The sequence below is a fragment of the Aythya fuligula genome, chromosome 1 (genome assembly GCF_009819795.1).
Source record: "Aythya fuligula isolate bAytFul2 chromosome 1, bAytFul2.pri, whole genome shotgun sequence".
NCBI classification, from domain to species: domain Eukaryota; kingdom Metazoa; phylum Chordata; class Aves; order Anseriformes; family Anatidae; genus Aythya; species Aythya fuligula.
The window spans coordinates 180,778,257-180,850,345 of NC_045559.1; the positions used below are offsets into that span (position 1 = coordinate 180,778,257).

At 37.7% G+C, this 72,089-nt stretch overlaps 1 protein-coding gene across 1 annotated transcript; it reads right to left on the reverse strand.

Moving 5' to 3' along the window:
• Window positions 1-15,794: 15,794 nt before the first annotated feature.
• UFM1 (ubiquitin fold modifier 1) lies at window positions 15,795-29,923 on the reverse strand. The gene is made up of 6 exons (XM_032192248.1): window positions 29,843-29,923; window positions 29,689-29,745; window positions 29,317-29,374; window positions 22,493-22,532; window positions 22,055-22,087; window positions 15,795-17,111 (listed from the first exon to the last, which is right to left on the reverse strand). Coding segments are annotated over exons 1-6 (258 nt in total). The 5' UTR covers window positions 29,845-29,923; the 3' UTR covers window positions 15,795-17,043.
• Window positions 29,924-72,089: the final 42,166 nt, after the last annotated feature.

A 72,089-nucleotide genomic window follows, 5' to 3' on the forward strand; every position in this document is an offset into this window, starting at 1 on the left:
GGCTCTCCATGGGCCGCAGCCTCCTCCAGGCCACATCCACCTGCTCCACCAGGGGCTCCTCCACGGGCTGCAGTGTGGAGATCTGCTCCATGTGGGACCCATGGGCTGCAGGGGGACAGCCTGCTCCACCAGGGGCCTCTCCACAGGTTGCAGGGGAATGTCTGCTGCATGCCTGGAGCACTAATTGGCTCGGCACTGGCTGAGTGGTGATTCCCTTATGGGGCAGGCTGGAGCTGTCTTTCCTCTAAGGTGGGGCAGCTTCTGAACTCTTCTCACAGGGGTCACCACAGCAGCCCCCCTGCTATTAAGCCCTTGCCACGTAAACTCAGTAAAACTTCAAAAATGATCTGTCTTTAATTTGCAGTGGTACTTTGTTGTTACTCTTTTCAGAGATACGGTGGATGGAATTTATTGTAGCCATGTCTTTGCAGTTAAATATTATGTTCCTTTAAGCGATGACTGAAAACCTGTAATCTGAAATGAGGGGAAGCTTCCACCTTCCTAGGATACCTACTGCTTGAGTACAGGGAGATGCTCTCAGATGGGAGAGGCAAGAGCTAGGAGACTGCAGTGAGGAACAGGAAGATGTCAGCTAGCCCCAGAAGGGAGTAAAAAGCTCCCTTGACTTTTCTGCAATTCAGAATATCATTGAGCCAGCTGGAAGCAAGGACCTTCTCCATTAGTCTCTTTGTGTTTCAGTATTTCAGAAGTAAATTATTCTAGTTTATGGCTTTTTAAGTTTAAAAAAGTCTCAGACTTACCTGGGGAGCTCCTAATATAAGAAGAGCTAGGCAGGTATATCTCAGAGCTCCAGCTGCTTGGGTTCCTGTCACACATGGCTGCCTCAGACCTTCTGATTCCTCTAGAGATTAGAAGCCACCTTCTAAATTCTAACCTACATTTATTCAAGGAAATTTTGTATCCATTTGTTCCTGTATCAGCACTGCCTTTTAGCTTAAATAGATCTTTTCCTCTCTAGTGTTTGCTTCTTTCATATATTTATAAAGACAAATTATATCCACTCTTAGCTTTCATTTTGCAAGGATGAACAAGCCCAGCTTTTAACATTTCCTTTCATAAAATAAGCTATCCATTTCCCTTATCATTTTAATAGCTGTCTTTACATTCTTCCCATTAAGATTCATCTTCTGCCATTGCCAGAATTCTGTGGAGTGTTCTCAGAGAAGGTCTTACCAGTGATCTATATTAATTATAGAGTGCCAGATGCTACATTCCAGATAACATTTCTCATATCATGGTCCATGATTGAGGTTTTTTCTTGTGATGGACTGCTAAATTTTTCTCTGCACTGCTTTACCTTTCCTGCAATGTATGTCTTGTACAGGAAACAGGAGTTTGAAACGTACCCTGGGGTCAGTGTGGTGATGGCTGAGTCTTTTATTAGACTGTATCCTAAGACATCCTTTTCATCAATCCTAGGTGACTTAGTCTCTTATATTCAGTCTTTCACACCCAAAAGCAGGTGTTAAAAAACAAGCAATATATCATTTTTTGATCTGTACATTTTGTTGAATATGTAACGAACTTGTAAGTACATTTTTGTTTGAGAGGAATGGGTGTAGTGGGAAAAACAAACAAACAAACATAGTTTTGTCAAAAAATATGGCATTTGCATTCTCCAAATTGGAGATGGTTGTACCTGAGCTAGTCATTCAGGCCTACTCTGTTGACAATGGAGAAGAATCGTTCTCATTCCTTACACCTGTTCCTTATCCTAAATATTTGCCATTCTGGATTAAATTCCATCATACCTTCATTTCTCTATACTTTTGTCTGGATTCTACTATACACCTGGGTGAGACTGTTTTGTTTAGGGTAGTACGTCAGAAGGGAAGGACAGCAGGGAGGTCTCATGGCCAGAATAAATCCTAACAAATTTGACAGGGGAAGGTTGACATTGCTTATTTCATGGACTATCACTATCAGGCATAAAAGATGAGGCCTTGGCCAACCAATGATGCCACCCTGTTGGCCATGGATGCTGGCTGCAAGTTCTTTCCACATCCACAGCTTTAAGAAACCTCTTTTCCATATTTAGTGCTTCTGCCAGCAAGGGTCCATAGAGAGCCCTGTGCTTTTAACAGCTTCAGGAATTAACTTCTATAAACAGGCTTTTAGATAGAAATCAAATTTCCCAGCCAGCTGTAACTAATAATAACATACTGTATCAGAAAGTTTTGCCTGGTCCTTTCATATACACATTTTGTATTTTTTGCTATGTCTGTCTTGCTTAAAACTGTTATTTTATAAAGTGCCAAAATGTAAAATTTATGTTTTTAAGAGACGAATGAAGCAGCAGAGGTATACTGATTTTATAGCCATTTAAGGCATTTGCCTTCACAGAAAGCTACAGCATTAAACGTTCGTTTAAACTCTCACCTGCCCTCTGCTACATGAAAAACTGTGCTCAGAAAGCAGGCTTAATAAATCAATAAAGTTTGATTACTTAAATATTTTTTTTTTTTTCCTTTTTTTTTTTTTTTTTTTTTTTTTGTCTCCTTAGGAATGTAGTGAATGCAATTTTATCCTCTTCTGCAGTCACAGATCTGTATAAATAAATCCTAATATTTCCAGGAGAATAAAATAAGTTATTCTTCGACTACTTTCCATCTTACATGCCATACCTTCCATACACAAGTGCAGACACACCATTTTTTCACATTTGAAGCCTTTCATTCAGAAGTCTTTTTTTTTTTTTTTTTTTTTTTTTTTTTTTCCCACTCCTTAGATTTTAAGAAAAAGGTCTTTCGATTTCATCAATTTTGGGCTTTTTCTGAGAAAGTCTAATCAAGAACAAGACTGCTTTCAAATGTTACCTTAATAACATATGAGTCAACAGAAGTGCTCTTTAAGGACTTAGAAACTGAAAATTGTCATAGGCTTTTTGACGGTTGTACTTATTGCACTAGAAATTAAATTTATATTGGCTTTGTAAATATACTGTTCTGTTGTTTTTTCACCTTTGTATACATTACATCTGTTTCCATTATTGCAGACTCCTGTCCTCCTGATATTATGACATGCCTTGTAAAAATATATCTCCTGATGCAAGAAGTTCCTACAGCTTCCACTACTGACAATAGACATTTTGCCAATATATTCTAGTTCTCATTTCTGAAACAGAAAGTGTCTGGCTGTAGCTGAGTTCAGCCCTTGAAGGAAAACATGTCAAGAAAGAACAAAGGAGATCTTCCAGGGTTATTAAATCTTTGGAGTCAGAGAGCCCTTGTATCACATTTCCCCCATGTCTGTCATTCCCCTACCACTCTTAGAGGTAGGGGAAGTTTTACAGTTTACAGTCCTTTCCTCTGTGATGTGCAGAAAGCAATGTTAGAGATGGGAGGGAGAGAGATATAAAAGAGCCAGCTCCAACATCTCATTCTCTCTCTCTTTATCCCATTGAAGGTGGTTTATGCATTAGACAAGTGCAGGTGTCATAAGTGTGGCTGATGAAAAAGGAACATTAACTAAAGAAAGGTGTGTATTAATTTACTTTTCTGTAAGTTGGCTCAAAATGTCAAGTTAGCATTTCTTAGTGGCAGACAGTCTAATTGCCAGGGAGTTTCCTGCAACAAATCAGTCATTCTCAATTTGGGCGAATTTGCCACAAACCTAAAAGTTAATACTGTCATATGTTGCTTTCCATAATCCACTAATAATGAGTGCTGCTATTCAACATGCTGCAGTTTTGCAAAGTGTTTTGTTTAACAATAATGGGATTGTGCTACAGAATGGCAGGACCATACTAAGAATCTAGCAGTATGTGAACCCCTGCAGAGTAAGAACCTAGAAATACGGGGAGGGGCTGTACCCTCCAACAATACCTCTATTAGCTTCCATAGTTTTGAAGGAAAGGCAAGATTTCTACTGTATTTGAAGGAGGATGGTGCTAATCTCCCATATTCTGCTCCCCTTATTCAAGATCAGTGGAACTTTATTCATCAGTTAGTAGATGGAGGTACTAATTAGAAGAATGAAAGGTAGTATTTGGGGGGTTGAGAGGAGACAGAATGTCAAGAGTTCATGAGATACCAGTATCCTATTTCAAGATATGCAAGTGTTTTCCCTTCCTACTTTTTCCTAAATCAGCTCATTTTACTAAGCCCATGTGACACAAGCAGTCAAAAACATTGATGTGAGCTTCCCTCCCTGGAAGAAGGCAGTTTTGTCCACCTTCCAAGTGAAGCTTCTCAGAGGTTGAGAAGAGCTTAGAGCTTTTATACAGCCTTGATTAACAAAATAAAACCCCATGTCGTTTAACAGAATAAAGACTATTCTTTAGCTGAACTAATTCTCCTACCAACATAATTCTGATAGTCTCTTGCTGCAATACAGCTTATCTTAAAATGCCTGAAACAGTTTCTCATCCTCTGTTTATTGTGTTTCTCACCGCTCTGCATGGGAGCTGGCTGCAGTGATTATCAGCTGCTGTAGTTTGCAAGGAAATAATAGTGTACGGTACATTTGTAGGAAAATAGTATTAAAGTAGAGAGAGAGAGATAAACAGAGAAGATAACCAAAAAGCTAAAGACCAAGAGACCAAAAAGCTAAAAACAAAGAACCAAAAGAAAACCAGAGGAGAAATGAGGCACAAAATAATTTTATGGCATGTTGAAAGTCATTCAGTAGATCAAAAGCAGATTCAAGAACTAAAGAGTGGTTCACCTGAGCATTTGTGCTCTAGCCAAAAGATACTACTATTCCTTTCTCTCCTTGTCAGCCACCTGCAGCATTCTTGGTCTACACCATAAAAATGACTGATTCAAACTCACCTGGCTCAATGGGAAGTGTCTGTTCTCGGACTTTTATGAGCAGTAAACAAACTTAGCTGAACACTTGAATATATATATATACATACATATTTATATATTTGAAAAAAGAGAAAAATAAAATACACTCCAGTACAGATGGGAAAAGAATGAAGTTTCTAGAAGACTATGCATCTTCCAGACCTCTGGTGTAGAGGAGCAGTAGATATTCAATGACCTGAAACAAAAGGATTCTCAAGAAAGCAAGCAAAAAGCCATCCTGGAATGGGATGGAAAGCTCCCTTTAAGGTAAGCTGTTTGCCAGATGCTTTACAGAAGGCTCTTCTACCTCAAACTACTTTCCTACTTCAAATAGCTGCCTTTCCACACTGCTTTTTTTTGAGTAGACAAACTTAGTTCTACTGAAGCAATGTGGAGAAAATGAAAATCACCAAGCATTACAAAAAAAGGACAAAGCTAATTTTATGATTGAGTTGTCCAGACTGATATATTATGTTTCTAAGCTTCCAGCATGCCAAATTTTAAAATTATTATTATTATTATTATTATTATTATTTTTTTTTTTTTTTTGGATGAACCTGTATTTGTCACAGAGGAGACTTTTTCAGATACATACATTAACATTTCAGCACCTCCTCACACTCTGAATTAGCTCTGGGACTGGGAAGGAAAAAAATAAAAATAAAACAAAAACAGAAACAGAAAAACAGTCAAGGCATTGGTTAGACAGGGAATTAAGAAAGCAAAAAAGGCAGGAGCATTGTTCAGCAATTCAGGACAAGCCAGCAACACAGAGCACTTTAACTGTGCTAAATTAAATGAAGAGATATAAAAGCTATGGAAAGGACACAGCAAAAGGAGAAGGGAAAAAAATCAAATCCGAAGAGCTGGGATGGAACAAATCTTAAGCTAATGATAGACAATCTGAATTGGTTCTGTACAAAGGAAGAATGAAAAGATAGATGGGCAGGGAATTCAGAAAAAGAAAATAAAAAATGAAGTGTGAAAATGGCAGCATTAACTAAAGTAAAAAAGCACCTTAGTGAAGAAAGATGAACACCTTTAAATGTCTGATGCAAGAAATTAATTGAATTGACAGAGCTATTTATAAGATTCCAAATTAATTTATTGCCTGAATACCTCTGACAAGAGTTTAATTAAAGCAGAATCTATATATTGTTCAGCTTTTTAAGCTGCATAAGTTTATGTCCAATGATACTGTGGGGTAGCTAGGAAGCTCTTAAAACCAGCAGAGAGGAGGAAGCATCATCTCCCACATCTGTGCAGTTCATTAGATGCATTAAGGAATCATTTATTTTCTACAAAAGCTTCTGATCTTACCTGTCCTATTAGTCCACTTAGCCAAAATTTATTGACTAGGCTTCTCCTATGCACTGTGGAAATAGGCACCTACAAACAGCCATTTGTCTCAATTGCTGTTCTCAATATCCATTTGGAAAAAGAGGAAGACAAAGCAAGATTAATTTTCCAAAATTAAAACTGAGTTTGGGAAAAATAATTGAAGTATAAATGTAGTAAAACACAGGAGCAGAAAGACTACAGCACCTTCTTTCCTGGTACTTTCAAGGAAGAACAACATGCTTGTAGATGCACCTTCCAGTACTGTAGACCTGTTCCTGTCTTATTTTTGTACTTAATCATACTGCAGGATGAATAGTTAAACTTGATCAATTGTATTCAACCTTCTGCAATTTTTAGACGCCTGTTTTCCAGAAAATTGTAGACCATTTTGGAAAACCCACACATGTTGATTGCATGTAATTCATGTACGCCTGTTCACAACTAAAATACTTGAAGAATCATTGTATTAAGTCACAATTCTGTGTACTTACAGTCTACTGCATTAAATATAATAAAATAGTACTGATGCCAGTTCTGGCAAACCAAAATAAAGCAGAATTAGTGCATTTCAGTTGCAGATATTCCCCATCTGGCTTAAAATAACATTTCATTCTTCAATAGTAAAAGTTCACATGAACTTAAGTAGATGATCATACATATTGTTGATACCATAACTGCTTATTTGCCAGCTCACAGTTCCTTCCTTTTTTGGACAGAATTGACGTTCCAATCACCAGCATTGGATAATGGAAGTAATTATTTGTCTTTATTTAGCTTTTAGACTGGAATACAATGCATAAGATTTAGAATGCATTGATTTTCCTCACTCATAACAGGGAGGGATTACTAAAACTAATAGTTAAGCATTAGTAAGAAGGCATATATTTTGCATTTAAAATCATGCAGTGTCAACGCATCTTCAGAAAAAGGCTGTCAAGGGTTGTGAATTCATTAAAGTAATTTCCACTAACTAGATAAACCCTGAGGCTTCTTGACAAACACCTTGATTTTGTGATGAACACTGGAAGCCGTTAGAGCTTCTCTGTATCATTCTAATTTGAGGTCATCAAGTACTACAAACAAATCACAGCAGCCTAATAAAGCTTTTTCCAGGTGATCTCACAGTTCAAAATGAAATTTGCATTGAAGGCACAATATAAAACAATGAATGCATACTTTGCTTTGATAGCTGCCACATTCAGTATAAAGTGGTACAATCACATTTTCTTCTCATTTTATTTCAGAAATCTAAAAATAACTGATAACTTTAACTCTATTTAGACTAAGGTCTAAAACACTTTACATATTTGCTATACTTTCTTAATTTTGAGGGCTTCACAGTGTAAACTGCATTATTTCAATCATTTAGAAATGAAGCAGTCTAAACTACTTCAATGGCAAATGACATGATGCCATATGGCATCACATCAGTGAGGTATCCACAGGAGGTATCCACATTATCTGATATCATCCAGACAGATTATGCTGGTCAGAACTGAAAGAAATAAAGGTGTTTTTTTTTTTTTTAGAGATGTCTTGAATCCAATCGCCTGGAAGTGTTTGGAAGCAGGGCAATAGAACAACCACAGGGAAATGGTCACCAAAGTTTGGAGAGAACTGCAACAAAGAAATGCAATGTCCAGCATCATCAATCCCTGCAACATCTAAACACCTATGCTCTCATTTTTACGATCCTCTTGAGGTTTTTTGTTGTTGTTGTTTTGTTTTGTTTTTTAAACCCATAAACTGTTTCTATTTTTTGGCATTATTATGTTCCCCTGGCATTTTAGTAGTACAGAAGAAATTTAAAGTCACAGGGTAATTCTCATGGCTAAAATTGATTCCGTCATCATTTGCAGGTGTTAGCCCATAAACCTTCAGAAATCCCTGACTCTGAATGCTGAAAACAAATGGACAATCTCTATCCTAATTTTCTACAGCCACGAGGTGACAAATAAAAATGAAATGGGTAAACCATTCAGGTCCATCATTCCTGGGCCTGAGGCCGCATGGCACTGACTGTCCTGTAAATGCTCCCTTAAGCAGGTCTCTTTTGGAGACAGCTGGAGTCATCCAAACCAGAGCCAAGAACTGAAAATAATCAGTACCTGAGCTCACTCTGGCCCACTCTTACTTTGTGCTACAGATATTTTAATTGAGAACGGTATTTAGTCAAGAAGTGAGAATTAAATGAATGTGACATAAATAATTGGACCATTTTTATGTTATTGTCACCCAAAATGGATATCACTGACTACTGTACTGTTGGCAAGACATGCTGTGCACTTGTTCATGTACTAATAATCTGCTCTGCATGGGTGGTGCTTATTGACATTGAGTGCTTGTACAATCTTTCACTATTCGTGCTAGGGGTAGAGACGCCTGCCTGCTATTATTGTTAGCAAGTATTATTTGTATCCTACTCAAGAGCCCATACAAATGGAATAGAACCCTGTCACAAGTTAATGGGTCTCTACTGCTAAATCACAACTGCTAACTGGAAATGTCACTGTAAAACTGAATTGAAAGATGCTAATTTTTCAAGCAACATGGATCCTCTGACAGCATTTTATTACTGTAATGCTATTTACATTCCCTCCCCTGACCAAGTGAGAAAAATGTGATTTAGAAAGTTACTGCAATAAATGTTAGCTGATCAGCTACACCCAAAATTGTCTTTTTGTTCTCAACTTAGGTATTAAAATTATCTTTAATATCTTCATCGATGATCTGGACGAGGGCATTGAGTGCACCCTCAATAAGTCTGCAGATGACACCAAGCTATGCGCATGTGTCGATCTGCTCGAGGGTAGGAAAGCTCTGCAGGAGGATCTGGATAGGCTGCACCGATGGGCTGAGGTCAACTGCATGAAGTTCAACAAGGCCAAGTGCCAAGTCCTGCACCTGGGGCGCAATAACCCCAAGCAGAGCTACAGGCTGGGAGATGAGTGGTTGGAGAGCTGCCAGGCAGAGAAGGACCTGGGAGTGATGGTGGATAGTCGGCTGAATATGAGCCAGCAGTGTGCTCAGGTGACCAAGAAGGCCAACGGCATCCTGGCTTGTATCAGGAACAGCGTGACCAGCAGGGCTAGGGAGGTGATCGTCCCCCTGTACTCGGCTCTGGTGAGGCCGCACCTCGAGTACTGTGTTCAGTTTTGGGCCCCTCGCTACAAGAAGGACATGGAGGTGCTTGAGCGGGTACAGAGAAGGGCAACGAAGGTGGTGAGGGGCCTGGAGAACAAGTCCTACGAGGAGCGGCTGAGGAAGCTGGGCTTGTTCAGCCTGGAGAAGAGGAGGCTCAGGGGTGACCTTATTGCTCTCTACAGATACCTTAAAGGAGGCTGTAGCCAGGTGGGGGTTGGTCTGTTCTCCCACGTGCCTGGTGACAGGACGAGGGAGAATGGGCTTAAGTTGAGCCAGGGGAGTTTTAGGTTAGATGTTAGGAAGAACTTCTTCACTGAAAGGGTTGTGAGGCACTGGAACAGGCTGCCCAGGGAAGTGGTGGAGTCACCATCCCTGGAAGTCTTTAAAAGACGTTTAGATGTAGAGCTTAGGGATATGGTTTAGTGGGGACTGTTAGCATTAGGTCAGAGGTTGGACTCGATGATCTTGAGGTCTCTTCCAACCTAGAAATTCTGTGATTCTGTGATTCTGTGAAAAAGGTAATTTAAAAAATATGTAATATTAGTATTATCAATGAATACGTATGCATGTATATTTCACCTGTCAGTCTCCAAATTACTCATGCAACTATCACAGCTTGTACACAACAGTAGGGGACAGTATGATTTTGACTATTTTCTCTGGTCAATCTTTGGTTGCCACTCCAGCAGGTCAAGGTCTATAGTCCTGAGAAAATACAGGTGTGGAGAAGGTAAAAAGAGTTCAAGTAGAAAGAGCTGTGCCTGTGCCATGCCTCTGTTGCCTGGGCAGGTATCTAAGGTAAAGCAAGATGTAGCTCTATTGCTCCTAAGAAAAAGCTGGGAGAGGGGGAGTAAGGAAAAAAATGGACAAGGACTTGTTTAGGTTGGAAAGGACCTCTGGAGTTTATCTGCCTCAAGCCTTGATCAGGGCTGGGTCAGCCTCAAAGTTACATCAGTTGTTCAGGGCCTTGCAGGACTGCATTCCAAGTATCAGCAAAGACTCCACAGTCTCTCTTCACAACTAGTTCCAGTGTGTGAGGATTCTCACTGTGAATACCTTGTATCATTTATCAGAAATTTCCATGCTGCAGTGTGTCCAGTTTTCATTGTCCACTTCCAACTCAATTGTCATCATCTTCTCTATAACCAACCCCAGATGATGGTTTCTAGATGTTTGAAAATGGCACATTGATTACCTGTTACCTTTATCCACTTCAGACTGAATAAAAGCAGCTGTGTCACTCTCTTCTCCAACATTATGCGTTGCAGTTCCCAAACTATCCTTGTAGTCCTCTTGTGGACTTACTCGTTTGTCAGTGCTGTTCTGTATTGTGTCAGGCCCCCAAACTCCGCTGACCACAAAGACCTCACTCTACTGCTGCCAATTTGGAGTCAGGGCATTCCCCCTCACCTGGGAGTTTGGCTAGCTGGGCTCACCTACTGTATTAAGATGATGACTAAGTTTTCTCCTTATCCTGAAGACCAACCTGTCTCTCTTTTCTCAGAATGCTGAAATGGGCAGCCTACTATGTCAATTTTGAAGCATGGATCTGGTCTCATACCTAGAACTGTCTAGTCAGTACCAGTTCCTTCCACTGCAACAGAGGTCACTTTCATTTCAGCAGCATTTTTTCTGTGATACGATTCTAGGTCAAGCATTTAGAGCAACAGGGCACATTTCCGAGATTATTTTTATTTCAATGCTCTCTTAAGAATTATTAATTAAAGAGTTAGTATCTTGCTAGTGGGCAACATCCAAAGGTTTCTCAGTAGACTCCACCAGGATGTATGTGACCCAGACTAAACCATGTAACAGTAACACTGATCTGAACAGGCAGCTAAAAGTAGTGGATTTGGGGCTAGAAATTAACACAAATTTGTGACAGAGCCTTGAAACAGGGCTTTTGCCTAGATCTACACAGCCAAATTTTAAAGAAATAGGAAATTAAATTTGTAGTGGACAAATCTGAGCAGCTACAAAAACTGTTTAGGCCACTCTTGAACAGCAACCTGCTGACAGCTACTGGTTTAACTTGCAGTGGTTAGCACTGAAAGCTTGCAGAATTCTCTCTGTTTATCCTCAGGATGGGCAGTGAACAACTTCATTGCTTTTTTCACTGGCTTGCAATCATTTTAGAAATTATTTTGTGCCAGGACATACAATCAAGACTACAGTATCAGCAGATAGGATAATCACCTAATGACTACAGTTTTGATCTTATTTTGGTAAGTGAGCAGGAAATGCATACTGCACTTCCTTAACTGCAAATGTTTGTTTTGCAGACAAATAGGGGCAAACTATCGGGGAAAAATACCAACAACTCGGTACACAAATAATTCAAAGTAGCTAACACTCACTGTCCTCTTGACTCCTGCAATTACACCTGGAGTCCTATATAAAAAAATACCCAGGAAGTATACCTAAATCTTTAAGAGCAGCACTCTGGAACCAACACAATGGCTGCAATCAAGAGATTGCTATCTACCAGCTGTTTCAGGAAAATGACTTGGTCAGCGTGGTGCCTATGAAAATCCTATGAAAACCAGATTAAATTGCTTTTACCTGGGTGAGAAGTCCCTCCATATAAGCAGTCTTTCCACTTGTTCAAGAGTGAGATTAGGCTAGGCCCTTAAGACCAGATTAGACTGTAGCTCTGCCTTAAACAAAAGGCAGGACGATTTTGTTTCCCAAAGAGAAAGATCTATGTATAAATTAAGTCCTCTGTTTTGTAATTCCTCTTTATTGGAGCCATTGACTACTGGCATCCACCAGCCACAACCTACCACTCCATGCTCTCTGTCAGCTCACCAATTCTGGCCAGCCAGTAAAGGTATCGAAGTTCAGCTTCCTCAGGGAAGGAACTGGAGAGCTGCGTGTATCGGTTACTTGCACACACATACACATTTAAGCATAAAGAAATGCTGCATAAACCCAGTTTGGTTCAGAAGCTTTTACCTTTCTGTGCTCTACAGAAGTCACAGTGATGATGTTGGCCCACAGTAAAAACAAACAACACTTTGTAAAGCAAAACTGGCGTGCAGTCTAAATATGAGCTATTCCAGAGAAAACATATGAAAAGCAGTTAAAAGTAATGCCTGATGCTTACAAGGCACGAGGAGCATTAATCAGTATTAATATCAAACTGTCCCTGATCATCCATAGCAAAAATGTTCATTAAATGTAGAAGATACACTTCATATATATATATCCCCTATAAATAACCCAACAGCTCTTTAGTTGAATTTCTAAGAGGGGTGTGACAGTGCACCAAATAGCTCACATGAACTAAAACCTTGCGGCTTTTGCTATGATACCATACCATGTGAGCCTGGAATTCCAAAATGGCCATGTACCACAGTAAGACAAAGCACGTCCAATTTTTGTTAAACTTTTCATCAGACAGCAATGAATCTTTATTGAATGAATCTTCTGAAGATAAAGATGCTGTGCTATGCAGCTGGCACTTATCTTTGATGCAACTTACATTTTCTTTTTCCATAGGGAAAAATCTTGAACCTTCCCATTTCCACCACAGGAAGATTACTTTGAAGACCCACAAATTTAACTTAATTATAGGACAAATTCGATCAATTGTTCAAAATTAGAAAGTCATTTTTCTCCAGCAAAATGATCAAAAGCCTTTACGGTTGGTATAGTTTTTATAGACACCACCTGGTATTTCTCATCAGTGAAAGACACCAACAGTTCCCACTCACAGCCTCAGGACTTTTCTTCATAGCAATAAGCAGGAACGCCTGCACCTGGCCTTTGCATTAGTGGCTATTTTATGCATTCCAAACCTTTTAAAATCAGCTTTCCCAGAACATTTAACCTCCTCAGGGAGATAAAGGAGACCAATTCTATACTCTGAAAAAAAAATGAAGTAATAGAATGGTTGGCTTTCTTCCTCAGAACAGGTTTTCTTTGTTTGTAGATGTAACTAATTTTAACCTGACAAACCTTTCCGTAAAGAACAACAAGCCTTCCCTGACACTCCCACCAAGGCTGCTAAGCCTGCTGTAAAAACAAAAAAAAGATGCATTTGACTAATTAGATCACATAAAAAGCACGTTTGTTTGCATGCAAACAAGTTCTTATAATTTTAGTTTTGAACAAGTCCCTGGGAGCTTCGTGTCATGTGCTAAACATCCAGATCAAACAACAGCGAGTGGGTAGCAGAATGCTACAACATGTAATATTGAAGGGAGGGGGAGGCGCCTGTTGGGGATGTATTCACAAAGGTTAACATTAGCCCCTGCAGGCTAACATCTCAAGGCTTTCTACAGAGTCAGTAAAGAGAGAAAGGCTCCTCCAGAGGGCAATTCAGAACTGAAGATTCATTTAGCTACTCTGAATCTCTCTCCGGAGGAATCTCACTTTCCATTAAATTCAGAAACAGCCTGCAGAGATTAGCCTCAAAAAGATCATGCTAGCCTTTGTGAATACTCCCCTGTATCTACCTTCCATCAGTAGGAACAGCGACTGAAATTCACCACTGAGAGGTATAGTTAGGTGTACTGTATTTAAATACGAACAAAATGTATCACACATGAACTGAATTTTACTCAGCTGGAGCTTGGTGCTCCTGCCTGTACTGCTGAAATGCTGTCTCTGCAGTGCTAGTAGGAAAACTGCAGGACTTAGGTTTTTTCACTGCCCCATTAAAGTGTTCTGTTTGATGAGTACTTGCATGCTGCCATACAAAGGACTGCTGTGCCCCCAATATCTTTGGAATGCACTAATTGCTATTCTGCAGTCATACCAGCAGTTCCTCCTCTCGCTCTGACTGCACAGTGTACGACTGGAACAGCAACGGGAAGTGCGTCTTTACTATCAACCTAAAGATGAATTAAAAAAAAAATAATAAAAATTAAACTCTCAAGATCTGCTACCCACAATTTTTACAGTCATTATGTAGTAGCAATGAAAGTGGAAAATGGTCTTCTAATCTTAAACATGGAAAAGTTGGATTTTGTGGCTTGGTGTTGTGGTTTAACCTGGCAGGCAGGTAACCCTAAATCCAAAACAACACCACACCAGCCTCTTCAAGGAAAATTTTCTCTACCCAAGCCAAAACCATGACAAAGAAGTATGAGGAGGAATTTCACAGTACTGACAAAACAGTTGTGAGGGACATTTCCCTGGGGGTATTTAAGGAAAGGTTGGATATGATGCTTAGACATGGTTTAGTGGGTGATATTGGTGGTAGTGTGATGGTTGGACCAGATGATCTTGGAGGTCTTTTCCGACTTTAATGACTCTGTGATTCTTAACTCTTCTATACTATATTAGATCATTGTGTCTCCTTCCCTGAAAAATACCCATGATTTCATAAAGTTCGGTCAAGTTTGAGAAAATTAAGTCTTCTAGAATATTTTGTAAACCACAAGAATAACGATAACTCTCTGGGAGTTTTGGTGAGACTTCCACATTAATGCTCAAGGATTCTGCCAAAAATTTTCACAGAATATCTTTGTAACATAAACCAGCCGTACCTTTACAAATGTAAAATAGAGGAAAAAATACCCTCTAAATTGCCTTCATGCCTTCAGCAAAGAAACAACAAAGTGAAACAGAGACAAATGACAGAAGTCTCTCATTTAACATCAGTCAAGTTACAATCAGAGCCCAAGACTATACTCCAGGCAGTGCTGATTTCTGAAGTACATCTTGAAGTAAGGTTTGACCAAACACTGCAAGTCTGGGAGTACAGCATTATTTTCAAAATCTTCTGAAGATTCCCTAGGCCTATGAAGTCTGGTTCTAAACTTTTATTTTGCTACACAATGTGTCAATTATGATTTAGACACAACAAAATGAACTTGCAAACATCAAATCAACTCGCAAATGCCTACCAAGTACACTCTACTGCTAATACCAAGCAAATTGACCAAACTAAAAAGTTACATTCAGGTTTTAGAGACCATATTGAGACAAAGGTGTCATGAACGCAGAAAGTATTACAAAGATCATTTATTGTTCCAAGTGGACAGATCATTTGCATATTATACAAACTGCTTGCAACACCGTATGGCAAACAAATACTTTATGCTATCTGTGCTATTACCCAAGTAACAGCATAACAAATGCTAGACATCATCTGAGATATTTTTACCTAGCCTTTCTTTACAAGAACACGAATGCATCTTAGCTTCAAATTGCATCTGAAAAGGTCATGATGGCTTTTTGAAAACTGTATTGCACCTTGAGACCGGAAAGAAAGCTTTGATTTTTGTTACATTCTACTGTAAGGTGTTTTTCAGGTATTTGGTCAACAGACCGGCAGAGAAAAATTACAAGCTATTAACTTAGCTCATTCTAATTATATTGTTACATTAGATAATTGAAACTATGGACTCTGCCCTTAAAATCAGTGTTCTGTAGAATTCTGCATAAGAATATGTTGGCTTCAAATGAATCTCAGATTATGTTGATTAAGATGTCAAAGGGCACCATTTGTAATTATCATCAGAATCTAAAGAAAATGAGAAAGGGATATTTGCATTTTTTTCATATTGTTGTTTATTAAAATAAAGGAAAATCCATAAATTTACAATTCATCTTAGAGTTGAATATGTTTACAGTCAAATACCACTTTCAGAAGAGTTTTCCTCTATACACTTAATTCATACCCTCTCATAAGGGCATTTTGTACTTCTACACTATTTGAAACATAATCTGAACGTCCTTCTGCACATCAAAGATGTATTTCAGACAATCCTCATTTAATCCAGTGCTACATTGCCCATTGTTCAACTTTCTGTAAACTCAGTAAGACACATATAATGTAACAGGGCCAAATGATTTGGCCAAATAGATCAAATCACAAAGTAGTATTAATAGCTCAAGAAAAGCAGCAACTTCTCTAATTAAAATCCATGACTGATAGTTTACCTCAGGCAATTTATAAACAAGAAGTTACCCAAACACAAACATTTCAATGCATTCTACAACTTCCTTTGTAATACACAGAAGCAAAACAAGACTTTTGCGAAGAACCAATATTTACTGAAAAAGGAATGACTTATTTGACCAGAACATTCACAAATTATGCTGCAGTCCTTCCCAGATGATGGCACTTTATTTGAGATTATGTCTCACAAATTCTCTGAAACTGAATTTAACTTCACAAAACATCAAATAAAGTTTTAACATTTCAATACCTCTGTTTTCTCTTTTATCTAAAGTATTTTCAGCAATTAAATCTTACAATTGCTTTGGAACATTTGGCATTTATTTATTTATTTCAGTAATAATCCACTGAAATCTCCCTTCTATTTGAGCTAAACACTTGGACCATGGGAAAACTGTTCCAAATGTGGAATTTTAAGAAAAAAAAACTTTCTAGCACTCAGTAGGAACAATTTTTCTGTACCAATATCGTGAAGTCTCCCTTTCATACAGCAGGTCCAACAGTATATAAAATACTTTAAATATCTACTGATCGTGGCTAAGTGTTTGCCCTTGCAGTTTCAGTAACACCGTTACAGAGGTCCATCTTTCTTTCAAGAACGTAATATGGAATCAGCCCATTAGGTATACTAGTGAAGAAAGAATCAGTGCATGATTTCATGTATTTTAACAAGGAAATTAAATCTTATTTTTGTGTCAGAAAAGATCAAATCCTGGGAAGTCATTTTTGATATTTTTAAGGAAGGCCAATTGATGAGTTGCACTGTGGAGTTCCAAAATAAATAGACCTTTGCTGCACAGCAACGTCACTTATTCAAAAAGTTTCCAGTAGACATTAAGAACTTCCAACTCGATCTCTGGGAATAATCCGTAGATCTGAACCATGCTTTAGAAATACATTTCCTAAACAAACAAACAAAAAAGAACATGTCACCAAACAAATCAAATGTTACCTAAACAAGCATGCCCTTTTAAAGGAGAATAATATAATTACAGTGCTTAACAAACATCTTTGTAGTAATTTCTCTCACACCAGAAAAATGTATTTTTTTATTTTTCCACAGAATTCTGTCTTATCCCTCCCACGCCATCCCTGTCCAAACAACATGTACTTTGAAGTAAAAACACCAGACTCAAAGTCATATAATAAAACTTGCAAGTTACAGCCTTTCAAACTTTGCATTTCCATACCTGCATGTCTGATTTCACTTATATGCCAGAATATTTTCAAGGCCAGGAAGTCAAGTTCTAGTTTATTAAAACTATTTTATCTTGAGGTCACTCATGCATGTTTTCATTCATGTTCTCTCCTTGGTTCGGTACTTAACAAAAACTTCAGAATCCCGACTACATTTTTCTTTTGGGAAGGCTCTCTACATATCCAAACATAAGTCAGTCTCAGTGTAGCATCAAAAATTCTTCAACTTATTATTTATTACTATATAGTCCTGATCATAATAGATTTTTAGGAGAACACAATATGAGAGTTTTTAATACTTGGATGGCTATTCAGGATTGTCACTACTGCTTTACTCTCTTAAACGCAACATTTGCGAATGAAATCACATTGCTAAACATGATGCATTCTATAATTACTATTTGGACTTACACTTCTTTTTTTAAACTTCATTGTGCTACTGCATGAAGAAGACTGTACACAATACAATAAAAGGTATTAATAATATATACCTATTCCTATTCAATCTTCACGCTGACTTGTAAAAACACAGTAATTACATTTATTTCTCAAGCATGTTATTTCATGGATGTAGAGTGTGCTCATAAAAAATATTAATACATTTAGCATTTGTTCATTAGTAGCATGTTGGAACAAAGCTTCTCTTTTTTGGACTTCACTCTTCTGGCACATGAATAAGGATTTAAATTTTCTACCTATTCAACATAACGAGTACCAGAAAACCCATTCAAAAGAACGTGTTATTGGAAGATATTCTATTTTTAGATAATATGCTGAGACCACATACAGAAGAGATGAATAATCATCACTGAATCATAGGATATCCTGAGCTGGAAGGGACCCACAACGATCACCAAGTCCAATCCTGCTTCCTCACAGCACAACCCAAAAATGAGACCATGCATCTGAGAGTGTTGTCCTAACACTTCTTTAACTCTGGCAGGCTCAGTGCTGTGACCACTTCCCTGGGAAGCCTGTCCCAGTGCCTGAGCACCCTCTGGGTGCAGACCCTTTCCCTAACCCCCATCCTGACCCTCCCCTGTCCCAGCTCCATGCCGTTCCCTCGGGTCCTGTCGCTGTCCCCAGAGTGCAGAGCTCAGCGCCTGCCCCTCCGCTCCCCTCGTGAGGGAGCTGCAGGCCGCCATGAGGCCTCCCCTCAGCCTGCTCTGCTCGGGGCTGAGCAAACCCAGGGACCTCAGCCGCTCCTCTGGGCACTGACAGCTTTGTGCCCTCCTTACACCGTGGCAACCAGAGCTGCACACAGTGCTGCAGGACAATCCCTTTCCTCGCCCGGCTGGCAGTGCTGGGCCTGGTGCACCCCAGGGTATGGTTGGCCCTCCTGGCTGCCAGGGCACGCTGCTGGCTTGTGTTCAGCTTGCTGGGACCAGAACTCCCAGATCCCCTTATACAGGGCTGTTTTCCAGCCTCACACCCCCCAGTCTGTATGTATATCTAGGGTTGCCCCATCCCAGGCACACAATCTGACACTTGCTCTTGTTAAACTTCATGCAGTGGGTGATTGCCCAGCCCTCTGATTTGTCAATACCTCTCTGCAAGGCCCCTCTATACTCAAGCGAGTCAACAGCTCCTCCTAGTTTCGTATTGGAATACACACTAGGTAAGTTCGCAGACAGCCCTGCATCCAGTTCATTTACAGAACCACTGAAGAGAACTGGCCCTGAAATGGAGCCCAGCAGAACCCCACCAGTGACTGGCTGGCTGCCTGTTGTAACCCCATTTACTGTAACCCTTTGGACCTGACCTGTCAGCCAATTGCTCACCCACTGTATTATGTACTTGTCTAGTTGCAGGCTGGACATTTTGTTAGAAAGATACAGTGAGAAACAGTATCACAAACTTGCTGAAATTGAAAAAACTTACTTCTGGCTTCTGTTGGTCAGCCAGATGGATGACTTTGTCATAAAAGGCAATTAAGCTCATTAAAGAGGACTTTCCCCTCATGAACCCGTGCTGGCTGAGACCAATGACTGCATTCTCTTTCAGTGTTTCAAGTGTTTTTCAAAACCGCTCTAAACAAAAATCTCTCACACCAGCAAAACAGATAACTAAGCTTATCAATCTTGATGAAAAGAATTCATGTTGCGATCACAATCATAATCTGAAGTTTTAAAACAGGACACAGCTGCATCTCATGCAAACAGCAGCTCACCCCACCTCTTAGTCTGCTTCCATCATTAATATTACACTGGGTTTATTAAAGTTATGGCATACTATTCCCCAAACTATCAAGGATTTCAAATTGAAATCAATACAGGAATTAAGTGTTAAGCCTAGCTTTTTCAACTTTCATTTCCCCTGCTCCATGGAATCACACAGGGAGAATGAAAGTTATACCTGAGGACTGCTTTTGATTAGAAAGGTTGGGAACTGGTGGAAAAGGACAAAACCTCTGAAATCCCCAAGGATTACTAAGATTTTATTCCTAGATCATCTTGTTTTGGCAAGTTTTTGAAGACTAAAGTAACTGTTCAATCTACAGGAACTCAAATAATATGAAAAAAAAAAAACATTAAGTTCTAACCTACTTATTATTTTCTGAAGTGTCAATTACTAAGGCTGAACATAAGGTTGTATTTAAGTTATCTATGTTTACTTGTAAACTTTGGATGGGATTTTGTTCCTTGATTTACTGGTCTTCTCCCCCATGCTCCTTTCTTTCAGTTTAAAGCAACACCACACAGCATTGTAATGGTGAGTGGTACCTTCTTTGTTTAAAATATATACATATATATATACATACAATATCCTTCAGCCTAATCTTATGTTTGCACATAAGATAAAGACCAGGATGAAAATATTTTGCATCTAGATGCTTTTCATTTACTTGAAACTGAACTTTGAAATGCTGTTTTGTATTACCACTGAGTAATTTGTGAACATTTATAAGAACATAGCAAACTTTGCAAAGCAATTAGCAAAGCTATTAGAGCTGTGAATTAAATGTGCATAGCTGCAAGCATGATAAATGTCCATATGGACGTTTTCATTCAGGAGTAAAGTCGTCCCAAACTGATTTACTTTGAAGGATTAACCTACAACTATTTTGGGATACATAATACAAAATGAAAGTATACTTGTTAGAAGAGCAACACCATAAGTATACGTTAACTTAAACAACTGACTTTACTGTTTTGCATAAATGCTCTTTAGTCGTCATGTGAAAATGTGCTTGTACATGTGGGTAATGATCTAGTAGCTAAACTATATTGTCAGCCTTATCATCTGTTTTTAAGATACTTTTAAGGTCATATGATCATAATGAGGACAGCAGCAGCTCAAGAGTCTGCCTGAGGCAGTACATCTGTCAAAGCATAATGCGGGTGTCTTAAGGCAAGCCCTGGGAGGACAGAAACCTCCTGTGGTGCTGACTTGATGCTCTCTTGATTTTCATTTTCAGAAGTTGTCGATGCAATTGTAGACCTCAGAACTGGGTCGCTATGCTTAAGTGGTTCCTTTTACAACTCCAGTAAATTCTCCAAATTAATACCACGCAATTGCTCTTCTATCACATACTACATGCTCTGCAAGGTTTTACTTTATACTGTTTATCTTACATTGCTAAGTATACTAATAATACCTCACTTTCTCATTCTCTTTAGATCTGAAAAAAAAAAAAAAAAGTATGGTATCTTCAATAACACATGACAGACGGAGGGCATAAATGAACAAAATCTGGCAAAGATTTCATGCAAGAAAAAGCAGCAGCCATGAACTCTCCATCAACTGCGCATCACATTTGCAAGCAGGAGTCAAATCAGATTCACAGTTTCCTCTGGATGACTGTGTTCAAGAAGCACCAAAGGCATTTTTATTATTTTTAGTAGAAAGTTATGACCCTAGCAAGATATCCCACTCCAGTGAACTCTCATCTCAAATGGGTCTAGATTAGGTTATTGTAATACTTTCCAAATTAATTTAGAAATGTAACTTTCCAAGTACAAGTCCACAGAAGCCAGCTTCTGGACAGCAGGCTATTATTTCCAATTAGGCCAATTCAAGATCTGTACTATCTCTCCATGCATTTTGGGAGGTGATGGGGAAGAATTCTATATCCCTATTCTATGCCCCTGTGACAGAGGCAAACTCTTAACTCACAGCAAGCCTCCGCAGTTGAAATCAGAGACTTCTCACTTGGAATCACTTGGTGAGAACAAGAAGGCTATCTGCAAAATGATTCTATCTTCTTGAAGATGTGATTTCCAAAGTGCCTGCAGTTCCTGCTCTAAAACTAAGTATTACTTTCTAAACATAACTTACCAGAATGGCTACTGAAATAGCAAATACTAGACTAGGTATAGGGTGGGGAAAAATACAACTATTACATGATATTTTAGTAACAAGTAAAACAACATTGCTCTTTTAGACTGCACTAAATAGCTAGGTCTTAAAGATCAGCAGTGCCTTATGCTTTCGCAAACTAAATAACAACATGAACAATAGTTATGTGGATGTAACCTTTTCCTCACAACACTGACTGTAGTTTCCAACTACTGATAATTCTTTTCCTATTTAAGAAATCAAAACCTAAGATATAAAAATCAACCCAGAGTGCTATGCATTAATTTAACAGAAAATTAACTTTTTTTTTTTTTTTTTTTAAGACTAGACGACTTAAATAGTAACTTACCTGCTGTCTGTGCAGGGTTAATTCCTATTCCATCTAGAAAAAAATGTTAAAACAGAAAAAGACAAAAACAGAGAGGAAGGTGAAAATACAAATAACACAGCTTATTACACTAAACTTTCAGCTCAAAAATGTAATATAGCAAGCAATATATATTTAGCACATCAGTACTTCAAGCGGCTATTTCTTACAATCAAAAAAGTTTTATCACAGGAATTAACAAGAAATCTTCAGCATAGGCAATCAAAACTACGTGTTAGGACAAAACCACTTCAATGAATAATATTAGTAGTTTATTACCTTCACCCATGCATAAGTAATAACAATAATGCTGCAATATTAAGTTTAGTTTGCAGTCTCTACAGTTTATGAAAGAAAAGATGTTTCTGCTTTTATCAATACCCTGTAACTGAAACTATGATATAAAAACTATATACTTACCATTTGTTATAATGGCACTTGTTGCTGCAGGAACTTTGAACTGAAAGAAATTAGAGTAGACCAAGATAATGTAAAAGACATATTTAATCCAGAAAATATATGGGAATATTCAAAGCAATTATCATTTTAGTTGGTTCAGTTACGAAAGAATTATGAGAAAAGATTCCCGTCACATTTATAGATACAGCAAAATAAAGGTTTACAATTTAAGTCAATTAGACACCTCACTACAGAATAAGTAATTTGCAATATCAAAAAAAGTGAAATCCAATTATTATTACTCACTAGATAAAATTTAAAAGTCAAGGAGTATTAGTTCTGATTATACCATTTAGTAACACCTAAAACATGCATGGAAATAAACTTCTAAAAAGCATAGTTATTACATCATGTCAGATGCTCAGCAAGCAATACTTTTCTTTTAAAAAAGTGACAAAGAATATACATGTTCAAATTTTCTGGAATAAAATTTGACAACATCAAATCTTGAACCCAAAACATGTTTATATATTCATCTATATTCATCGGAATACTGACTTCATACTGGTGTGCTTGTCATTTACAGGACCCGAATAAGAGCTAGTGTAAAGACATTATATACTATGGGGAGGGGGAAGGTTGCATCGGATACACACATACAATTTGCTTTGGGAGAGTATCTTTTATCACGCAAATAAATTAATAAATTCTGAGTGCTTGGTAGCACCATCATGAAGATCATGATGAATGATCATGTGAACCTATTGTTTACCTGACAGAGAATGATTGGGAAACCAAAGTTAGCTTTAGCTCATCTTGCTTCATTTTAACCTACTTCCTAGCTTTCTCCCTGGCTCGGTTTGGTACTCTCCAACCGCACTGCTCCAAGAATTTACTCCAGGATACGCTTACAAAAGGATGCACTAAGAGCACTGCATCAGATCTGTCTCCCTCAGATTTCTGACATCAGCCCCAGCAGGCTTTGTACCCAGTCACGTCCCCACGATACCCACCCCTATACGCATCACATGCAGTCAGTCTCACAATTTGAAAATCCCTGCACAGATGAGGCTGCAATATACACAGACTGGGAATTATTTCAGAAGATCTAAACTTCTGGAGAAGCCCAAACTAATTATTTCTCAGGACCTATTTCTGTGACTACATGGAGTCAGACAAGGCCCAGATAAACATTCTTGCACTGCTTACTGTGGTTGGACTACACAGGACGGAGGGGTAGGCAGCGTGAGTGTAAGCCAATCAGTACTACTTGGCTGTTCTGAGGACCAAGGGCTACCTTTGTACTGAGCTCAATTAACAACCCCCTAGGTAAAATAAATCAGTCAAACCTCCTCAGAAAGCACTTTTCTTATGCAAGAAAAAGGAAAGCTAATTACGAATCCTACCTAACACTGAATGCTTTCCTCTAATAATTACAAACTCCCATATGCTTAACAAGTCAATTCAGCCAGGCCTTTAAATGGCATTCACTAATTACACTTTCCTTATTTTCTAATTGTTCAACTCAAAATTATGAGGTCTGATTTGCAGAAACTCCATGCACTAACAGCAACAGCTAGAGCTAATGGAAACCATGCTTTAATACAGCACATAATTATTAATATATTGAAAAAATGTCTCTTTTTTAATCTCCAGACACACCAAATTAGCCTTTTTATTTTTATTTTTAACTTAGTATCTCTTAGCTTTGTATCCATAGCAGGTAAATCCTGTCACCTATGCATCTTGCAAGGTAGCATGAAAACTGTAATTTTCGCAAAAGACAAATTAGGTACCAAGGTCACTGTAGAAACGCCATGGGGAGCGGAAGAATTTCTCTTCAAAGAAAGGATTCAAAAGTGAGTTGATAAACTGGGAGCTACGTATTTCATAGTAAGAACGTAAAAGAACAATATGCCATTTCATAATAGCTAATGCATTGTTGTGGTTGGACACTGACAGCAGCTAAGCACTACGCAGCCGCTCTCTTGCTCCCCCCTCCTTGGCAGGATGAAGTGGGAGTAAATGAGATGAGGAAAAAAAACATTTGCAGGTTTGAGATAGGAGCAGTTTAATGTAAGAAAAGCAAAGGTCATTCAGAAGCAAAAGGAGAAAAAATTATTCTCTGCTTCCCATCCACAAGAAACGTTCAGCCACTTCTTGGGAAGCTGGATCTCCGTACATGCAGTGATTGTTAGCTTTCGTAACGGGAGCTCCTTCCTCCTTCAAGTTTTGTTTCTGAATGTAACATCATATGGTATGGAATATCCCTTTAAGGAGTTTGGGTCAGCTGTCCCAGCAATATCCCCCTCCCCACCTCCTGCCCATTGGCTTTTGGGGTCAGGGGATGGGAAGGTTGGTGAGACAGCCTTGATGCAGCAATAGACCAAACACTGTTGCGATATCAGAGCTGTTCCAGCTAAAGGTGCAGAGCACAGCGCTACATGGGCTGCTGTGGGGTAAGTCAACTCCATCCCAGCCTGAACAAGAACATGCAGACCTATCATATGATGAAGCAGGATAAAGCCTTCATTCTCAACCTTACCAACTTTGGGAATCTTGATTTAGCAGTCTAAGGAGCAGGCTTTGTTTTTTTGTTTGTTTTCTTTTTTTATGTAGTAAGATAAATTAATGTCCCACCTCCTGAAATGAGGCCACTTCCAACTCAAAAAGTAAAGGATTAAAACACAAAATTAAAAAGCAGCAAATGTATCCTTAGCTTAATACTTCGGTTATTTTTCAATGTTTCCATTTTAACTAAGTGATTTTGTAGATCTTTCCCCCTACATCATCTGAGAAAAAAAAGAAAAAAGTAATTTCCAGTATCTTAAGCATTTTTTCTCATTTCTTCCCTGTCTCTTCTGTTACACGATGCGTGAAAGGGATGGATCATTCACAGGAGGCTGGACATTTGTACTCATTTTCTGACATTTTGTTTTTCGGTATCAGAATCTATCTGATGTTTATACCCTAGGTGCACACGAGAACTGCGAGGCAGTCAGCCAGTGAATGACTAGTTAAGGTTCTCTTACTGCTTCATATTACATTGTGTTAGAGGAGAATGAAACACTTCACTTCCTTTATCTTAGCCTGAAATACTGGGCCAAACAGGAATAGTTGTCAGCTACATCCTCAGCACATGAAAATCACCACAATATAGAAATGGAACTAAACTATACTGGAAGTCATTACACATAATTTGGTTCAACACTACATTTTAATATTCTGTTGGAGCTTAAATCAAAAGTCCTTCCTGTGTCTGGTAAGAATGTTTCCCATGCTGAAAATGTAAGGCTTTGTATAACACAAAGTCAGATGGATACTCAAGTAACAAACAAATTTTGTGTTCAGCAGATAATCCCCAGCTTTTTTTGAAACCCAAGTAGGAAACATCCAGCCCGAAACACACACGCTTTACAAAAACAGCTTCTTTGCCTCAAACACCTTATGAATTGATAACTGAGGCTGCCAAACTTTTTTTTTTTTTTTTTAATCAATGCAAGGAAATACATTTCAATAATTATGGTAAAATCTTAAAGAAAACAATCATATACGAACAATTATATCCCTTTCTTATTTTTTAAAATGCCAAAAATCCTTTACAGCAATAAACTCATTCTTTTTGCACAATGAACAGCAGATGAGTGTGTCATGACGTCAGAGTAACAAAACAGTTTCAAAAAATATATGGTTATGAAAGAATAAAATTGAACTTTGCTTACTGGGAATGGATGACAATTTGACTAACAATTCCACAAAGGTAAGAGATGCTGTGTAAGTATTCTTTAAATGTATACCCAAAATATGTACTAAGTAGCTCTAACTACTAGTACTATTGATACCACAGGCTGTAAATGAGAACATAAGCACCGTCACTGTGAACTCTGACAACTGCGGAAAGAACTGCAGATATATAAAAGCTAAAGAGAACAGTGTTCCCAATACTCTGCATTTTTTTTTTTTAACAGCCCATCAGAGAAAAAAATAAGGAACAAGATAAATTTGCATCATCCCATCTACTGCAGTCAAATGTATGTATCAGGAAGGGCTGACTGCTGCAAACAATTAAGACCTCATTAGACCTTCCCATTTAATGATCCAGTTTTTTCATTTCCAGTTCTGCCAGTCTTTGTTACGTGATGTGCTAGAAATGACACACAAAAAATCTCCATTATGCATTTCAGTCATTTCCAAGGGGGAAGGAATACATCTTGCCTTGGGCAATGAAAGGAATTTGGGGAAAAAAAAAAAAAAGAAATTAAAAAAAAAAATAACCTATGATTGAAACTTGGTAAATATGAGGAATATTCTACATCATGGCTACGGTAGGTTGCTCCAGAGGAATTCTGGTTGTCATCTGGCTGAACTGAGACACTGAAAAACATCTCAGCAGAAAACCGGCCAAGGCTGAACAGTCCAAACTTAAATCCTTTTCTGCCCTCAAAGCTTTGGTCATTCAGGAGATAATGTACTTCCCTTGGAGACTGACAACCATCTTCATTCAGAATCTGGGGCTACAGTTCGATCTTTTCTTTCTATGTTTAGTATAATGTGCTATGAAACTGGTATATGAATCACAATACACAGGATAATTTCAATTTAAATCTTTTCAATGCCAAGTTCATGAATGATGAAAGTAGACTCTTCTACAAGAATGAAGCTAATTTTTGTTTTTGTCTGTTTACAAAGCATTATGTTCTGCCCTGTCTCACATAGATGTGAAAGGCTTCAGAAAGGCATCAGAAATAACAACTAGAAGTTTCATATTCTGACAAATCAAGCAGATGTTCATGTTATTAATTTCTATTTAACACCAACACAGGCTAATACAAGAAGTGCTTCACACTGTTTCCAGGGAGAAATAAAACATTCTTTGTATTTTCTTTTAAAAATATGTTTGTTACATAAGCATTTAATGGAATTACCCTTGTAAGCATTAACCATACTGGGCACTTTTACATTCCATCACATATTATCTATCTTTCTTGTGTGCCTCCAAAAGTGTCTATAATTATTCTATAAAATGGTGCTGAACCACAGTGGTCTGAGGTCAACCAGCGAAACTCCCTCAAATTCCTTGCATCAACTAAAAAAATGGTTTAGTTAAATGGGAATGTTTAAGTAATTAATTCTTTTCTAAATCCTTACAGAGGATGTTATCATCACACTATTACAGTTTCATCTAACATCCGGTTACATGAATTTACAGGTTTAAGGGCAACCCTCCTAACACTTGGCACCTCTTTCCTGTAGTCTCCAACTATTCTCAGTCCCACACCAGTCTTCCTTGTTCCCTTATTTGTAGCATTTGTATCGGGCATCTACAGTGTTTTTCCAGATTACACATGTGAAGAGCAATCCAGAAAAAAAAAAAAAAAAAAAGGCTTAGTCTGAACCCACACTGTATCTTTAATAACTCTGCCAGTTATTTGGGCAGTACATCCAAGGGGTGAGGGAACAGAAGGAAGCAGCAGCCAGGGTTGTTTCTGAAAGCTATGTCACTTTATGCCAGCTTGAACTACCTGTAGACGTTGGTGGTTGAAGTGAGCCTTGCACAGCCAGAAAATAAAGCTCACTAGCTGATAAAACAAAGAAATGTCAAAAAAAGACCCTTTAATTAATGATCCAGTTTGAACAACTCAGTATTCAATTCAATCAGACCTCAACCTGGGATGTGTGAGGCGACAGGAATCTGTAACAAAGAACGGAAGAGGAACAGGACTGTCCCTTTTGGGAACAGCCCGCAGCTAGTGTAAACCCCACATCAGTGTACTGCTGGACTTTTCAGTCTAGGCCTCCATGTATGGGTTTCGTGGGCACTGCTGCATTTGTTCAAATAAAAACAAATTGGAAAAGAAACAAAAGACATTAAGTCAGCAAGTGTATTTAAACGCGTTTATTATTCTGTACGTTACTGCTAACGTAATGTCACATCAAATAAACAACCCACAAACCTTTTTATCCCCACATAAACTGTTTCTGCTAAGAACTTCTGTCACATAGTGGTACAACACTAGCATCAAGAGACTCAAGACACATTGTCCACTATCCTATTTTTTTATTAGAATTCCAATACTTTGACAAGAAACATTTTAAGAATTCCAATATTTCCTAAGCTTTTAGAAGTCATTGTGGGGACTGCAGGAGCAGACTCTCAGCTATATCTTTTTGCTGACTTGACAAAAAAAAGCCATCATGTTTCTGACAACTTCACTTTACCATTTACTTCCAAATGGACATCTCTTAATCTTTGCATGTTTAATCTAAAACAAACAGGATACACCTCAAATACTGCACATAGGCAATTTAGGCATGTATTTCTGAATTTTGGATTCCATGTGAAAGACCAATGCTCAAAAGCTAAGAATGCAAGTCTCACTTAAGCAAATTTTTTGAATCTAGCCCATATGCCTAACCTCAAAGCCTTCCATAATCAGAAATTACAAGTCTTTTCACATTCAGTTCCAGTAAAGAGTTTTCTTTTTTAGAAAAATGGAAAATATTCTGGTTACTTTACATAAGTAACTTAAAATACTAAACATGCAATAGCAATAACTTGTAATTCTGTTCGCTACCATAAATTTTTATACTATTGATACAAAATTAATTTAAATGTGAAGAAGACCAGGCAGTCTGTCTGTCCCTGCTACTGCCACACAAATTACATAAGAGCTGCTGAATTGAGGATTCCAAAAGCTTTGAGATCCACTGCCATGACTAAAGCAAGTATCCATTCATATCTAATGGCAGCATTTTCTGTGCCAAATTAAGCGCTGTATTCCACAGTTAAGAATTGCTTTCAGAAACATTCAAAAAATTAAAAAGGGCTGTAACTTTCTACTTACTTCTTCTGCAGCAAACTTCAAGACAGCTGTGAAAGGTGTGCTTTCAGGCACACTTAACCTGAAATGACAATTTAAATATAGGCTATGTGACTGATAACACACACAGGAACACCTATTTCTACGTGTTATTAAACTACTGTGTACAGCGTCACTTTGACTAGTGGTAATACTAGTCAAACCCAGGATGTGCATGTATGGTACGCGGTCTAGATCAAAGCCTACAAGGCAAACACACGTGCTCATCTGCCAAGACGATGAAATAAAATAAAACCAAAACACCACACAGCTCTGGCCCGTGTCTGCTCACGCTGCCACCGGCTTCCACGGCCTCCTGCGACACCACAACCCCCACGGCCCCGGCCCGGCACTCACACTTTGTAGGGCAGCCGCGGGTCCGAGGTGAGCGTCACTTTAAAGGTGACTTTCGACCTGGGGAGAAGGAAGAGAGAAGAAGAGGTTAGGGCTGCGGGGATACAACTGTGAGGGGGCTGTGAGGGGGCTGCCCCCCTCCCTGTCCCTCACTCACATCCTGCTCCCAGCGCCGCCGCCACGTCAGCCGCCACTCGCCTCACGCTGGGGGCCTCCACGGCTCCTGCCTCCTCCCGATCCGCCCGCCGAGCGCCTGAGCGAACGAGAAGCGTTAAAAATGCCCTCCTAGGGGAGAGAGAGAGAGTTTTCGGTCCTGACTGCCTACCGTCGCTGAAAGGGGAGGGGATGAGGGAGAACGAGGTGAATCGGAGGAGAATGTTGAGGTTTTCTAGTGAGGCAGCAGCCGCGGCTGTTCCGCCGGGCAGGGAGGACCCAGGGCTGGGCGCGCCGCTGAGGGAAAATGGAGGGGGTGGGGGGGGAGCACTGGTTCATCGAGGTTCTCGTCCTGTCATACCCCTGTCTGTCACACAGGCTGGACGTAGGAGTTGAAGTTGTGTTTGGACACCAAGGGATATGTATATAGCAGAAAAACAGCGCTTTTCGATTTTCTTTGTGGCTTTTGACAGGCCATGTTGAAAGCTGAATGAGATTGTTCAAAGCTGCAGTGGGGTTAGCAGACAATAAGGGAAGGTAACGCTTGTCTTTAAGGCGAGTTCATCTGTTAACACAGGGGATGGCTGAGTTTCCAGCACTTGCTGTGTCAGTGCTACCATTGCAGAAAACGTTTGGTCACACAGCTCTCATATTTTCACCTTTTGCAGGAAGGAGCCTTCAGCGTGGACTGAGGCGCTTGCCACAGAATCACAGAATCATCTAAGTTGGAAGATGCCTTTTAAAGACCTCCAGGGATGGTGACTCAAACACTTCTCTGGACAGCTCATTCCAATGCCTAACAACCCTTTTGATAAAGAAGTTCTTCCTAATATTCAACCTAAACCTCTCCTGGCACAAATTTAGCCCATTCCCCCGCGTCCTGTCACTAGGCATGTAGGAGAATAGACCAACCCCCACCTCAGTACAACTTCCTGGCCATGGCAAAACTCTTTGCTGTGTTCAGTTTAATTGGGAGTCTCACTAGGATTAAAGTAGGAGAGAAGCAGTATAAATTAACACATTGGAGTCACTAGTTTCCTATGTAAGGCCTGGCTCAGTGCTCAGCTATGAAATTTGTCTATCCCCTCACATGTTCTTGTTTGAATGCAGACAGAGCTGAAAGTTTCACAAATAAATAAATAAACAAACTCGCAAGCCAAATTTCTCTGTGTCTCCTGCATTTACTTTTACGTTAATGCTACTGTATTTGCCTTTCATGACTACATCACGTTGGTAGCTCATGCTTGCTTTGTAATCCATTAATGATCTTGTGGTTTTTTCATCACCCTGCTTCTAAGAGATCACAGCACAAGCTGGAAATAATAAATTCTCGGGTTGTGTAACCCTCCATTTTGTGTAGCAAAAGGTCATCCCATATTGATTCTTGCCCTCTTCAAAATCAGGTAATTATTTTTGTATCATGTTGTGGTTTTGATTTATACACCTCTGTGTCATCTGCAGCTTCCATTAATGCACTGCTCTTTTCTGTTCCAAGGTCATTAATGCAGATGTGAAACAAATGTGATCCTTTTAGAACTTTGTTTCTTGCCTTTTACTCTGAGGAAAAAAATACACACAAATCATGCTGTTGACTATTTTAGTACCCAAATGTACTTGGTTGAAGTTGTTTTGAGTACACATGGAGCGTAACACTGTTGAGAACAGTCTAAACTCAGGATGGGGTACTTCTGTGTTTTGACCGCATGGGCTTCTCCTCTATCAGTCTAAGGAACCAACACTAGTCACCAGGTAGAGAGTTCAAGGAAGTGATTTGGCAAAAATAAATAAATAAATAAATGAATTTAGGTGGTTTCATTTGGTTTCTTCCTGAACAAAATTCTTCCAGCACAAAGAAGAGTGTGAGAAGGAATCTTGTGCAGGCATCAAGAGTGTGAGTGTAAAGTTATCTGGTAGTAAATTCAGAGACAGCATCTTTGAAAGTAGTTTCAGGAATCCAAATGCTTTCATAGAAATAATGCCTGTTTGCCGCTGGAAATTAGTAATTTTACTGTGCTTTTTAGAAAGACATCAGGGTCGTTTTTCTGAGAATTTATAATGAATAAAGGCAGGAGAGTGCATATGATTTTTCTCCTTCATCTGGGAGAGTTGCTTGGACATGCTCCTCAATTCAAGAAAAACTGATCCATTCCCAACAAAATCTCCCCTCCTTTCCTAATGAGTGAAAACAGAAGATGATGGATTTTTTATTTATTTTTTTTTAAATTCTATTTGTATTCCCTACAGCTCTTATTTAGCCACTCTTAAATATGTTTTGTGGTAGTAATGAGCTTTGGTTTATGTAGCTGTGAAGATTGCAAATAGAATGACAATTTGAGCAATTAAAACCTTTAGGGTCTTTGGGGTCAATTTGTAAATACCTCACTACAACAGGAAAGACAGGAAAATATATATTAAAAAAAATAAGCCCTTGGAAAATACTAAAATATATATTCCTCTAAATGCTAAGATGTGACTGAAGTGAATTAAAATACCTTTGACAACACTTCATGGAAAACCTTCTAGTTATAAACAGCATTGCAGGAGAGATAAGTACTGCAATACAGAGGAGCTGTTCATATGCCATGCCTGTAAGTTGTAGATAGTCACCTGGCTGGACCTAGTTTAGTTGATTGAAAGTGCCAATAAACAGAACAATAGAAAAGGAAATGGAATTTTAAAAGTACAAAAAATTAGCTTACTAAGATATATTGACCAGCATTTAACTTCCTGAGCAAGACGATCATTATTCTTGTATCACAGGGTAATACTGTTCTGGGAGGTACAACTATTTATCGAAAAAAGATGGAATATGTAAAATTGCAAGAGGGGTGGAGGAAAGTGGCACACCAGAAAGGAAACACTAGCACTACATGACCTCCAGGTTGTTATTGTTGCAGAAGCTGAAATCTGAGTTGGTGCACCTTTCTTTGCCAAAGTTTCTGTATTGTGGGGCTGTGAGCTGCTGCGTTAGGATATGGTGACAGCTCAGTCTGGATGCAGTTGTGTTGCCCTGTCTTTTTAACCCCAACTACAGATTCTGTTTCCTCATATATTTTTTTTTTATTTTAATTTTTGTTTCATATATGTATACATATATATGTAGATTTTATTATTTATTTATTTATTTATTTTTAAACAGAAATGGCAGCATAACATACAACAACTTGACGCTGGGAATGATAAGGTTGAATCTGTATGGGTTAGAATCAGAGGGAAGGCCAACAAGACAAGCATCTTGGTGGGGGTCTGTTATAGACCACCGAACCAGGAAGAGGAAACGGATGAGGAGTTCTACAGGCAGCTGGCAGAAGTTGCGAAATCATCAGTGCTTGTTCTTGTGGGGGACTTCAACTTCCCAGACATCCTGGAAATGCAATACAGCTCAGAGGAAGCTGTCTAGGAGGTTTCTGGCAAGCTTGGAAGATAGCTTCCTGATGCAGCTGGTTAGTGAGCCTACCAGGGGAGGTGCCCCACTGGACCTTCTGTTCACAGAGAAGGACTGGTGGGAGATGTGGTGGTCGGGAGCTGTCTTGAGCAGAGTGACCACAAAATGGTAGAGTTCTCTATTCTTGGTGAAGTCAGGAGGGGGATCAGTAAAACCTCTGTATTGGACTTCCAGAGGGTAGACTTTGAGCTGTTCAGGACACTGGTTGGCAGAGTCCCTTGGGAGGTGGTTCTGAAGGGCAGAGGAGTCCAGGAAGGCTGGGCACTCTTCAGGAAGGAAATCTTAATGGTGCAGGAGTGGTCTGTCCCCATGTGCCCAAAGACGAACCAGCACAGAAGAAGACCAGCCTGGCTGAACAGAGAGTTGTGGCTTGAGCTTAGGAGAAAAAAAATGGTTTATAATCTTTGGAAAAGAGGGCTGGCCACTCAGGAGGACTATAAGGATGTTGCGAAGCTGTGCAGGGACAAAATTAGAAAGGCCAAAGCTCATCTGAAGCACAGACTGGCTATTGCCATCAAAGATAACAAAAAATGTTTTTATAAATACATCACCACAAAAAGGAGGACTAAGTTGAATCTCCATCCTTTACTGGATGCAGGGGGAAACTTAGTTACAAGAGATGAGGAAAAGGCTGAGGTGCTTAATGCCTTCTTTGCCTCAGTCTTTAGCGACAAGAGCCGCTTTTCTCTGGATACCCAGTACCCTGAGCTGGTGGAAGGGGATGGGGAGCAGAATGTGGCCCTCATAATCCACGAGGACATTGTTGGTGGCCTGCTACAGAACTTGGATGTGCGCAAGTCAATGGGGCCGGATGGGATCCACCTGAGGATACTGAGAGAACTGGCGGAGGAGCTGGCCAAGTCGCTTTCCATCATTTATCAGCAGTCCTGGCTATTGGGGGAGGTCCCAGTTGACTGGCGGCTAGCAAATGTGACGCCCATCTACAAGAAGGGCCGGAGGGCAGACCCGGGAAACTACAGGCCTGTCAGTTTGACCTCAGTGCCAGGGAAGCTCATGGAGCAGATTATCTTGAGTGTCATCACGCGGCACTTGCAGGGCAAGCAGGCGATCAGGCCCAGTCAGCATGGGTTTATGAAAGGCAGGTCCTGCTTGACGAACCTGATCTCCTTCTATGACAAAGTGACGCGCTGGGTGGATGAGGGAAAGGCTGTGGATGTGGTCTACCTTGATTTCAGTAAGGTTTTTGACACCTTTCCCCACAACATTCTCCTCAAGAAACTGGCTGCTCTTGGCTTGGACTGGCGTACGCTTCATTGGGTTAAAAACTGGCTGGATAGCCGGGCCCAAAGAGTTGTGGTGAATGGAGTCAAATCCGGTTGGAGGCTGGTCACTAGTGGCGTCCCCCAGGGCTCGGTGCTGGGGCCGGTCCTCTTTAATATCTTTATCGATGATCTGGACGAGGGCATCGAGTGCACCCTCAGTAAGTTCACAGATGACACCAAGTTAGGTGCGTGTGTGGATCTGCTCAAGGGTAGGAAGGCTCTGCAGGAGGATCTGGATAGGCTGGACCGATGGGCTGAGGCCAAATGTATGAAGTTCAACAAGGCCAAGTGCCGAGTCCTGCACCTGGGGTGCAATAACCCCAAGCAGAGCTACAGGCTGGGAGATGAGTGGTTGGAGAGCTGCCAGGCAGAGAAGGACCTGGGAGTATTGGTTGATAGTTGGCTGAATATGAGCCAGCAGTGTGCTCAGGTGGCCAAGAAGGCCAACAGCATCCTGGCTTGTATAAGAAGCAGTGTGGCCAGCAGGGCTAGGGAGGTGATCGTCCCCCTGTACTCGGCTCTGGTGAGGCCGCACCTCGAGTACTGTGTTCAGTTTTGGGCCCCTCACTACAAGAAGGACATGGAGGTGCTCGAGCGAGTCTGGAGAAGGGCAATGAAGCTGGTGAAGGGTCTGGAGAACAAGTCTTACAAAGAGTGGCTGAGGGAGCTGGGTTTGTTCAGCCTGGAAAAGAGGAGGCTCAGGGTGACCTTGTCGCTCTCTATAGGTATGTTAAAGGAGGCTGTAGCGAGGTGGGGATTGGTCTATTCTCCCACGTGCCTGGTGACAGGACAAGGGGGAATAGGCTAAAGTTGTGCCAGGAGAGGTTTAGGTTGTATCTTAGGAAAAACTTCTTTACTGAAAGGGTTGTTAGGGATTGGAATAGGCTGCCCAGGGAAGTGGTTGAGTCACCATCCCTGGAGGTCTTTAAAAGACATTTAGATCTAGAACTGAGTGATATGGTTTAGTGGAGGACTTGTTAGTGTTAGGTCAGAGGTTGGACTTGGTGATCTTGGAGGTCTCTTCCAACCTAGACAATTCTGTGATTCTGTGATAAATTTTGCCTGTTTAAGCTAGCCAGTATGTACTTATTGCTGGGAAAACCTAAACCTTCTTTAAACAGGGAGCTTCCACCTTCATCAGAATGCAGCCTATGAGAGACAAAAACGATTTTCTATTAGGTACTGTGTCACTGGGTGTCTCTGTAAAATATAGGCATATGGGAGATTTTTAAAAAGCATTGTTAAGCTGGAGATAAAGGAAATTTATAACACTAGGAATGCAATGCAAAATTTAATTGTTTTATAATTTTAATAACTAGATAGGTTGATACCTTCATAATCTTTCTTTATGTAATAAAAAAACCTGTTACAGTTCTCGTGACACAAACATTTTGTAAAAATAATCTATCAAAATGAGAAGATAGAATATACATATATTATGTAAAACTTCTGAAGTCTAGAGACCTAACATTCTGATTTTCTGTAAGTGTGTATTAGGTAACGTGGGTAATTATATACCAGCCCAAGGATCAGTCCTTAGAAACATCAGCCCTGGATGTACTTATCAGCTGTGGATAGTGTTCCTTCTTCCACAAGTGATCTTTGTTTGCTTATTGTTTTGAAAAAAAATATATAAATAAATAAAAAGAAAAAATGGATAAAAAGCATTTAGCAGGAAACACATCTGGAAGAACAAAAAGTGGGAAGTGGGTACATTCCTTCCTGTATCTGATATTTTTTGTCATGGAATTTGATTTAAATAATAAGCATATAACACCATTATATAAATGTGTCCTGGTTTCCAGAATTCATTTGAAATCACTTTAACATTGAGTAATTTTCCAAATGAATAATTTTGTAGGCTCCACATTTGTCTTAAAAGCATCTTGATTTATATATCTTATGTCATGATGAGAATGACATTTTTGTTTAGCGAGATCAATGCTTATGTGATACTTTGCTTTTATATGCAGGAAACATGTTTTTAATGTAGTTTTCTTATGATTCATATACATCACAATGTTTTTAATTGTGGAATGAGAAACTTTTTTTGTTTGTTTGTTTGTTTAATTTGAGAGGGTCTAATAAACTAATTCATCAAATCTGGAGGACCCCTGTTTCCAGTGAGGAAAGGAACACACTTTGGGGAAAGATGGATTTAAAGAAAACATCCAGTTCTGCAGATTTAATCTTTTTCTGCAGTTGTGTGCTATGATACCTTTTTGCTTGCACAGGCAGCAAAAACAGTTAGCTTAGGGTTTTATAGAATATTGTATTTACACTGCTTTGGTGAATTTTGAAAGGACTGTGTTTTGTCAGCTAGTCACCAGTCTCAAGGACAACCTGTCTACTGCAAGCAGGAGATTCTGTGCTCTGAGCATGCTGTTCTGAGATGACCCACTACGTATTTTCATCTAATTATGCAAATTATTTTATCCAGTAATCTTCCCTGTATGCTGATTTCCTTGCTTCCATAATAAGGGTGTGCAGTTTTATAGTTTATTTATACTATCATTATGTACTACCATTGGTTAGCTTGCTGTTGGAGATAAATCACCTTGTTTACAACATGATTCAGAGAACTGGACAATATCCACAGATGTATTGCAGACTCCTATAGTGAAACATACTGAGGCAGAAATTTGGAATATTGTAGGATCCTTTTTTTTCTATAGAAAATTAATATGATTCCGACAGAGGTGCTTTTCTAATACGAGGCAAGGTAGTTTTCATGTATTCTGTTTCACATCTTAAGCAGATTGCATTTTATATGCACATTGAGATTGTAACTAAGTCCATGAGAATTCAGAGAGAGATCAAAATTTCATCCTTTATGTGCAGCCATCATAAAAACAAAACTAAACAAAACAACAACAGAGTCCTGACTGTTTCACTGTTTCAGCTCCTTTTGCAATTTAATTATTCGTAAAGTGTCTAGCCTATTACTTTTTTTTTTTTTTTTTTTTTTTTTTTTTTTTTGAGGGATTTATGTTTTTATTTTACATGAATCGGGTTATACCAGTGAGTTCACAGTTAACATTTAACTATTTACCTAGAAAAGTGCAGCTTCTTGCTTAAGAAAGGAAGCAAGAAAGCAAGCAAGAAATAAAGCCAAGCTGTTTCCATTTTTGAACGTAAGGTCTAGCAAAGAGAAGGAGACTATTTAAGAGGAAATTAATTTCAGGTCTGGGAAGTTGTGATTCCGACAGGCTTAGTACAAGATGTCAACTATGATATCCCTCACAGTTCTCTAAACAAGGTCATCTTGTATATATTTTCTTTATTCAGTCATTTATTATGTAGATACTTCCCATATTTTTCCTTCTCTCCTTTTTGTTCTCTTTGATGGCAAGCCCAGAAAAGAGTTTATATAGTCTGCAAGTATTACTGCAAGAGGACAGCATTCACTGACATGGAGGTGAGGTTACACAGATCACTAGTTCAGTGTTTGAAGGGATTAGAAGAGAGATTTACTGAGATGGCAGAAGGTAGTACATCTCTGTGGGAATGAAGGAGACGCAAAAGCCTGCATTGTGTTTGTGAAGCCTGGGCTTTTAAATTGCTAAGGCTTTCTTTTTGGCAAAAAGATAAACATGACCTTTAATTTTCTTCCTCTGGAACAGGCCTTTCTAACCTGCTCTGGTTCGGGACACCAGACTTCAAATCTGGACTCTGTTTATCAGGCTTTGCCTTCTAATGTCTTTGGGTAAGAAGCCAAGAACTGCTCTGCATGTAGCTTTCCTGTGGGCTTCTTAATGGATCAGAGATTTAGCTGGAGTGTTCTGACCTGGGAAGTATGCCTCCTGGTTCAGTGCTCACTCTAACACAATGATGATGATTTGCCTGAATATTTAAGATGCTTTTGTGTTAGACATAGTGAGAAACTTCTTGTTTCTGGACCATTACCCATGAAGCAAGATTAATTCTAGTAAGTATAAAATTATATTGGCACACAGAATTTTTAAGCTTTAAAGCGTAGCACTGTTAGAAGTAATTCAGAAACAGGCAGAGAACAGAAAATGACCCTTAAATAACAGATGAAGTCTTGAGCTTTATTGTACCAAATGAGTTCCCGAGTAATGTGTAATTGCTTTCAGTAACTTTTTGTTTGCTTTCCGTTGTATTTTTTTTTTCATATTTACATATATATATGATCTTGTTATGATATCTTTATGTCATCTTCTAAATATTACTGCTTAGCAAGACTTCAGAAAATAGCCGAATACTTCAAAGTCTTCCAACTGCAGTCAGTTTTAATTACAGATCCAGCAGTGCCAACAGAAAGGACAGGGTTCAGCTGATAAAAAGTTGTTGCCAACTTCGTATCTATTCCTAAGCTAGTTCCTTTAGGGTCTCTCTGTACTCAGAAAAGGTACTTCTAGTGCGTGAAGGATCAGCCTGGAACAGATAACTGAAAAGATGAGCTGTTCCCTGAAAGTGCCTCTTCCTTCCCAGACTGACTATAAGGAGAGCATAGGGTGACTAGCACTCTCATTGACATCTTCTTTATAAAGCAACAGTTTGGTGAGGTGAATCCAACCCTGTAGTCAGGCTCCTGTGCTATTCTTAAGCCTCATAATCCAGAGCTCCTGATCCACTTCCTAAATAAAACTTTAGGAATTCTAGTTTTGAACTCAACTCAATTTTTATGGTTCTCCCATCAGAAAGTGAGGAGAGACAAGTACCTACAGGTTGTAACCCACACAATGTGTGAATTCTGATTTTTGTCATTGTGATTTTTGTAAGTCTGAAAATAAATTATTTCTGGGACCTTCTTCTCATGCAGTATTTTTCAAATCAAAATAATACAAAACATAATAAATAATATCCCTTCAATCCCTTTCCTCCCCACCCCCCCCCCCCTTTTTTTTTTCATGGTTAACTATCATGAAAGTAAAATCAAAGAAAGACATGGAAGAAGAAGAAAGTGCAAATAGGTTTTCAGTGGATAAATACAGTAATGCTTACCATTCTCATGCAATAAATTAATAAATAAATAAATAAATAAATAAATCCAAAAGAATAACTATGTTTCTCATTTCAGGAGCAACAGCAGTTGAGGCCAATGTGGTGCCTTCACAGAAGAAGGCATCTTCCATCTATCTATAATTTACATAATTAAAATCTTAAGTTTCTCCTTCTATGAAATGAGAAAAAAAAATGTTGAATTAAAACATTCATTCATATGTGTGTCCTTCACGTCTGCTATCCTACAGTCCTTATCATGCATACTGGGATCAGTTTTATCACTCTATGCCCTGTGGAGTCAGTTTGGGCTACAATACCTCTAACATTAGTAGATTTTTTTTTTCCTTAAATCTCCACTTTAGCAACTTATTTGGGGAAAATCCCCCCAAAAAATCAGGATTATCTATGTTAGAAGGGCAGAGTGATATAAAGATTATGCAAAACAATGTAGTAAATAGTAGTATAGGACTGAATAAAATAAATGAAATGGAAAAAAAAAAAAAAGACAAAAAAATGAATACATTAATTAGAAAGAAGAATTCAATGTACTAATTCAAATGAAATGAGCTGTGTAAAAAAGTGGTGACAGAAAAGGAAATCAAATGTAAATTGGAAAAGAATGGAGAAAAGCTGTGGGTATCACCCGCCTACTACCTAGATTGAAGGAAACAAAATGGAAAGGAAAACAAAAACTCACAAGGATAGTTTATGAAGTAGTCAGTTAACTGAAATTACATACAGTGGGAAAATGCAATGGGAAGTATGAGGTAACATCAAGGTTATCAATGGATAACTTACAGAATTTAACTGTCACTCAAATAATAAAGAAGAAAAAATTCTCAGGTTGTTACATTTTTTTGTAGCTTCATTATATGTGTACTGTCTCCACTTGGACCTTCTTCTCTTTTAGTGTTGCAGCCTGGCAAAAACTTCTGGCACCACCCAGGTTTTTGTTGTTGTTGTTGTTTGTTTGTTTTGTATTTCCTTCCTCTTCATTATCAAATTGAAGTATTTTATCCTCTATAATTCCATGACTATGTACATTTTTCTCATTGCTTTCTAGTTCCTTTTTCTGATCCCTACCTTGTTTATACTGTCTCTGTGTATATTTTTCCTCTTATCTCGCTGCCTTCTCCATGGTGTGCTCCCTGGACTCAATTATGTTGTTTGTACTACACAAATTACGAGTTCTTCACCAGTTCTCCTCTTCCATCTGTTTTTCCTTAACATATATATAAGCCAAGAGCTGACTCCTGCAAGATTCTTATGTACCCTTAAATTCATAATCTATTGCATTAAAATATTTAAAAAGTGCTGTATGTAAGAAAGTAAGCTTCTGGGTCTGGTATATTTTCCGATATACAGCAATCAGTGGTATTTCAGTCAATGTATTCAATTTCAGTCAATGTATTCCAAATGAATCACTTGTATGGAAGAACAAATGTAAATGTTGCATAAAAAGAGGATTAGTGTCTGTCATCTGTAATATACCACATTCAATCTACTGCAAAAACAGAAGATTTCCCAACAGAGAAGACCTACTCTTATTATGCAAGAATACCAGATGGAAAAGACAGAAGCTATACATTACATAATAAACTATATCATATTAAGCAATTTCCTTATTTTTATATGTTGCACAATAGAACCTGTTGTTACTACAGAAATGTAAGGACTAAAATGATAATACAATATTCACCATGACAGAATGATCAAGCTTAATACCGAAGTTGTAGTGGGAATCATGTTCTCGCAGAATTGAGCATTCAGGAGTTAGTATATTCCAAAATTGTAATAGCATAAGTAAAACAACAGGTAAAGACAACCTCTCACAAAATAAAAATAATAATAAATAATATTTTAACTAGTTTATTAGACTTACTGATTCTACTCTACCATAGCTTTTCAACTGTGTTCTCTCTGAGTATAAGCCTGTTATCTTCAATAACTGTGTTGTGGAAAAACTTCTGTAAAGACACCAATTTTGTTTCTCCTAGAAAGTACTGTCCATTCAAAAGCTCCTGCACGTGTAGTACTTAGGTTATGGAACAGAAAGAGGGTGAGCCTTTTGAGGAAAATTATTTTTCCAGCATATGGGATTATTGTTTCAGATGATTTAGAGTATTCAGGAAGGCTTCTTTTTCTTCTTCTTCTTTATTTATATTCTTAATTACAAGCGTTTATCTCAAAGGAGAAAATGTCAGAGAGGTATTAGTTAAACTTATTTTTTTGAGCAGAATTCGTAGGTAGTAGTTGAAGTTCATGCTATATTCTACAGATTTTGATTAGCCAAAAAATCCCAATATCAGGTAAGAGTGTATTTGCTGTAGTTTGCCTTTTGTTGTCTTGAAAAATCTGCACCGAATTAAAGCATGAGGTAGAAAATACCTTCTTTTTAGATAAGGGTCCTATCGACTTCCTTGGTAGAAAGAAGAGTGGGAGCTAATGTTCTTCTGAACTAGAACTCCCATGACTGTGTTTTTCTCAGTGGTTTGTCACCAAATACAAAACCGTCCTGCTTGTCCTGAGTAGACGGAAAGGATCACCCCCATCATCCTGCTGGCCTTACTTTGCCTAATGCAGCCCAGGAGGCTGGTGGCCTTCTTTGCCACAAGGACACCTTGATGGTTCACGATCAGCTTTCTGTCCACCGGGTCCAGAAGTCCTTTTCTGTGAAACTCTTTTCCATCTACTCCAAGCCTGTACTGGTGCATGAATTAACACAATCTTCTAACAGAAGTTTATCTTCTGGAATGATATGAATAAAATGGATTAATCATATAATAGCATTGCAGTTGTTACGTCTAGAAGACCAAAATATCTGAAGGTAATTAAGTGGATTGCCACCTACATGAAGCAGAGATTTTAAAAGTAGAATATATAGAGAGAATGCAACTGTGGAGAATACAGATATTAACATTGACTCAGTTTCCAGCGGTATCAGGGAATACATGTTTTTCTTAGATTTTAGAACTTAGTGGTAGCAGTGGGTATAAAGTAAAATAGAACGTCTGACTGTGTTACTGAAGTCAGGAGAGGAAGAATGCAGAAGAATCTTATTATCCACAAGGGAAAGCTATTGGTGCATAACTTACTGAACAGTTGTGCAAATGTTTCGAGCACCATTACTGTATGGTTGTATGGTTATGCAGGACCCTGTGTTGAACTTCATAACATTCCTCTCTGAGCCATTTTTCAGGCCCTCTGCATGGCAGCACAACCACCCCATGTATCAGCCACTCCTCCCAGTTCTGTATCATCTGCAAGCTTGCTGAGGGTACACTCTGTCACAGTGTTACAAAGAACTCTTAGTTCACTTAGAAAAAACATGAAGCAGATGTACAAACTGTTTTAATCTTGTAAACTATCCATTTGGAATTTTCTCTGACTGTATATGTCACCTTTTCTAACATAATGTAGTCCCTTAGTAACAGACCTATAGGTCTGCATCCAAACCCAGCAGTGGAGGGCTGCTGGTACACCCAGAACACTGACAGTCCAGTTGAGTTGTAATCTTCCTTCCTTCCTTCCTTCCTTCCTTCCTTCCTTCCTTCCTTCCTTCCTTCCTTCCTTCCTTCCTTCCTTCCTTCCTTCCTTCCTTCCTTCCTTCCTTCCTTCCTTCCTTCCTTCCTTCCTTCCTTCCTTCCTTCCTTTCTTTCTTTCTTTCTTTCTTTCTTTCTTTCTTTCTTTCTTTCTTTCTTTCTTTCTTTCTTTCTTTCTTTCTTTCTTTCTTTCTTTCTTTCTTTCTTTCTTTCTTTCTTTCTTTCTTTCTTTCTCTCTCTCTCTCTCTCTCTCTCTCTCTCTCTTTCTTTCTCTCTTTCTCTCTTTCTCTCTTTCTTTCTCTCTTTCTTTGTTTCTTTCTTTCTTTCTTTCTTTCTTTCTTTCTTTCTTTATTTCTTTCTTTCTTTCTTTCTCTCTCTCTCTCCCTCTCTCTCTCTCTCTCTCTTTCTCTCTTTCTCTCTTTCTCTCTTTCTGGGATTTTTTTTTTTCTGGGAAAACAACATTTTTCTGGGAAAACAACATTTCTGGGAATTTTTTTCCAGTGTTTGGCGACAGTAAGTTCCCTTGTTGCAGCTTGTGTCCATTGCTTCTTGTAATTCTGCTGTGGACTTTCAAGAAGAGTCTAGCTCTGTCTTCTCTAAACTCACCCCTTAGCTGGTCCAAGGCAGAAGTAGAATCACTCCTTTAGTCTCCTCATGACTGAATAAGCCCAGGTCACTCAACTTTGCAAATTTTGTTGTCCAGGTATTTTGCTTGCTGCTACTTTGCTTTAAAGGTTACTGCTTTGTTAGTAGATCAAACTTTACTAAAGACAGAATAAATCATATCCACTGTTTTCCCAACATTTGCATAGCTGATTGTCTCATCATAGAAAGCTATCAGGTTTCTCAAGTAGAATTTGCTCTCTGTAAATCCATGCTGATTGTTCCCAGTCACCTTCACATCCATAGTATGCCCTAGATACAGATTCCAAGAGGATCTACTCCATAAACTTCCCAGGGACTGATCTATAGCTCCTCAGAGCCCACATCTTACCCTTCCTGAAGATCAGTCTGGTGTTGGCATTTTACTAGTGAAAAGATACCGTCTGTGACTGAAGTTGTCCTTTTGAAGTTGTTATAGCATAGCCTTGCAATGACACTGGCCAGTTCCCTCAGCACTACCTTTTTCTCAGAAGTTTTTCATTAAAAAAAATATCTTTTTCATCTCATGCACTGTGCATTAGCATTCATATTTCTGCTTCTCTCTCTTCCCCTGCACATGTATATGTAAAGAAAAAGAGAAATGTATATGCTAATACTTGAGTAAAGAAATTCCAAGCCAGTGGTAAGAGAATATAAATTTTCAGGAAAATGGTTGAAGAGAGCAGATCTTAGATTCCTGAACTTCTTGAAGCCAAAGGGACTTTGCTATTTATTTCAGTGGATTCAAAATTAGACTCACAATGTTTACATGTACATCTTTATAAAATCTGGAACATCATCTGCCTGTGAATCAAATGTAGAATTTTCTTTGAAACTAGTTCTAAAGCTTGAGACAGAAAAACTAATGAATAAGAAGCAGAAGAAAAGCACCTGAAGAGTTTGAACATTACGGTAATAAGCTCTTCCATAAGCTCTGGAGAGATCCCATCAGAAATGGGATTTGACTTTCATGAAAATTCATATGGATTTTTTAATTGACAGCACATCTTTACATTTTATATTGAGTCAAGAATAATCTATTCAAATGACTCCATACATACAAATTCTATACATGGCATCCTGGTCCAGCCAAGAGTGTATATGTTGCATGTAGTGGGTAAGAAGCTGACCAAAAGAGATTATGTCCATAAAAATGAGGTTTCTCCTGAGAATGGTTTAGCAATTGTAAATGTTTTACTTGACCAGACTTACACAATGAGAAGTATACAAAGAGACCATACAGATGATAAAGTGATTTGTATAGATTAAGGAATATAAGCACATTTAAGCTGTAATGGATTTGTTTTAAGAAAGATAAAGAGAAAATCTGCCATTTTAGGTCAGATTTAAAACATGAGTCTACACCTTAACTGTCTTACTGGAGATAAAGCAACTGCAGTCAGTTCTGTCCAGCAGATGTGATAACCTTCTTATTACATATTAGAATAGGGAGTCAAATGAGATGTGAATGTCTTCACTGTCTCAGTATAATGAAGATCAGTGGCATAGACTGTGGAAGTGAAAGGTCGAGTGAAAGGTCGAGCAAATTGGTAGAAAACTTCATTAGGGGAGATAGATTTTTTTCACTGGTTTGTAATGAGAGTTGACAGAGCCAAAGGAGGAGAAAGCTCATTTAGCTTTCTTTAGCTCATTATTCAGGCTACTTAGTGTCTACAAAAGGAAAGAAAAATGTTTTCTAAATATAGACTTCACTAGACACATTTACTGAACTATAAGACATGCTTCTACAACTCTTTAAAAAGGAAAAGATTCATTTTGATTTATGTGAAAGAGTGAATTTAGCTAAAAAGACATAGAAATTGTTGTGCTTGAGCAACTAGACTCTTCCACCAGTTTGTTTAACAGAAACTGAAAATGAACACATCCTACTTTTTATTTGCAAATTGCTTAGTTGGGGAGAGTTATTCTTGCTGCTGGCAACAGTTCATCTAAGGCTTGAGGTTTTTATAACTTCAATTCTGCAACACATATTTAGAACCAATTTTTTAGCATTTGCTCTGCTGGTTCAAACAATTCTTGTTTTACCCCATGTTAATGCTTGGCTGATCATTCCAGGGATTTTTTTTTTTTCCCACCCTGTGTCCTAGTAAGCTAAAAACTAATAGCAATGGTGTGACATTCTCATCACCTTTTCTTCAGGATATAATAGCTCCTGCTTTGTTACCTAACATGGATGAACAAGTCAAGGAGAGTGAGGCAAAGGGCTTCAGTGTACTTTTAGCACAGAGAAATGTGGCATGTGCCATCTTCATGCCATCTCATGGCTGCATGGACTTCCTTCTAGTGGATCTCAACAATCCCTGTTCTATCAGGTTGAACCCTCTGCTTGAAGGTCCTGCTTGGAAAGACAAATTTCTTAATTCTTCTTTTACAGTAGTGTCTCTAGACCTTTCCAAAGTCTCAAAGAATTCTCAAAGTGATCCAGCATAGACACTTCTCACCATAAAACAAACAGACAAACAAACAAAAAGTATAAAAATCACTGAAGTATCTGATTTTTCTACACTGTCCTTTGTTCATGTAATCAGGTCACTGCAGGACAGTGGCATTTAAGTAGGACAGGATTCAGTTTTCTAAAAATATTTTGCCAGTGCCATTTTGAAACACTCTTTGTTGATCTAAAACAAATACATGGGGCAGGCAAATTTAACACACTTCAGAGAAATCTGCATCCTTACTGCTTCTCAGTAGGATGCCCAGGATATGCAACAGCAGCTAAAATCTACCTAACTGACAGCATTACGCATCTACTAGCTGGTCTGCTGAATCCCTGTCTAGGCTCTGGCATAATGTCTGGACATATGGTCTCTCTATTGGTCATGCCAATAGAGAAAAGACAACTTTTCTGAAGTAAGATTCATCTGCACTATTTGAAATGTTTTCCTGAAAATAAGTCAAAATACCTGCTTTTAATTACTCACAAAGGCAGGTATCTGTGCCTGGTATCTGTGTACTTCACACAATTTTTGTTCAGTGGCTCAGCAATGCAGCTTAGCAATGCAGACTGGATGTGACATAGAAAGTATTGGGTCTTGTTGTCAAATTCTCCTTTCATGATACATGTACCTCAGACTAATGGACTTCCAAACTAATTAGCAAAAGAGATCATTTCATAGCCTATAAGCATGTTTTATAGATTGAAAAAAAAAAAAAAAATCCAAATATTTACATTTAATGGCTTACTGTTATTACAAAAAACACCTTAATTATGGCTACTGATATTGCCTTTCCAATTTTTGTCTTTCCAGTTATGCTGTGTGTATGGTTGTTCCCTGGATACTACTGATATTGTACAGCACAATAATAATAGTAAGTGTGGGTGTTCCCCTTTCAGACCTTCCCTCTAAGTGAAGAGGGCTGAATAAGAAGTAAAGAAGAATGGAAACTGAAAATTGAAGTCCTTTCTTAACCATCAAACATTAAGAAACGGAATCTTCACTGTTAAATTTATATATCCAGAGAACTGGGTGTAAGATATTTGCATTTAGAAATTAAATTCACCCTAGTAGTCTAACAGAAAGTACAAGGAGTCAAGTTCTTTTTTTTTTTTTTTTTTTTTTTTTTTTTTTTTTTTTATGTGACAATATTAAAAATCCACATGCAGCTACATATTTGAGTTTTATTTAGGATTTATAAGTTTGTTCATGTGTAAATGGATTCTGATATATATTTAACTGCTATAGTTTTTATTCAGTTTAGTAATCCTACTCTGAAATAAAAGCTTTTTTCTTTTTATTAGTAAGGATTTATATTCTCCAGGTGGAAAGCCTGAGAAAGTTATTATTTTTCATTAACTTAACTTTATATGAAACCAAATTATATTAATTACCCTGCAGGTATTCTTAGCATATGGAAAAGTAATTAAAGTAGGCATGTACCTTGTGATACAAAGTTTATGCATGGGTTTTGATTTTACAACTTCTCTAGTAGTCGAAGGAGCAGAACATCGGTATAAAGCATACCAGCTGAAGAAGCAAATTCTGCTTGAAGAAATACATCCTACTCTGTTATGAACAGAAAACAAATGAGAATGAAGACACAAGACACGGAATTGTGTTTGGGCCTAATTTGTTTCCCTAGACCCTTTCCAAAAACCAGCCTTTTCCCACTTACCAGTGTTAGAGATTGTTTTAGCCAATGCATGTTTAAACACCCAGACCGGGTAAATCAGCTGGCTCTTGCATAACAGCCTTGCAGCTTGAATTCTGCTTCAGAGATATATTTTTTTTTTTTCCTTAAAATTTCTAATGAAAAGCAGTGTATCGCCTAAATAAAATCAGAACAAAATAGGCTTATTGTGTGTAATGTCCTTTATCTGCCATGGAAGTAGAAGAGGCACATCCAGAACTTTGTTCCAGAGTGGAAGATGATGCAGTGCAGTTATTCATTGAGAAAATAAGCAAAAGCCCAAAGTGCTAAGTATTTTAAAAGTGTAATCAGGCTTTTTGTTGTAAGCTACAGTGGTGAACATGCAGCAGAGGAGCTCTGCTTCCATCTTTTTGTTCTGTAGTAGAGTAGGAAAAGTCTCTTCCTCTTGCCAGGCCCTGTTTCACTGGCTGCTTTCCCAAGGACTCACTGACCTTGGCAAGAATGTGATGCAATTTTTGTGTAACTGCAAAGGAATGGGACCATCGGGTGGTTGGAGCCATGCACGCAGTTTATTTTACTGTTGGCATGTAAATTAGCTAGGAACCTAGCTCTAAAAAACAAACTGAAAATTGATTTACAATGAGAGATTGAAAGTTGTGCATGTAAAATACTTGCATGATCTCTGATTGAAAATCAGCAGCCTCAGTCAATTGTCAGGAGTGACAAGGTGGTTGTCACAAAGAAACTGGTCATGGTAGACAAAAAGTTGTGATGCAACTGCAAGTGTCAGAGACACAAATTCCATTGTGTTTCACCAGCAAAGAGAGGCTGAACATAGATGGAAAAGGCATAATTCAGGATGTGAGTTCTGCTTGATCATGCTGGCACAAAGGAATACAACAGGATGTTTTGACCATGGATTTTAACAGCCTTTCCTTCTACGTATTTCCTTGAATTGTCTAATATCTTTGTCTTGTACAAACCATGCTAGACAGCCCTTTTTGCCTGTGTCCCAAGTTTTTTGGAAAGTAGGGTATGGGCAACCCAGATAAGAAGCAAGAAAGTATCAAATTTAGTATGATCAATACAGTTACTAATTATATGAGAACTGTGATGATATCATGAATGATATTAGAACTATCATCAGAAATATCATGAATGATATCAGAATTGTTTTCTCTTTCCCTGCATATTGAACTGTAAGAGAGAAAAACATTTTGAGTATCCATAGAAGTCCTTAAAAGATAAGAACATTTTCCTCAACCTTGTTTTCTTGTTTCTTGTACAGAGGTTTGGTATCTCTGCCTTGTCTGTCCGATGCGGTCTCGCTGAGGCTTCCCTTAGTCATGGGCTGCTTTCTTCATGGCCAGCTGCTTGGCCTTTGAGAAATCCAGCATCAGCTCATAGTCTTTCTGTGCACACAGAAGGTTAAATAGCACTGTCTTGTTAGCACTGACAACTCATTTATCAAGAAAATGTCAAAATATGATAATGATATGGCATTTTGGTGTTAAAAAAAAATCAACAATCACTTTCAGTGATATTTCCCTGAGCTGGGGAATACTAACAAGGAATGAAAGTGGAGAAGAGAAACTGGGATAGGGCAGTGGAATATAGCAAATACACAAGTAGGACTTAGTTTTACTGAAATTCATTTGTTATTTTATGTCTGCAGCCCTTCCAAGCAAAGTTATCTAAGGAATAAGATTGACACTAACACTGGAGCTGCTCATTATGAATCAGGAAATTCCTCTGAGACAAGACTTGGAGTTGTTCGAGAAGTCTGACACTGTCAGTCCTGAAAGCTGTAATTTTGTTTGTTTTTTTTATTTATTTCTTTTAATGACAGAGAAATTTGAAATGACTTTGCATACAACTTCGTAGTCCAGTTTGATGTAGAAAGCATGAATTTGTCATGTACCTATCCTGCTCTTGCGTGTGGTTTTGTGATAGGAAGACAAATGTGGATGCAGTGCTCTCTAACATCCCATACCCTCTGGGTACTACTGCTCTGGTGATGGTATGGAGTGTGTTTGGATAGTTGAGCTTGTCTCTCATTGAATTTCTTAAAGTTGGGGTTGTCCAACTAATTAGTTCATATGAGGGCTTCCAGGTGCTCTTCTAATGTGTTAAAAGCAAGAAAAGACTGTCAACTGTCCCAGCTTTCCAGCTTTTCTCCCATTCTCCCATTGCCTTAGTTTATCTCTGCAGAGCTTTTTTTTTTTTTTCTTTTTTTCTTTTTTTTTTTTTTTTTTTTTTTTTTAATATTTCTACATTTCCAAATTGCAGATACTGCTTGCTCATTTTTTCATTTTTTATTTCTTCCTCCCCACTGGCAGTGCTGAATTTGTTAGGTTAAATGAAAAGCCTCATTTTTTCCTAGTGGTTTATTTTTTCCAAGTTATTTGCATAAGGGGACTATGATTTCTTTCAAACCCACAGCAACACTTTTATTTGTATAAATGTATTGGTGTGACAGAATATAAATGGATGTTAATTCATCTGACTGCATTTAAATCCTGCATTCCTGTGGAAACATTCATTGAAATATAAGTGAAGAAAATTTAGAGGTCATTCAAATTAGAAAGGTTATTTATTCATGAAATGAAATAGCAATCAAAAGGGTTAGGAGCTGAGAACAAATGAAGTATATTACCATAATCAAATTAGAATAGCCTTATTAATTTTGGTGATAACACACCTCAAGCTACATGTAAGATGCAACATTTTGACTCAAATAACGCTAGACAAAACAGAACCCCTATTTTCGGTAGCTATTTATTAATGTAGAAGGTCAAAGTTATTACTAGAACATGTTACATTGGTTGCAATTTCATGCTGCTATCACATCTTTGTTTCCTTTAACCCACAAATATTAACAAATCTGATATTTATAAGCAGATCAGATTTAGAAGCATGTGCTGAATGATCAATTATAACACAAATTATTGTTTTGTTGCATTGTGGAGAGTGCACATAAACACAGCATCTCTGCAATGCAATGAAAACGATTTTTGTTACAAGCATTGTCTCTGAGTTATTTCATAAGCTGCCTTATAAGCTCAGCCTGTGACTTGCACTCCATTCAAGAACATTACTTGTTTCTTTTTCAGTTTTATGTATCATCAGTAATGAAGATGCTGAGGAGTAGAATATTAAATTAATTTCAGTGAATTTAACTGTAGGTATTTGCTTAAAATTACAGTTAAATTAAATTCAGAAATAAAGATTGTAAAGCATCTTTTACAATCTGTTAACAACTAGCATATGAATATCAATTGATATAATAAGCAGAAAAATCCTAATCCCATTCTTCAAATCCTGAGACAACTGTTACTTACAATATTTCCTAGGAATTTTGAAAGGGTTTGTTCAGCCTTGAGGTGAGTAGCTACAGCTACCTAATCGGAGGGTTTAATGAAGGTGGAGTGAGACTACTCAGAAGAGCATGGCTACACATCAAGAGGCAATAGCCACGAGTTGCAGTAAAGGAAATCCGATCAGATATTAAACAAAACAAAACAAACAACAGCATGAGGGTGATCAAACACTGGCACAGATAATCCACAGAGCCTGAGAAATGTCCATCCTTAGAGATGCCTAAAACTGAATGAAGCAAGGCCATAGGCTCTTTGAGCTAGGTGATCCTGCTCTGAGTGGGCTTTGTGCCAGCTGACCTCCAGCCATCTTGTCCAACTTCAACTGTTCTGTGATTCTGTGATATGACTGTCCAAGGTTTAGCCAAGCAGATAAGCTTTTCTTTACTGGTTTACTTGTCCTCATTTATTTTATTTTATTTTATTTTATTTTATTTATTTTATTTTATTTTATTTTATTTTATTTTATTTTATTTTATTTTATTTTATTTTATTTTATTTATTTATTTATTTTTAACAGCAAAGTCAAAATAAATTGATTAATAATAAAATAAAATGATTAATAATGAAACAAATTTATACACAACTCTTTATTTATTTATTTATTTATTTATGTATGGACTGAAATTCAAGTTTCTTGTCTCCATTGTTAAACATCTCCAAGGTATTACCCTGCTTATATCATAGTCTCCATCAAGAATTCATGTGGTTCAAGTTCTCTCTGACCTAATCCACTAGATTTATCCCACAAGAAGTCCAACTAAAAAAATTAAAATCTCCCTGTTCAAAGGAACCAAGAGCTCTTTTTATTTTACTTCTGAGAAAGCCTTTGATCTACTGAACTGAATTCTTTGCAAAAGTATACGTAGGTCAAAAACCTCCAAGCATGAGTGGAATAGATTTGTTTTACTGCAAATGAATCGTCATGATGAAACAGCAACAGAGAGAACCACAGAGCCTACTTTTGCCACTGGTATTAATGACACAAAGAATAAACTATGTTGGTAATATTAAAAAAGTGGAAAAGGAATATTTTCTATATGAATAGTACAATATTTGTCACAGCCATAGCCACGCTATTCTAGAAATCAAAAAATCTGGCATATGTTAGTGAAATATAAAATGTAAGGTTCTTTGTGATAAATTCACATTGCTGCCTATAATAACAAGATAACATAGAGGGTATTATGCAGACTGGAATTACAGTTGAGTGGCAGAAGAATATAAAAGACTTGAGGATTAGAGCGAATAAGGGAGAAAATAAAATAGCTTCTACAGCAAAATGGGTTCAGATTCTGTTTGGCTCCCTGGAAACTAGTGCAATAAAGAATATAGACTAAGGGGAAGCAGCATGAATATGTGTGTTTCAGACGTATATGTCTTAGCAACCATGATTTTTAGGGGAGAAATATTTGGCTGGATCAAAGGAGAAGTAAGTTTTGAATATTTAAAAGACTTTTTTATGACAGAAGATTTAAATCACTTGTTTCAAAAAGCCATAGCATAGTAGGAAAGTTCAGATACTGAATCATAAAAAATAATAAAAAATAATAAAAAAGGTGTTTTGTTCAAGCATCTTCTTCCAAAATATGTTGATGGAAGTAATATACACAAACCTATTACGAACTGAGTAAACACATTATAAGTCACATTTCAAGGCAGAGGAAATTCCCTCCCTTGCCTGCTAATCTTGCTGTGTTGCTAAACCCTGGGAATACATTTAGCCCCATTGAATATATTCTATGGGGGAATATTGCTTAAGTAATGGATACTGGAGTTGTCTATCCTAATGAAAGTGAAAATTTGTGAGGCTGTTATTTCCAAGAATAAGAATAACAGCACCAAGAATGATTGGTATAAAACTGCTGTTTATAGAACAATAAAAACTGCATATAAATTAACCATTTTATATAAGGAGCCTGTTTTTGTTTTCTTGAAGATTGTTACATGGGGAAAAACAAAAAGAACAGGGAAATAATCAACCTTCTGGTTAGTGTGGGGAGAGTAGTCCAAGTAGTTCAAACAATAACTGGGATTTCAGCAGACCTCTTTATAACAGCTCTGCACGTTGAAGGATGTTAGTAGGTTCCCTGTAATTATATTAATTTTCACCAGAAAGCTCACATATATATATATGGGTCATTTTAGCATGCTAAACTAAATTACTGAAGTTCATAGGAGAACACTTCTTGTGAGCAGGCCTTGAGATTAATTTTACCAGCTGTTCTTTTTTGTTTGTTTGCTTTTCCTGCATTTTAATCATTAACTATTTTATATTACAGTCCTATCCGGAATCCCCAACAGTGTCTTTACTTGAGCAATTTAATGTTCTGCTTTGTTCCTGCAGTTAAGCATGATAGTGGGACTTCAAATAGCAATTAATTACTCAGCATCCAAAGTGTGTGTGAGTAGTGTTTTAGTAAGCCATTTGCAGTGGTCAGATCCATTTCTATTCTATAAACAGATACCTGGGCTTAAAACATTGTAGCTGCAGTTCATTTCTTTGCAAGTGATTATGGGGAGAAGAGAGGGCAGCTGAATTCCCACCTGCCATTTCAGATCTGGCCAAGATTCGATTTCCTGCAAATCATTGAGATGTTGCTTCCAGTTGAAAATGGAAGCATTTCCATTTGAAAATTTGAAAATTCCCGTCTCCCAAATTTCAGGATATTACCTTCCTTGCTAGGGGATTTATTGAAACCGTTCTGACATGCCATTGTTCACAAATCTGTGATACCTTTCATAATGAATTGTACCTTGCTATGTTATACTGTGGCCCTTCCAACTTTGTGGCCATGCAATGACAGAGTACTTTAGGGCAAATAGTCTGGCAGATCCCAAGAAAGATCTCAGTATCTGGATAGCATTGCATTTTGGATGTTTTTAGGTTTTAATGTGTTGTCCTTTTCAGATTTGGTCCCAGGTCCCCAATATAGAGTATTTGAAAAAGCTTGGATTTAGGAAGAAGTATGCCCAGCACATGGCCAGGCAGTTTCTTCATTAGGTGATTCTCTGTTAGTGAGAAGAATAGAGTATCTAAGCAAGCAGGTGCCTCACTGAGAAGCATTGTAGTGATGATCTGTTTTGTAACCATGTTTTGGAAGGCAAATACAGTGTTTGTCAATCTGTTTTAAAGAGATTGCAAGGGAGAAGTTTCAAGTAGGTGTTTGTGGGAATTTAGTCTATTTAGTCTCTGCTTTCACATCTAAACACTGTAAATCCTGGACACAAAGACATACAGAATGGAAAAAAAAAAAAAAAAAAAAAAAAAAAAAAAAGTATATATAGTACTTCAAATGATTAAGTTGAAGGTTCCACATCACTTAGAAAATAATCATTTTCTTTCATGGGTGTTTCACTGTATGTATATAAATATAGTTCAATCCTTCGTTTTCTGCTTTGATTATTAGTGTCTATGAACATTGCAATTGTGTTTTAAACATTAGTCCTGCTTTTCTCCATACAAATCTTACCAGCCACATCAAGGTATAGTCAGGATAACATCTTGAGAAGGGATATCCAATTTCTTAGCCTTATAAGAATATACACTCTCTGTAGTTTATATTGTCATCTGATTTCACAAGAAAGGCTCCTCAGAAACACTGGGTCTGAGTCTACTTAAAACAACTTATATGGTAATGATGAAGTAATGTGCAGCTGCTTTGGAAGAAATGAGGGCCCTCTGTAACAAACAGGTCATGCAGTCCATGCATTTGGACTAGTGCATTACCCCTCCAGAAAATGATTTCCTTGTCTTTATCAGTATTTTGCTGGCATTTAAGTACTGCCTTTACCCTCTTCAGTTTCCTCAGAAGTTCTCCTGATTTGCAAAAGTTTAGAATCTGTGCTAAGAAACACAAGAACTGAAGAAGGGAAGATTTGTTCTTCTGAATTTTCAGAGCTTCTGGGGGAGCTTTAAATGTGACTGAGCTTTACATTCAGATCTGATGACTAAGCTCTGGCATGGGTTGCCCAGAGAGGCTGTGGGGTCTCCTCCCTGGAGATTTCACCAGCTCTGGGTGAAATTGCCCTGCTCTGGGTGTCCCTGCCTGAATAGGGGTTTGACCAGTTGACCTCCAGAACTCCCTGTCAATCTCAACCATTCAGTAATTTCTGTTAAATTATGATTTCTCTTTCTAGTGAAGAAGGCCAAAAAAAGGGCCCCAAACTCTTTCAAGCTTCTGCGTACAGTCAGTCAGATGAGACAGGCTGTCTGGGAAAGAAAGGGTCGTAGCAGCTCTGTGTAGGATGTGGGAGAAGGGCAACTCTTGTGTTGAGTAGGTTGGACTGTTTCACAGCTAGAGCCACAGCTGTTTTCAACAGGAAAGAGCTCTAAATGCATTAGTGAGCCATTTGATTCAGAGAAAATAAAAGATGTGAAGAAACTGAAAGAGAAAAACCACACCCCCTTCTTTCACATTTCAACACACTGGATTTTCAATATAATCCATTAACCTACACATAGCCTTTCATTATAGTCCTTAGGAGACTGGAATATTTTTGGCAATGTATTGTTATGAAAAATGCAAGTAAAAAAAACCCACATAACTGCCCCCCCACCTTCAGCAATTGAAGGTTCATAGGGAAATTCATATCTTTTCTCTGAACATACCAAAAAAGGTATGAAAATGCATGTACATCAGATATATTTCAATTTAAATTTATGTAATTTTTACTGAGAAATAAAAAAGCTCCCATAATTTTGCCATAATTTATCTACTTAATACTCAGTACATAAGGCATGCACCAAGTCTTCTAAATACATATAATTAGGAAAAAATGGTGTATAGAGTGGGAGAAGTAACGCAGTGTTAGTTTGGAAGGTAGCTGGAAGAATTGACAGGATTAAATACTGTTTGAGCCAGTAAATTGTTCTGATTCATCTCAGAATGATCCCATTAGTTTCACTGGAGCCACCTGGGGTGCAATACAAGAACTTGGTGGTCTTTTTAGCTGACATGGTAGTACGTTATTTTCTGATTTCAGCGTGAGTCACTGCTATGATGATCTCTATTATTTGCCTTAGCGTCTTTTAAAGGACCTACAAGATGTCTATTTTAGCTGTTGTCTTGTTAACTCCTGTCTAGGATGACATCAGGTGTATTTGTGAGTAACCATGTGACAAGCAATGCCATCAATTTATTTTAAACAGCTTTTGAAACACAAAGTTCTGTACCTTATGTCTCTGACCAAAACTTGCTTGAAAAGCAAAGAATATTTTTTCTGCATTTTTTTCTAGACTTTTTAAATGTCAGCGTTATCACATAGACCCTTGAAAATTAAGAAATGGTTTTAAATATCTCAGTTCTTCAGTTTTAAATATCACATTTTCATGCACTGATCTAGTCAAAGAAGTTCAGGTGGAGAAGGTATCACAAACTGATGGAGAAAATAAATCTGGAAAAAAAATCAATACTCTATATTGATTATATATAGTCAATATAACAGATCAGACATTGCCTCTGCTGAAATCATTGTGATTTCTCTCGTGGAACCTGGGTTTTAATATGGTGAATACTTTTAAAGTTTAATACTGAAATCTTCTATTTAAACTATAAAGTATCCATGTTAAATGTTTTACCAAAATATTGTGCTTGAGGATTAACCATATATTGTGGTGGAGATATACAAATATGATAAAAGATATCCTATCAAGTGAGATGATAATAGAGGTACGATGATTTTAAAACACTGCATTCAAAATTTATTTTTGAAAACCTTCTCTTATTAACTAGATTTACATATTTTCTTCTATGGCTTTTGTTTATGAATGACACCTTGTAACTGTTTCATCTGTGAAGTGTGTTTTGGCCACATTTAAAGAAACCCACAGTGAAAATATTCTGGGAGGAAGCGTCAGACAGCAATACATGGCATTTTTTCCATTTGGTACTTGTAGCTAATAGATGTTATGCAAATGTATTATCAGCAACTATATCCTAGTGCAGCAATACTATATCCCTCTTTCTCATAGCTATTTTTGTAACTTCCAATGGTTCTTTGTGAGTTAAGATGGTCCAGTATCAAGTGCTGGATAAGAAAATTTCATTGATTTTCCACAAGGTGGCATATAAGAATCAATCTGGCTGTATTTTAATTAATATAATTCAATTAATATACACTTTGTTTATGTAAAATGCCAATGCATAAACAAAGAAGAAGAAATAAGTTCACAAGACAGAGTATACTATGACTGGCTATTTAAATGCATTGTATCAAGTGATTTTCTATCACTAACTAAATTATAGAGATGATATTGTATAATTTACAGAATAACATAACAAAATCTAATCTAAGCACCTCACAGTTACTTGTGAATACTTGTATTATGAAATGAGATTAAATCATGATTCACAGCACAGAATTGTCCAGTTACTCTGGGGAAATTATTTATTTGTTATTATTCACTATTACTTATTTATGCTTATATTTTATGAAAGACAAAGATCAATATCAGTCTTTGTTTATTTTAATGTCGGTATGTAATTTTCAAAACAGGCGTTCAATTATTAGTTATACCCTTCATACCCAGTTGTTCATATTATGAGTTAGCAAGTTGCAATTTATTTAACTCATTAAAATCATATCAATCACTGAACAAATTTCTGTTTGAAAGCTTCCTACTCAAGGCAAGAAATATTTCTGACCTAACCTGCCACCCAAGTACAAACTACTCATTGATTTTGCAGATATAGAGTGTCCAGCTAATCTCTAGTGCTGCAGATTTCCACATTCTCTGCATTTCCAAGTACTTCAGTCAACCAAAAAAGTAAAACCTGCAAAAGTATTACAAAGGAATTGCTACTATATAATTGTTTCATTTTATTTAGAAGTCAAGTGGACAAATGCTGTGGTTTAGCCTCAAAGAGGAATGGGGTATCAGGGGAGGGGAAGGAAAAAAAAAAAAAAAAAAAGGAAAAGGGGTTGAGATAATGGCAGTTTATTTGGAAAGAAAAGGGGAAAAAAAAGAAGCAATGAAAGAATACACAAAAGAAGTGATGCACAACGTAATGATGACTGATGCCCAGCCTGTTTCTGGAAACTGGTATCCCCTTCTGGCTAACTCCTCCCAGCTTTATCAGCTTTATTGCTGAGCATATGATATGGGTCAGCTGTCCTGGCTGGGTCCCCTCACAGCTCCCTGTGTCCCTCCCCAGACAGGTAGGGTGGTATGAGAATTCAAAAAGTCCTTGACTTAGTGCAAGCACTGCTCTGCAGCAACTAAAACATTGGTGTCTTACCAAAATTATTTTTTTCCTAAATCCAAAATACAGCACTGTATCGGCTACAGTGAAGAAAATTAACTCAACTCTATCGCAGCTGAAAACAGGACAGCAAGAAATCTGAGGAACTCTGTGCTTATAACAGACTTTCAGCAAAAGAGATTTTGACATCTAAAAATCTGGTCACTGATCAGAATTGAGCAATCTTCTGCAACTTTAATGGGATTCATCTTGGGCTTTGCCATCTTGATAGAGTTGGATGCTTAAATCTTTAAATCTGTTTGCATTATTACGGGGACACAAAGACAAGTATAAATTTGATATTGCTCGTTGGCGATTGCCTGTACCACAGCAGCGTTAGAGAATACTTCTCTCATATGTGGGACATCTCCTTCCCAGAACAAATTTCTCCTTATCCAATTCCTGTAGATGAGGATCATACTTGTCTCATAAAAGGAGACTGTCCAATCTGACAATTGTCTCAACTCTCCAAATATTCTTTACAATAACTGTAGACAATATAATGTGGGCAAACATTCTGCCTTCTTTGATCAGTGTCTGCTCACTGTTAAGCAAACCCCAGTGTTAGAAGGGTATGAAGTGATTTAAAGCCATCTCCTTGTTTTCATATGGTTCAGTTTGGTCTGGGAAACTCCTCACTCATCCTAAAAAATCTCCTCACTCATCCTAAAGGCTGGTGCCAAAGAAAACATCTTCAGATTTTGGTTCTTTCTTGGGATCATTAAAAATGTGCATTAAGTTTATTTTTTAAGACTGAAATCTTTGGAATACTTCAGTAAAAGATTTCTTGACTTGCAGATAAGAAAATTGGAATAAAAACCATTGTCATAAGTTCAAGATGTACACATTTTTTTGAACAATTAATTACAATGCAATTTATTTAGAAAATTGTTTATCAATATATGTTATCAAACAATTGCAACTTGTGCTGTTTAAGCAATAAACGTAGGTGAGTTTTTCAGTTACCTTAGTGACCTTAGTGCTACTTAATGGAAAACTTCTTAAGCAATGCTTGCTATCAAGGAAAACATACCAGTGAACTGTTCTTCTCTAAAGCTGCCTCATATCTGGTACAGTTCATTATTTCTGCCCCTCATCTATCTTTTTTTTTTTTTTTTTTTCCCTTATGTGATAAAGGCAGAAACTGTGCTTTCAGTCTGCTGATACATTTGCTCATCTGGATCTTCAGAGGGAAAACAATTGCCTTCAGTATTTGTCCCTCATAGACATCACTCTATGGACCCAGGGTGAGAGATAACTAATTTTATTCATGGAAGTTGAAGAAAAAATATGTTCATGTTCTGCAAAATGATCTCATTCTTCCCACAAAAATATAAATGTTGTGGCCAGATACACAAAGTTTCCCTAAATACAATAATAACCAATTTTACAAACTATTTTATTTTATTTTATTTTATTTTATTTTATTTTATTTTATTTTATTTTATTTTATTTTATTTTATTTTATTTTATTTTATTTTATTTTATATTTTATTTTATTTTATTTTATTTTATTATTTTTATTTTATTTTCATTTTTTTTTTAGGAACAAAGCAATCCATACAATGATCAATACTGTGAATAATAAGCTGTAGGCCTTGATGAATCATACCAAGATTGATTTTCATACCAAGAATGAAAATGGCATTTTAAAAGACTACAGACATGTTATACAAGACATCTAATTTTGCAGTCACTCTGAAGCACATCTTTGCCTCTTTCTACCAATGTGAAATACAGCATAGTAGTACATAGCAATATTCTCAAGTCCATATCAAAGACATATAATTGTTTGCCATTTGCTAGGAATAGTTCCTTGAAAAATATCTTGTCTTCTAAATTTTATTACTTCAGAAAATTATTTTCCCATGGGTGGTGCAATAGAAACAAGTGTCATCATTTTAAGTGAGCAGGGGACATTATAATCATATCTATGCCAAACCTGTCTTAGCAAAATATGTGCAAAGGATGAGAAGAAAGAAAATCAGCAACATGCCATTGGCAAACAATTTCTAAATTCAGAGTAGTCGTTATCATAAGCGACAGAGATACTGCCCCCCACCCTCAGCATTGTGTCTGAAATAATTAGAAAATATTCTTAACCCAGGAGAATGCTAACACTGAAATATTGGAATTGATCCTTTATCTGTTTGAGATTGCTCATCTCTGACTATAACTGAAATTAGTCCTTCATCAACTAAAATTATTAGAAAGCCACGGAGATATCTCCATGCTTGAGGCCCTAAAGGAAGGGACCTTCCAAGCCTACCTTTAACATTTTCCCTACATTTTGAAAGAAGAAAAAATAACATTGGAAGTTCCTACACACTGCCATTTTTGGAAACAAACTTTTCAGCAAATGTAGAAGAGAAGAAGGAAGATGATAGAGAGGTAAAAAAGCAATTAAAAACTGTAATGAGTTCATGCGTCATGCACAGTCCTACATTCACATGCAGCAACAGTGAAGAGTATAGTGGTAGCAACTGGGAGACACCTGACACGTTATTGAAGCAACTCCTACTGAAAGTTGAAGGGCATTTAGCAGAATTGGTGGCAGACGGATTTTTAATTTTAGGCCTGAGGTGACTGGTGTTTGCCTTTGTCCTCTAAAACCACTTCCTTAACTGTTTTAGGGCATTACACAGATTATGAGCTAGAATCTCAGTATTGCCTTATAAATGATCAAAAAGACAAATAGGGGGAGGAAGATTTCTCTTCCTTACACTAGTGTAATAGCTCATTACAAGCCTGATTTTTTTTGTATTCTTGAATACAAAGGTTCAGAATTGCTTAGTGTTGTAGAGCATTACACATTGTTTGTCATGGGCTGTGATCTTAACCCTGTATTTTCTCCCTTTCTCTGTGTATAACTGACTGCTGCTGAGGCAACAGAGCTGTGTGATATAGCAAATCAGGCTGTTTTTTTAAAACGTTTCTCCTCCATATGCCAGGGACTGCATGTGCTTCCTTGAAATGTTTTTACTACAATAGCCATGTGTCCTCCTTGAAGCAAGGGAAGAATTACTTTCCTGTTACTATTGCTAAAACAATTGCAAATGACTGCAACCCCAACAGGGTTGGCTAGTGTGCAAAGCAGCTCACTGTCTTTCTTAAAAATTGTAATTATCAGTAATTAAGTAATTAAGCCAACCATCTGAATTTCTTAAGCCTCTGGAGTGGCTGTTCATCATATGTTTTGTAACAGTATCAATGCTGCTCTTTAATCTTATGTTAAAGAGTTCCTTTTGCTTTGTGATTATCCCAATGTCATTCCAAGATGAATTGTACTACTAAATATGAAAGTGCAGAAGGTAATTCCCTCAAAATCTGATAACATTCTTATTCCTATGGTACCATGAGAGTATTGCAAATAGTATTATCCATTTATATGCTGAAAATGAAATCTGGGATTGCAGTTCTATTGAAAAACTATTAGTAATTAAGTAGAAGTACAATATGATGAAGAAAATTAGGTGACAAAAATTTAAGTGACTGAAGTATTTCAGTTTTCTATCTCCATGGAAAAGTTCTTTATTCTTAATAGCGATTGTCAATCAGTGGATGTATAAGAATGTAAACAAGCTAACTATTTTGTACCTCAGTGCTGATTCTGTTATAGCCTCATAGCAGGTAGAATATTGTTGACATACTCTCCTGAGTTTATTCATCAAATAAGCTGATTTGTTTCTTCTGCTTTGAAAAGGCACATATAGGTGGACTGAACTGTAATTCCCATTTTAAGCCTCAAACATAGTCAGTATGGATAATGTTTGTGATGACAAAGATTTATGAATTGATAAAAAAATGAATCAATAGAAAAGTGAATTTCCAAAAAAAAAAAAAAACAAACACCACAACAGGTGTTTTTTTTTTTTGTTTGTTTGTTTGTTTTTTGTCTTTTCAGTATTGTTAATCATTTTATTATCTCCATAACTGATTTTAAAGCCTTTAAGCCTATACCTGGGAATACTCCCCAAATAAATTTTTCCTCTTTTGCCATGAAATGTTAGAACATTTATTCTTAATAAGATAGCTTTTTGCTGATATACAGCTGGTTTCTAAACAAGCTGTCAGTTTTCTATCTCACATTGCTAAAGGTTTGCATCCCTCCAATATAGCTCTTTGTACTCCATTTCAAAATATTTTAACCTTTCTTTTACATTTTGTCATGCTTCAGCATAACACTAGAATAGGTATTCTGAGACCAATCTTAGCTGCATTTGTTACATATGGTATTTGAATTTTATTTACCTGTCTAATACTAAGATACTGGAATGCAAGTCACTTCATGGGGTCCATCCGCATCTTATTTCATTCTCACTGTGTCATCCTGAAATCACTTGCTTGGATTTAAGCAAACTAAAGTAACGATCACAGTACAATTGTACAGGGTTAAACCACATTCTTGGGCTTATGAATGCATGGGCCTGGTCATTTTGACCATGAAATGATATTAAAATGCTGTCCACCTTGATATCAGGAATCTAAAGCTTGTTGTTATCTCTTTGGGGTTTATTCTGCAGCTTAATCTACTCAATTTTATGGCTTAAAACAGGGCTGATTTTAAGATATTGTCTTTGATATTGATTGAGTAGTTTCTAGTAGTTCCCAGTCATGCATTTACTGAGTACGCTTATTGAGTTTTCAATAAAGTTCAATGTGTTCCTCGTAGCAAAGGTTGTAAAACTCATATATTGCTCCAAACCTTATTTTGGTGGATTAGCTATGGGGATTTTTAAAGGTACAGCTATCTGTTTTCCAAAAATCAACAAAAGAGAAACTCTCTGCTTCAGTAACTGCACTCTTCTGTTTCACGTTGATAAACTAAACATTATTTTTTTTAGTTTTATAAACATTCACATCTCCATCACTGGAAGTAAGCTGTCATTGCCATTCTTTACATTTCATCTCAAGGAAAATGCATATATTAGAAGAAGGATGTTCTCAGAATTAAGGGATTGAACAGGAGTTTTGTTGTTGTTTTGTTTGTTTGTTTGCTTTTCTAATTCTCTCTTTATCATACCTTTCTCCTCAAATACTGAGATCTCTTCCCTGCTGCATGTTAAAACCTTTGACTTCAGGTCAAAGGTTTCCTTCCACTCAAGGTCCTTCCACTCAAGATTTGCATGGAATCCATCCGATCCAATTATGTCTACAGACTGGATGCCAACATCTGGGCTACCAACTCAAACTCCAATTATAGTCAAAGCAGAACAACAATTTTCTAGGCCTAATTTAGCCTAATTTGGAAGGTAAGAGATGAACTGTGCCCTGAAAATGCTAATTTCCCTCTCTCGTCCATAAGAGGGGGTATTGATGATACTTCAGACATGAGAGTATACAAGATGGTCTCACCCCTTGTGTTACTAACCTACAGATATGCCTTCACCACTGAAAAGATGAGAAATTCTACAAAGTCATTGGGAACAGTACACTATTGACTTACCTGGCAGTTATCCTGTGTGAGTTCGTAGTTTCCATTCTGATGTGAAATCTCTCAATACTGTGCTGCAAAAGCCAGGTATTTCATCAGATGGTGCTGTAGCTCACTGGCCTAGGCAGTCTCATAGACAGAGCTCTGACATGTGGTCAGTGCTCTGAGGATGAAAAAATTCAGTGGGTTTCATCTTGTCTCAATGTAGATGCTATACCTGAACCAGGGATCCTTGTTGACAGAGGAGACAAATTGGCATTTTCAGGACATGATTCCTCAGATCATAGAATCATAGAATAGTTTGAGTGTGAGGGACCTTAAAGGTCATCTAGTTTCAATACCCCTGCTACGGGCAGGGATACCTTCCACTAGACCAAGTTGCTCAAAGCCCCATCCATCTGGCCTTGAACAGTTCCAAGGATGGGGTATCCACAGCTTCTCTGGACAACCTGTCTATTTCTTCCTTATATCTAATCTAATTCTACCCTCTATTAGTTTAAATCCATTTCCTTTTTTCCTATCACTACGTTCCCTGCTAAAGATCAATTTCAAGTGTTCACCTTATAATGAGGCAAATTCCCCAGAAGTGCCTGTATCTCTTTACACAGAAAAAAGTAGTAATTCAGTAATTCAATTCCACATTCCAGATGTCTGTAGGAAGTGGAGAGAAATTCATCTTCTGTAATCTATACAATACAATGAGCTGGATATCACTTGTTTCCTAGTCTTTTTTCCGTGACATTGCTTATATCCTCCAGAATACCCAGGTCTTGTGTCATGTGTCATCTAGGAATGATAATCCTTCTACAGGATTATTTACAGGGAATTTAGCATCATTCTGTCCATATGACAGAAAAAGGTCAACATGCTTGAAACCTTACCTCAGAGATGTAGTCATTTGAAAGAAGCATTAATATACAGTAATGTCCTTCCTTTATGGAACCTCCACTTACTGGGGATGGAGAGGCTACTGACTGCATAGGTATCCTTAGACATTGTCTGCAAGCCTTAATCTTAAATTCAGCCAAACCATAAAAAGATACTTACTCTGTTAATGAGAAGCTGTCTAGAGCAGTGTAAGCTTTTTAAAAAGAAAAACTCTACATTCCCCTTGCCGGGTAGCCTGAGGCAGATTCATTGCCTTGGTTGCTGCTAAGAATGGAACGTTCCTATAAAAATTTCAGCAAGTATAAAAAATCTCTGAATTGTTATAGTGTTTTACTTTAGTGCATAATCTTTTAAAATACATCATGGAGAGTCAGCAATAAGACCCATATTATTGAAGGAATGCAACTTATAATCAGTTCTATATAGAATTCTGACACATTTGGAATTGATAATATATTTTGGATAGAATAGTACCTTGGTTTCAATGTGGTAGATGCGTAGGACACCTCTTTCACAAGTCAGTTGAACCTTTTGCATTGTATGATGTCAAAAATTTTTGAAGGAGAAACAGCTACCTGATTGTATGTATCCACACTAAATCTCCAAGCACGGAAACAGAGTCTCTTAACCAGACAGACTTGATTGCTTCTAAACTCACATATTGTTCTTCAGCATTCCTGTTCTTTGACTGAAAGTTTTAAAAATAAATCTATCATAAAAGTGTGTCTACGGTTTATTTCTTAGTCATGATTACTCTATATATGCAAGCAAGATATTTATTTTTGACCTTAGCAGTAACTTCAATTATGATAAATATGTTTTGTTCATTAATGCTGAACATACTAATGTAGTAGTGTTTTTCTCTTACTTAATGTTTTAAAACTAAGCTATCAGTTTTCTGTGCCTTCCATCTGAAATGAAACTGACTGTCTTTCTATAAAGACAAATAGCCCTGAAAAGAATGTTTTAGAATTCCATCATGACAAGAAAGATGTGACCAGTACTGGCGTAATTATATTTCTTAAAAGCTTTTCCATTCTGGTATCAATTAGGAACATTGCGGCTTTCTTCCACTATCTCATAACACTTACTCAGAAGGTGGTTTGTCTTTTTAATGCTTTCTGCTGTAGAGATGTGTATTTATGATTACATTCCTGAGTGATTAAGTTCTAACAATTATCCTGAGTCCCTTGAATACTTGAAAATGTACATAGTAATATAATTGTTATATTACTATTTATTTGTATTACTGTGTAAGTATGGAGACAATGATCCACTGTGCACCTCATCTCCTTGGCACTTGTAATTTTGAAAGGTAAAATTTCTAATCTATGAGCTTTGAGCTTTTTTTTTTTTTTTTTTTTTTTTTTTTTTTTTTTTAATAAATAAGCAAAGGACTACTATGCAAATATATGTATTTCCAGAGTAAAAAAATTGGAAACTGAGGGAACCTGATAAAGTGCAATTATGTCCCTGTTAAGACATTCATACAAAACCTATGGAGAACAAGTGAGGCAGGGGAGTGATGCTGTATGTAATGGAGGGTCTGGACTATACAGAGCTCACAGTTAGAGATGACACAGTTGAGATCCTCTGGGTAAGGATTAAGGGACCACCAAATAAAGTGGATGTCATTGTGGGAGTCTACTATAGATGACCCACCCTGGATGATGACATTGATGAATTATTCTTCTTAAGGAAGAAGTTCCTTAGAACTAAGAGATGACTCTGGATCATCCTTGTTTTTACAGGTGACTTCAACTTACCAGATGTGAACTGGAACTATCACACAGCTGATACAAACCGGTCCAGGAGATTCCTAAAATGTCTTCTTGATAACTTTTTGGTACAGATGCTAAGGGAACTGACTAGGAAAGGTGCCCTCCTAGATTTGTTGTTCGTAAAAACAACATGGGTGAAGTGATGCTTTGTGACTGTCTTGGCCATAGTGTCCATGTTCAGTTTACAGTCTTTGGTGATAGGAGGAAAACTGCCACCAAAACTTCAACCCTGGATGTGGGGAGAGCAGACATCAGGCTGCTCAGGGAACTGGTTAGTAAGGTCCTCTGGGAAACCACTTTTGAAGAAATCGGGGTCCATCAGTGCCAGTCAAATTTTACATACCATCTCTTAAGAGCACAGGAACGGGCAATTCCAAAATATCGGAATTCAAGCAGGCAAGGTAGAAGGTTGGCTTGGCTAAGAAGAGACTTTCTTCTATAGCTTAGGTGGAAAAAGAAAGCATATAGCTACTGGAAGCAAGGCTGGATTACATGGGAGGACTATACAGATGCTGTTTGCCATTGTAGGAAGAAAATTTATATGACCAAACTCAATTAGAGTTTATACTGGCCAGTACTCTGTGGGACAATAAATTAAAATATATATACATTAAGAGCAAAAGGAGGATGAGAAAATATTGTCCCGTTACTTGATGAGGATAGTCACCTCACAAATAGGGAGATGGACAAAGCAGAGGTGTTTAATGCTTTCTTTTATGTTTCATAATTGACTAGGATGTAGGACTTGAAGGTATACTTGAAAGTATATATAAGTAAGTTTGCGGATGAGAGTAAATTAGGAGGAGCTATTGACTCACTTGAGTGTAGAGAGGCCTTGCAGAGAGATGTTGACAGATTAGAGGGTTGCATGAAATTTAGCAAAAGTAAGTGCCAGATTCTTCACCTGGGAGAGGGCAACCCTGTCTATACGTACAGACTGAGGGACAAGAGGCTGGAGTTCAGCCCTGTAGAAAGGGATCTGGGAGTTTTGGTTGATCACGTGTTGAATATGAGCCAGAAGTGTGCTCTGGTAGACAAAAGGGCCAACCATATCCTGGGGTGCATCAGGCCCAGCGCTGTTGGCTGGGTGAGGGAAGGGATTGTCCCGCTCTGCGCTGTGCTGTGCGGCCTCACCTCAAGGTGAGGCCTGTACTGTCTGCAGTTTTGGGCACCACAATATAAGAAGAACATAAAAATATTACAGAGTGTCAAAAGGAGGGCTACAAAGATGGTGAAGGGTCCATAGGGCAAGACGTATGAGGAGCAGCTTGAGGTCCCTTGGTTTGCTCAGCCCAGAGCAGAGCAGGCTGAGGGGAGGCCTCATGGTGGCCTGCAGCTCCCTCACGAGGGGAGCGGAGGGGCAGGCGCTGAGCTCTGCTCTCTGGGGACAGCGACAGGACCCGAGGGAACGGCATGGAGCTGGGACAGGGGAGGTCAGGCTGGGGATTAGGAGAAGGTTCTCACCGAGAGGGTGAGTAGGCACTGGGACAGGCTCCCCAGGGCAGTGGTCACAGCACCAAGCCTGCCAGAGTTCAAGAAGTGTTAGGACAATGCTCTGAGACATATGGTTTGATTTTTGGGTTGTCCTGTGTGGAGCCAGGAGTTGGACTTGGTGATCGTTGCGGGTCCCTTTCAACTCAGGATATTTCAATTCTATAGAGACCTCTTGCAACACGATCAAAAGGGCAGAATGTAAGGTAGCCTCCTTATCCTTAATACTACCAGATAAGCTTATCAGGAAAGGCCATTTGTGCATTTAAATTTTACTATTTTAAATTGCTACTTTAAATTTATAAGAGTGGGAGTGTGGTTTCATGTGTACTTTGTCTTTTTAAATATGAATATATTTTTTTTTATTCAATTTTACCCATGTATCTAAGTAGGTCACCAGTCATTATCTATTTAGGTTATACCAGTATAGAATAAATAATTACTACATTTCTGTGATGGAACTGCACGCTTCAAATGCTCTAGAGTTAAATACATGAAAGTACTTAATTATTCAGGGAAATAATTTATCCATGTTTAATTAAAATGTGAAACTATCCCTGATAAAATGGATAACATTTCTGATTGATCTAATTTCTTCAAGTACACTTCTATTTTTAAAGGTGTAAATCCTGTCTTTTTTACTTTGTATGTATACATGTACACTCAGCTGTTGCTGAAAGGTGGATCTAGGTTTTGGTGAGCCAGTGTTGATCAGAAGCCTAGGCTGAAGCCTCAGTGCACTTGCTATTGACACCGTTCAAAACTTGAGCCTACATTCAAATATCCCCTCAGTCAGACTTGAAAATTTTTAATCCCTATTATGAACTGAGCTTCACAGCTGAGTCCACCTGGGTCTGACATGTAAAACAAGTTCCAGTGTGGGAACCTAAGGCTACTTTACATCATACACCGGTGTTTGGGACCCTTAAGGCTGTTTTGACTGTGAATTTTCTCAGCTCTCCTGCTAACGTGGTTAAAGGCACTACCTATTTCTCAGCCTCCTCTGCACTCACCTACCATCTCACAAGCTGTCAAATACTTACTGAAGTGCTAAAATGTGAATACAAATTTAACATAATGAAGTTAAACTTAGAACAATTGTTTTTTGCTTATGCTTTGCTTGGAATTCACTTCTTGTGCATCAAGTCTGAAAGACATCTGGACTAAGACTTGCTTGCCTGAAAGCTTGTCTGTTTATCCACTGATATTCAGTATAATAAAAGACCCTACTGTTTCCCTACAATACATATACTGCTAAAGAGTTGTATTTGAAGTGTTAGCAGCTGGCTGCATATTAGCAATACCATCATTACTTATGGTCATGAAACAGGTAATAAGAATTAGCATTTAACTTAATACTTTTGAGGACAAGCTAGAGGGCTTGCTAGTTGCCCTTATTCTACTCTTACTACTTTTGATGGGGTTTTCTGCATGGTGGCCTGCCCTCTGAACTTGGAAAGCTGTCTGCTAGTACAGTAGCTTTGAAGAACAAAGACTGGCAACATAAAGAATAGCACCTTAAGTGCTCTTTTTTTCTCTGTTGATTAGAGATTGAATATTCTGTTAGTAGCTGAGATGTAAACATACACATCTGCAATATCTAAACCTAGGTGAGGTGAATCCCACCCAACTGAACAGTATTTGTGTCACCTCTGTATTTATCTTGTGCCAACCAAAAAGGGAAAAAGTATCCATAAAAACAAAGACCAGTTCAGGTGATGTGCTATGCAGTTATAGCAATCAACAGAAAAAATGAAGAAATTCACCTACTTGTAACAAATGCACAAGATGCATGTAATAACTTTAATTTCTCACTCCTTTACAAGTCTAATCATGCAGCTCTCCACTAATTCCTGTAGTATGACCTGATCAAATTTGCTTAGTCAGAAATCCTGGACACTCTGCTGTCAAACTTGTTGTTCATAATGTTACATCTAAAGAGCTGCATTTTGTGTTCCTCAGCTTTTAAAAACAGCCAATTGCAAACTGCATTACCTTAGAGTAAGGGGCAGATCTGGATTTCTTCATATTTAAACATGATGAGCTGTTTTTATACTAATGTGATAAAATATGTAATTTCATGGATGTTTCAACAGTACTTATCGATTTATTTCAAAAGGCAGGGGAAGCTTTTGATCTTGTCTGAAAATCAATTCACTAATGAAAAGAAAAAAAGGCAAACAAGAAAATAAATAAACACCAAAAACAAAGCAAAACAAAACAACAACAACAAAAAAACTTAATTTAACTCTGCAAACATAAGGATTTCTCATAAAGAAAAACAGATGTATTTGATGAACAGATACAATAGATTTATTTCTCTACCAGAAAATCTGAAGTGAATGAACATGGTGTGAAACACAGACCTATACAACAGAGAGCAGATGATCTTAGTGGATACTTTGCTGCACTGAATATAATGCTAAGTTATCCATTTGCTTAGCAATATCATACTCATCTTCCACATAATCTGAAGGGATAGATAAGGTCTTCTGTTCTTGGTAAGAGCTATCCAGGCTAGCAACCTTGGTCATTTCAGTTCCCACGTATACCTGCATTACCCAGAGCACACAGGTAAGCAGTCAGGAAGGTCACAGCAGATCCAGGGGTTGCACTGGGCAATGCAAGGGAGATGACAATACAATCCTATTAAGTGGTAGAGAATCAGACCAGAGGGATGATACCCAGGGACTCTATTACTTTGAGGCACCCCTACAGCTTGAGTGATTCAACATAAATCCAAATATTGGATTTTAACTTAAATGAAAACAGTTTAAGATTTTTCTCTCTAGTGGAATAGTCCCCGTGGTCAAAGAATATAAGGAAGATGTAACTTTCTGGGTGATGACACTATCAGACTAGTAAATAGTTAAAAAAAAAAAAAAATCTCTTGACAAAATGTTTGTGTGGAGATCTTATCTGTTTTTACCACACATCCTCCAAATTAAAAAGTTATTTATCTCTACAACTTGTATGAGATTTGATTAATAACTTGTCAGTGACATCAGAGGGACAGAAAAAAATCATTAACAGAATGGTTTTGTTTGTTTGTTTCCTTTTGGAGAACAAAATGGTCTTTACATGATCTCAGGGTGAATAAAATAACTGATTTTAAGATACTTATTGATGACATGCAAAATATCCTGAGCTGAAATGGAAGAAAGCAGAAGAATAAATTATGGCTATGTTCGGGGAGAACAGGTAATTCGGCCTGAATTTAGCAACAGATTCCCCCCAACCAGCTTATATATAGAACAGTTTCTAGAAGTCATTTTTTCTTGTGTGCATCATTAGTTTTATTTATTTATGTACAGCATGAATATGGAGCCCTACAAGAGACACTCAGGTCAAAAAAAGGGCAGGCTTGAGCATTTATTTCCTGTCAAAACCACTTATATTTATGACAAAATCTAAGGATTTTGAAAAGGAGTATCCATATGTAGTCCTACCCTGGGGTATAAAATGGTTATGAATTGCTTTATATACTAGTCTTGTGTGTATTGGCTTTATGTAATTGCACCCGAAGGGTTGCACAGAAAAAATGCCTTTTAGAATACATTAAACATGACATACATACCATCCGTAAGGTACCAGGCATGTTAGGAACATGTGGACCTGTTATAAGAAAAGAAACAAATCTTCTTTGATAGTTTTCAGCATTGTTCAATGCTGGATCTTTCAGGGGAACGCTCACTTGCCTAACAGTGATTGTACTAAGTAGGTCAGCTAAGCAGACCTTGTGTCTCACAGCAGCATCGGTTTCTGCCCTGAAGTACTTAAAAGGTCTTTAGAAACAAGATGTAATGTGCAAGATACAAGAAGATGGAAAGAGGGAGAAAGTTATAACATACAACCCAGTTAGATTAATCCATGTGCAAGATTAATCCATGCCACTTGAAAGGATTGATTTAATTAGCTAGTTAAATTGGTAACCCAAAAACTGTGTCTTATCCTTAATTCAGGGAAGGTGCTTGTTTAGTCATATTTCCTTTCTATATTGAGGGCATCTCCTCTAGGAGTTTGCAGTCTGCATTGATCTATCTGAA

Bases quoted from the DNA above. Each gene is read 5' to 3' on its own strand.
- UFM1 (XM_032192248.1), bottom strand. The intron at 22,533-29,316 runs GTAAGTAGAAAG...AATTTCTTTCAG, and splicing joins TGAAGTTTGCTGCAGAAGAA to TTCAAAGTTCCTGCAGCAAC. The intron at 17,112-22,054 runs GTAAGTTACTAT...TTGTTTGTTTAG, and splicing joins TAACCCTGCACAGACAGCAG to GAAATGTATTTCTAAAGCAT.